The 72,089-nt window shown below is 38.2% G+C and overlaps 1 protein-coding gene and 1 pseudogene across 1 annotated transcript in view; both read right to left on the reverse strand.

Moving 5' to 3' along the window:
* Positions 1-25,888: 25,888 nt before the first annotated feature.
* Positions 25,889-38,627, reverse strand: LOC117330725 (annotated as a pseudogene).
* A 7,334-nt stretch (positions 38,628-45,961) lies between these two features.
* LOC117330726 (E3 ubiquitin-protein ligase TRIM32-like) overlaps positions 45,962-72,089 on the reverse strand; it is a 28,591-nt gene continuing 2,463 nt past the window's right edge. The window contains exon 2 of the mRNA XM_033889177.1: positions 45,962-49,755. Coding sequence (XP_033745068.1) covers positions 47,716-49,728 — 2,013 coding nt within the window. The 5' untranslated portion in view covers positions 49,729-49,755 and the 3' untranslated portion in view covers positions 45,962-47,715. The remainder of the gene's footprint in view (positions 49,756-72,089) is intronic.

A 72,089-nucleotide genomic window follows, 5' to 3' on the forward strand; every position in this document is an offset into this window, starting at 1 on the left:
TCTTCACCATTCTGTATCTGAGATAAGACCCCACCTAACCCTGTTAGACTTGCGTCTGTATCTAGAACAAACTCGCCCTCACTACTGGGATAGTTCAGCACGGGAGCTTTTGTTAACAAGTTCTTAAGCTCTGAAAATGCTTGCTCACATGATTCTGACCATTCAAACGACTTGTCTTTCCTGGTGAGATGTGTCAGGGGAGAAGCAATGCTGGAGAACCCTGGGATATATCTGCGGTACAACACCCCACCCCCCCCGACTAAGGCTACAAGTGTTTCCCTAATATGCCTATAGACGACGGACAAAGGGACATAACTGGACATAGACGACGGAGACATAGTATATATTGAAGTGTAGACGACGGTAATTTAGAAGAGACTAACTAAATGCTGGTATCAGGTGCTTCTCGGTCAGTTCCTATCTAAACTTCAGCCGGGAATCAGCAGATACCGCTGATAAATATAACCTAACGCCGAAACATAATTTTTGCGACCCAGGCCGAATAACAATTTAAGACTAGACTTACCGAAATACGTTGCGCCACGCAGGGTCTCAGTGTCTGACCAGTTCCGTGGTCCAAACTTCAGCCAGCACTGGCGAGAACCCCGCGAAACTGAATATATAGCCCAGTAGCCCCACCCCCAGTCTGTATTTTCCCGTGCTACACGCGTATATACGTAGCCAACTACCCGAACCGGCTAAGCTACACGTACCCTGTTATCAAATATAACTAGGGGAAAACCCCACGTCACCAACACTAGGTGGCGCTAGTTCCTACTTCCCAGCATGGCCGCCAAGCCGACAGACGATCACGGAGGTTAAGATACAAACAAAACCAATCCTGCTACAATTAAATATGAATGAGACATTTTTAGTGAAAACACAGCATGATATAAATGGTGTTTTCAGAGCGGTGTCGAGCTATTAAAAACCATAGGTAGATGATGCTAAATATACCTGTATTCCAGATCGTATAATCTTAGACTCATTCATAGCCTGGATGGATTGGACAGTTCTACGATGATGTATATTATTGGACGGGCATTGCTACATAGTCGGTTAACCTTACCTTCGACATGGTTGGTAGTCCTTGGTCCAGCATTTTAAATTTCATTTGGAAGTGAGTCCATGTCTCCTTGCCATGGCTTTCGACCCATGTTTCTGTTATATAATCTTTAAATGTGGTCATCTGTAAAAAAAAAAAATGCATATTATTTCATTAGTATGTTAACAACATTTCAACAACTCTTTCGTTTGTTCTCTGGCGTCACGTACAGAAATCCCTTCTTCTCAATAACTGTAAAGCCCATTGTCAGGAAAATGACTCATATGCCTCTTGTTCATCATTCAGCGTCACTTACTTCTGACGCATGGTCCTCCCTATCCTTCGTGATAAATACTTTCGAGTCCCGGATATGAAAACCCTTTTCAGTTCCGTGGATTCGAAAACAATATTTAGCTACTTGAAAGAAATCGATCTATTTTATAGACTTTGATGTCTTTTACGTTAATGTCTGTGACGTTCTATTTATAACAAAGTCTATTCGTACATATTATTTCACATAATCTATTCGTGCATGTATATATTTTACCATTTTTAACCAACTTTCTTTATCATAATGATCTAAATATACAATACGGATGTTTTTAAAAATGACAAATTTTATCTGATTTTAACTTTTAAAATAAAAAATGTTAGTATATTGTTTGGCCCTAAATGACCCTAGTTGTCGATGGACCGTAAAACATAAACAAACAAACAAACAAACATCCTCACTATCCTCAAGTGCATTGAACCATAAGTCCTCAACCTGATCCACGAGAACGAATGGAAGCACTGCTGATCTACGGACAAGTGTCTTAACGTCATCATCATTGCTATTGTTGGAAGATTAGATAGTGTACTGGAAGCCTATTTAAGTCTTCAATAATATTTTCAAATAAAATGGTCTAAGGGCAGCAACTCTATGTGATGAAGAGGAAAAACTTAAACAAATATTGCATTGGTTTTATCTTCTCCCTAAGGTAGTGTTTTCATTTTTCCATAATCTAATATTTTCATATTTTGATGAAATGTTCAATGCCCCCAATGAACATTTATAGAGAACTGTTGCATTTGTTCATCCATATTTTAAAAAAAGAATGTTCTTGTTGTAGATGCGTTAAGATATCGAGAAAGTTTGCATGGAAAAGGCATAGTTATTTTTTTCAACAGAGCGAATGAATAGTGATACAAATATCACCCATGTTACATCTCATTTTTCAAGGCAATGGGTTCATTATTTTCTGACAATGTCGTATACTCTTAGGAGTCATTATGGAATACTGAAATCTTTTCATACCAGTGTATTACATAGAGCAAATTTGTCCAACAGTGGTATTTCACGAATTCACTAATATTTTCCAATATTTTATGACAAAAACATACGTGAGTGTTAAAATATGTGTAGATATACCCAGTGTGGTTATTTCCAAACTATCATTATATCGGTGAAACTATCAAGATTATCCCCAACTCTATAGCATCAAGTTGCTCCTTTCCAAATATAATCTATTATGTGAATGTTGGTATTAGTAGGCTCATCGATAGCATTTAATCATGCGCTAAAAACTGTAACCATTGCTTATAAAGTTCCTTCCAAGCATGAACATGTACAGTTCTGAAAACTTAGTATCGGTAGACATTTTTTTACCATTAATTTTTATATTTCATTCTTTTTTGAGGAATTCGCCGGAGAACAAAATACACACAGACCATTTTGGTTGGTTATATTTCTATGTTATTTACTGTACTTTAAGAGCTGTTTGATCTAGTGTTAAATTATTTACATGTGCTTTGGAGGTGTGAGGTTCCATTTTTCTTGTGTTATAATCTTGTATTATTTGTTTCCTAATAGTCAGGTGAGTTTATTGATTTATTGTGTCTGGTCGGTTTGGTCAGGTTCTCTGTAGTCTCTATAGTCTCTATAATGATAATGATATGGAGTATAGGTTCTAATTGACAGTGGAGAGATAAGGGTCCAGTTAATTAGTTGGATGAGTCTTATCAGTAGTAGGATTATTTAGACTGGTGTAATAGTCTTAAGGTCCATAGAGTGAATATGTAGTTATTTCTATAGGTTATACATGTAGTTATTTCTATAGGTTATACATGTAGTTAAGGATAGTCATAATAAAGTAGAAGCTAGAGTACACTGTAGTTACTTATTGCCAAGTGTTTAAATATAGCTATGAGGTCATTGGTGTGGACTGAGTAGGTCTTGTTATAAATATAGCTATGAGGTCATTGGTGTTGACTGAATAGGTATTGTTATATATATAGATATGAGGTCATTAGTGTGGACAGAGTAGGTCTTGTTATAAATATAGTTATGAGGTCATTGGTGTAGATTTAGTAGGTCTTAAATACTTAAATAAAACTGAAGGAATTTTATATACCTGAGTATGTTGTGTTTAATTTCCTCAATTCTTATGAGGTGGTGTCAGAAGAAATAAAGGGCTTATAGAAACCTAACAGAGGCATTCGACTGAATCGCCAACGTATGACGTTGCAATTAATAACTCATCATTTATCACAATATCATTTTTCTTTGCGTTTACATAGCACCAATTTTCTTAGAGAGCCTTCAAATGAACATTTCATCGATATGAGTAGAAGTCATTGTTAGGGCGTCCTTGAATTAATCATGAATAATCTATTCCATGAGCCGTTTTAAGGCGCATATATCTTTATTCGTATGACAGTTTCAACGACATTGAATAAATAATCTTGCGTTCGATTACGATCAGTCTATTTGCGTAGTAAGAGTACAAGCACAAAAGAACCGATTTACAGGATGTTACGCTATGACGTATACATATGATAAAATCTTTATGGGTAAGAAATAAGTATATATATGAATTTATTAAAGATAAGTTTGAGCTAGTATATGTTGAATCACCAATTTAGTATGTAGAATAATTAGACCAACATAGACAAAAATATAAGATAACTGTATCACCACATCAACCAGCAAATTCGACATGCAAATTATTAATGGCATACCCTTATTTAGCTTAATTGTTTATTTATATTTTTATAGTCAAATCATTGGTGGTATTTCACATGTCGTCAAGCAATCCACCGTATAGCACTGAAAGCGTTGTTTAGAAGTTTTCATTCTACTCTACGTTTCCTAAATGTGGTCGTTACTATTTGAATTGTGCTAGCTAAACTATTGTAATGTAGGCAAGTGTAATATCCAGTTTCTGTAATTGTGGTCGTATAACGATTAAAAACATTTCGATTCGAGGTTTTGAACACTGAGCAGTTATACAAAATCCTGAGATGTCATCATACAGTTCTCATTGAAATCGACATATCGGCTGTACAGCATGGAAGCAATATTTTTGCTTCTTGTATTCTTATACATGACAAAGGGTAGGTAAAGTTTTGCATCATTTATTCATTTATGTATTTATGCTATTTATTTATGAATTTATTTATTTACTTATGTATTTATTTATCTATTCATTTGTGTATATACTTACGTATTTGTTTTTATTTTGTGTGTGGATGATCATGGGTGGGAATTGTATGTACACTTGTTCCCTTTGATGTGTTTGCGATGTTTGTCCATATAAACAATTAATTTATCTCCCGATAAATGAGGTAATTGCTGAGTCTCAATGATTTTATTACAATTGAATGTTGTATTGGTGTATTCGTACGTCTTGAGGTGGCGCAAAAACCAGATTTTTAATGAGTACATACAAATATTTCAACTGACTGATTTAGTTATATATATAGAAAGTAAGAAAAATATGTTTTTTGGGGGTATTTTTCCGTGGAGGGGGTGTCCATGGCCCAATATGGAGACAAACCCATACAAAAGGATTTTACGAAAGACGCACACTGCTTGAAGAGGCGTTTTAATGACACTGTTGCTCGGTTCAAAACCAAATGAAATTCCCATTTCGTTGACAAGTAAGAACGTGCGGGATATGCTTAAATGTAATGTTTATCGTTTAGTCGACCCATGTATACACTAGTCCTAACTTGGTTTTTTTTAACATGCCATTTCAGTCGATTTTCTAAGTGGTTTAAATGTAGATTGATTGGAACTGATCCAGCTCGAAAATGTGCTTCAGCAACACGTCTGTTCAAGACAAAAGCCGTGTAGTTTTTAGATTTCGTTCATTGAAAAATATCATCTCCCGCACCAGCCGTAGTTTGAAAAAAGGGAAAATAGGCTTACATTATAATCAAATCTTGCAAAAAGTTAGTAACTTGAATGTTATTTATTTGTAACTGACGCCCAAATCAACTATTTTAAAATGTGAGAATCAAAATGGCGGTTGGTCTGCTTACTGTGGTTAGTACATGTAATCACATTTTAGGGTTAAATCAAGTCATCCGTCATGCGCTTTTCAGAACCAGTGTTAATATACAGTTATGGGATCGTACAATGTGCGATGTGGGAACGAAACCATCATGATGTATGCACAATCGATTTATGTGCGATTGTAAAGTGCAAGCGAATTGGCGCACGATTGGCAATCGAAACGAAGTGTGTGCAATAACTATCTTGTTTGATGTAAATTGAGAAATTGATTACGAATCATGTTAAAATGTTCGGAACGGTTTTGAAAAAAAAATGGTACATACAAGGTTTCTGAAATTTCCTTTATGGAATTATATATGCAAGCGTTACAGCTTCGAATCTATCCAATTAGCGAACATTTAATATTATCAATTTTCAACTTGATAAAATCGTGTGCGATCAACCAGGGCTCCGGTTTGTGACCTTATTTGTCATAACTCGCCATCGAGGCATGAAATTTCGGGTGTCGCATAGAAAATCAATACCAAATATCTCCTCGAGTATATAAGCCTCAATTGCGAAAATATATACGTAAATTTGATTGTATATTGCATGCAATGTTGTATGAATAAATAAGTAAATAAACAATGAAACAATATACAATTTGTTGATTCCGAGATTAGTCATTGATTCGGGGCAGACTATAAAAAGACGGAGGGGGCTGTTGTTTCAGGAATTATAGTCAATTTCAAATTAATTCAACTGTAAGTGTGTTTGTTTAACTGTGGTTAAGTAAGGAACTGAACTGGTTGCCCTAGTCTTGCGAAGTATCGCATATCTGTGCTTACCGAAACGGGGCGAAAAACAGAACCGCGACTCCGTGACCTACCTACGTTGAAGAAGAATGATGGTAGCTGCAGATTATAATGCGCATTGATTAAATAGTAGATCCATATGCTTACGTATCATCTACCTTTATAGGTATATATAGATAAGATAAACCTTTTATTTCATACGAACGTGTATTAAGATAATATATACTTTGCATTGTGTCTTTTTTATATATCTTCGAAATATTCTGCATTTTTTTTCCATTTCGCAGGATTGATTGACCTAATGGTGCTTGGCCCACAGTTGGTCGTTAATATACATCATGGTGCCTGTGTAATAGAAAATCGTCGATTATCAGTACCTCGTGAAAAATATTCTGGACTATTAAACAGACACCTGTGATATGCTTTTCCTATTACAAAATCACTAAAGCACACTTAGAATAAATTAAATCTCGACTTTCCTGTAGGCCTAGAAGTCGCAATGGCTTTAGTCTTGCAGTGTTGATATCTGAGTGACTTAGACGCTTAAAAGGGAAGGGCTTAATTCCAAAATGTCACAAGTTTTCAATAGTTCGCCTGTGATCAAATTCCGAAACGTCATAGGTTTCCAATAGCTCACACGTGACCGTGCAAGAGTCACTTTAGCCGTGCAATAGTTCAACAAAATCAAACGCCTTATATAATAACATCGGATATATCTGTGCGCACGATGTACACGAGGAGTTTGGTGCGTTTTGCAATCCCATAGCTGAACCCAAAAAGGGTTTACGTAGCACAGGTCATCATCGCCGGATGTAAAATATCATTACACGGAACGATAAGCCGCTAAGTATGGCGATATCTTAAAAGCTATGGTTAGTTTCACGAACAATGCATATGCTCAATAACAAATTACAAGAATGTAGGGTTTGACTGCTGTCCCAATTCATCGTTAACCTGTGGCAGTTATTGTAATAATGTTGTTTGGAACAGCATTTGGACTAGATTACTTTAACTTTTCTAGTTACCATTGTATCTGATCGATCATGAGCTATGTTAAATACATGTATTTAATTGCATTGATGTTATGTGCTTGTGGTTTATATTTTATTATGTATTCAGTATTACGTATCGATCTTATATAGTAATTATTAGTCTAATATGGTAATGAATAGGTCACGTGACCAGCGCGAGACTGCGCAGTCAGCTCAAGACAGGTCACGTGACGTCAGTTTAGCGTCAGCTGGAAAGGAGAGTGCAAAGGCCAAAGGTGAATGCGTTTTTATTTGCATTCCCACCTGTTCTGCATAATATCTGGCTTTTGCTTTCTCTTTTTACAATGTAATCTCTGCGAGATTTCATTCTATATTCGTAAGTTTGTCAAAGAATTTTTCGATCTTATTAATATGTGTAGGTGTTGGGCGGATTTCGCCCTCACCTACAATAGTCAAATAGAACTTTAACCTTACTTTGATAAATGATGTTATGTAATATTTGTTTGTGTTACATAATGCTTTGAGATTATATGTTAGAGTATAATCATACATGTCGTTTTAATAAACGGTCATTTCAATCAACGTATGTGTTGCTGTTTCTTAATGACTATTATACAAGCTTGCAGTCTGACTGGGTGTGTAAAAACAAGCATCTTGGCATAAATATTATTTTGTGCAAATTTGTGCAGAAACAAGACAGGAAGACTTGCTTCTGCGGTCATTCGGTATCGTCAAGGACGTTGCCATCACAGACAATATGGACATGTTGACGAGGCAGCAGAATGTAAGCACTAAGATGAGATGTACGTCACTCTGCGTTCAGCTGGGATGTGAGTGTACGTCATTTGCTTATGACAGCAACACCAAGACGTGCCACGTGTTTCGCAAGACTCTAACCACCGGGAGCGGGAAAAAAGTAGGATACAACAAGATTACAGGTAATGTTTAGATTCACTGTCTTGCTATCGCCATTTTCAGTCATCATGTATGGCAAGCCAAGTTGTCATTTATTCGCGGAGCAATGTTGATCCAGGATTTTACTAAATTATATCAGATATCTTATATGTTTATGCGATATCTTATATGTTAATGAGATATCTTTTATGTTTATAAGATATCTTATTTAAAATTTATAAGATATCTTATTTAAAATTTATAAGATATCTTATATAATATATAAGATATATCATATAATATATAAGATATCTTATATCTTTATAAGATATCTTATAAACTTTTATTTATGAGCTATCTTATGTAATATATAAGATATCTTATAAAGAAAAGTTTATAAGATATCTTATAAAGAACGAGACTCTCGTGAGACCGGCAAAACATAAAAGTTCGACAATGACTGCTCCCTCTGTAAGATAACTCCCATTTTGTTGGAAGACACGTGGAACATTCACAATCAACCCTCTGTCGCGATCACGATCGGCTAGGCACGGTGCAGATATGGCAATTATGAATCTGTTTTAAACCATTTTATGTAGTTCCAGCTTCATCTCGGCTCTTTCATCGAGTGGGGGAGAGTTAATTATCTCAAATTGAAATCTCGTTCTTTATAAGATATCTTATAATTGGATTATATAAGATATCTTATAAAGTATATAATATATTTCATAAAGTTTATAAGATATCTTATTTAATTTTCTTTCTAAGATATCTTATATCTTTTATGAGATATCTTATATATTATATAAGATATCTTATAAAGAAAAGTATATAAGATATCTCATTTAATATATAAGATATCTTATAAAGTATATAAGATATCTTATAAAGTTGATAAGATATCTTATATAATTATACAAGATATCTTATATAATTTAGTAAATCCTGGATCAACGTTGCTCCTTGAATAAATGACAACTTGGCTTGCCATAAACATGGATCAATTAGATGACGTGATGACGTCGTGGCGGACTTATTCACTTCAGACCACTGTTTTGAAATACATACGCCGGACACTGCTGAGAAGTGAAGACAACATCTGATGTTGCAAAACATTAGGTTCTCTGTTTGATATTGTGTTACAACTGGAATATTTCTATCTTTCATTACTCATATGTTTTACGATTCTCATTTCATTTCGCTTGATACATCAATATTGCACGCAAAAATTAAATTAATTCAAATTGTTTAAGCATTAAGAACTTTATGTTAAAATAATGCATACGTTTGTTTGCAATGTTCTGTTTTATTAACTGGTATCTTGTATATTCATATTAAAATGTATTCCGTGTGGCGAAAAAGATGATACAAATGTCGTTTCGTAGAGGTTTTTTTATTCAACATATTAATATTGCATGCATAGTTAAGCGAATTTCAAGGGACAACTTCCTTATCTATTTAGAATGCGCAACACCTCGACAAATACTGGACGCCCCTTTGCAGCATTACACAGGTTGTATAGCTACTTACGACTGTGACTTTGGCTACACCTCATCCGGATCTAGTGACTTAAATGTGATCACGTGTCAAGAGGATGAGGCGTGGAAACCGAGTAACTACGCATGCGTACAGATTCGTAAGCATTACTCTACTTCCCCAGCGTGTCACTATTTCTTCTAGAGGGAAACTTATTTACATTATTGAAATCAGCATTGTCATTGTACCGAGAACAACGTGTCGTAATACGTCGTTAACAAATACCATATCTTATCTGTCGATAGTCAAAGGTTTTCTGAAAGAAGTCTAAAAAGAAAAAAATAAGTATCAGACTTGGTTTTGTATTTTGATATAGTGTTCAGGTATAGTAAGTGCACGGTTATAACCTATTGAAAAGGCAGACATGCAATAGATTTTACTAAACACTGTCTCACAAAGTTTTTTCAGAAATGAAAAACAATAAAATAAAATAAAAGGAAAAAAAAACTACAAAAAGAGCACAAGATAGAAATTTAAACTTAAGTGTTAATGAGAACACAAAATAGAATGACGTGTACATTTGACAAAGATATAGAAGATATATGATCCTGAAGCATCCTACAAATACATTTATACAAGTTAAGCAATGCAAATGGAGTGATATAATCCGCAACTTAAACATTCTGTATATATTTGATGCAGCTTGCCTTTCACCAACAACACTCGCAGACGGATATGTTGATGTGACTTCGCTGAGCGTAGGGAGTGTGGCAACTTATGAATGTAACACCAACTTCATCAACACAGGAGGGGAGGTAAACACTCTCACCTGTGTACTTGGAGGGACGTGGTCAGGAGAAATCGACATGGTCTGTAAGTATAGAAACTAAGTTTGATATATAACAGCTTTGGTACTAGACTTAAATGACCATTATTTTGAAGTATAATAACATAATAAAAATGAGACGATGAAATCCTACGGTGAACATGTTATAACAGACACTGAATTTTAACAGTAGAAATATTATTATAACAGACACTGAAATATCACAGTAAATATGTTATAACAGACAATGAAATCACACAGTAAACATGTTATAACATACACTGAAATCACACAGTAAACATGTTATAACAGACCCTGAAATCTCACAGTAAACTTGTTATAACAGACACTGAAATCTCACAGTAAACATGTTATAACAGATACTGAAATCTCACAGTAAACATGTTATAACAGACACTGAAATCTTACAGTAAACATGTTATAACAGACACTGAAATCACACAGTAAAACATGTTATAACAGACACTGAAATATCACAGTAAACATGTTATAACAGACACTGAAATCTCACAGTAAACATGTTATAACAGACACTGAAATATCACACTAAAACATGTTATAACAGACACTGAAATCTCACAGTAAACATGTTATAACAGACACTGAAATCTCACAGTAAACATGTTTTAACAGACACTAAAATCTCACAGTAAACATGTTATAACAGACACTGAAATCTCACAATAAACATGTTATAACAGACCCTGAAATCTCACAGTAAACTTGTTATAACAGACACTGAAATCTCACAGTAAACATGTTATAACAGACACTGAAATCTCACAGTAAACATGTTATAACAGACATTGAAATCTCACAGTAAACATGTTATAACAAACATCGAAATCTCACAGTAAACATGTTATAACAGACACTGAAATCTCACAGTAAACATGTTATAACAGACCCTGAAATCTCACAGTAAACTTGTTATAACAGACACTGAAATCTCACAGTAAACATGTTATAACAGACACTGAAATCTCACAGTTAAAATGTTATAACACACACTGTAATCCCACTTTAAACATTTTATACCTATTATAACCGACACAAATTATATTCTAAAGATATCGATTATTTGATTATTTGCTAGGCATTGTTTTATTATAACCCAAACAGACACGTTATGATTAGCTTGGCATCCTCGCAAAGGATGCCACGGCTTTAGCTACAGTACCGCTGACATTCAGAGTGTCATTCACTACCCATATAATTATATAATTGCGCTTGCTGATAAAGTTTTCATATTCGTTACTTTAAAGATTGGTAATTAAAACATGTTACCTGAAGACTATCCATAGACCGTGTACAGCCAACGCAAGAATACAACGTATACCCCAATAGCCAAGGTCATTCGGAGTAATTAAATGGCTTGTTGTAAAATGTCTTTTCATATCAGGATCAAGAGATGACATACTGTAAAATTTGAAATCATAAATGCTCTACAATCTTAAGTCCTTGAGGACCAAACACACGGTTTTCAGTCCATTCATCATTAAACCTCTACATACCATAACTATTGTATTCAGTATGGATGGTAGGTCAAGATATCATGGCATGATGCTACCTCTTTATTCAATTAGAGTACTGTCAATGGGCTTATTTTGACGCACTAACATTTTCGCATATATCAACATTTTCACAGGTGAGAGAAAGAATGCGTAGGCGCACCCACATTACATTGTTATTAATAGATATATAGAAAGTGTAATTAGAGCAATCAAAATGTATTGCCATGCTTCCACACGAAACGCCGCTAAAATAATATTACCACTAAAATATGTACAGCAAAGGATAGGTGTCGTTACACTATACATACAGACAGGAAAATAGTCCTAAAGGGATGCCATCTCTGGAATACCTTATTAAACAAAAGGCAATTTCTATTTTGGAAATAATTGGGACGATGCTTTGTGTGGATCCCAAGCTATTAAGTACTTTCATTTCTTTGATTGTTTTAGTAGGAAATGCTGAAGTGTATATAGGGGGTACTAATGAAATCGTTTATGCATTTTTCAAACTGTTTTCTCGTTAAAGGCTCTGTTTCGAAGGAGTATGTCATTAGAATTAGGACAGGACATATCAAAGACTCTGGCACTGATGCAAATGTGTACATGATTGTATACGGTGAGCTGGGAAATTTCAAAGTAAATTTTCCTCGGTCCATGCAATTCGAGGAAAACCTTGTCGAGGAACACAAGGTAAAGTGTAATGTGTTGTGAACTCTATATTTAATGTTTTGATGTCAATCGACATTAACCATACAAAATACAAAAAAAAAGAGAGAAAATGTACTGAATTTGGATGGAAACAACGTTATTAACTTATGCTTGAACGAACTATCCTTACATCTGTTTTATTCTTAAAAATGACAAATATTTTTTTTTTACATTTTAAGAAAACATTTTCTATCTCAAAACCACATCAAAGACAGGCTTGTTTTGTTTGTTGGTTTTGTTTTTAATCCCACGCACAACGAGGTTGACGGGAGATATGCAAATGGTTTCCATCCGTTCGTCCGGATTCACTTTCCGAACGAGATATTTTAAGAGAAATGATCAGATTTTGATGAAACTTGCTTGGTAGACTTATCACCTAAACCCCTCGCTCAAGTTTAAATATCGTCGTATTCTGCGCATATTTAATCAGGCTGTTGTGATCGGATTGACTGATTACTTTCCGCACGATAAACAGTATTTTAAAGAAATAATCATATGTTTATGAAACTTATTACCTAAACTCCTTCCTTAAGTTGGATTATCGACATATTCCACGCACATTTAATGAGGTTGCTGTGATCTGATTTGCTGATTGCATTCCGTTTGTTATTTTTTAAAGGAATGATCGGATTTTGATGAAACTTGCTTGGTAGACTTGTTTCCAATTATGTTGATTACTTTCACACGAACTTGATATTTGGTTGGGTTTATTTTGTTTAACGTCCTATTAACAGCAGGTAATTTAAGGACGGTCTCCCGTGCATGCGACATGCATGCGTGTGGTGAGTGCGTATGTGTGTTTTGGGAGGCTGCGGTATGTTCGTGTTAAGTCTCCTTGTGAAAGGCCGGACATTTTGCCGATTTATAGTGCTACCTCACTGAAGCATACTACCGAAGACACCCAGCAGGACACCCCACCCGGTCACATTATACTGAACCAGTCGTCTCACTCCTTGTATGCCGAGCGCCAAGCAGGAGCAGCAACTACCATTTTTAAAGACTCTGGTATGTCTCGGTCAGGGGACAGAACCCAAAGCCTTCCTCACAGGGGCGAATGCTCAACTAAAGGCCAAAAGTGAGGCAGTGTCAAGGGAGACGTTAGGAAGAAGAAAGTTGTTAAGAAGGAAGAGAAAAAATAAGATCCCAAATTTAGTCGCCTCTTACGATCATGCATTGGGGGCAGCAGGTACAATTCTTACGCCATACCTGCAGGGCAGTGAACTTGAACATATTTAATTATTCTACTTGCTATGGCATGTGTCATGTTTTTATGCATGCTGTCCACACTTTGATTCCATTTAATACATGAGCGGGGGATTTTGACGACTATGTCCTTATTAGATAAGGAATTATACCCTTTATATTATACTTTTTCAATCTTTGGCAGTATTTTTAATTTTCAGTCTTTTTTATTTTGCTTATATTCAACCACTTTTCTGTTCAACCCACCTCCTCTATATATTATGTAGCTGCATTTTGATGTTTAAAATATTGGGTAAAAACTAGTAGACGGATTTGAAAAATATTCATGAATTCGCTGATAAGTTGTATTTTATTCCACCGTACACGCAATAGAAACACCGTTCAATGCATATATTTACATCAAACAATTCGTTGAAATACCTTACGAAGAACATAAAAGTCGCGATGTGTTGCGACGTTGGTAACTACGGCAGTCGTGGTTGCTTAGATAATATAGTTCGAGTGAATCTACGTTAAGACACCAGTATTGTTTACAAAATTAAAAGAAGCAACTCAACATTTTTGTTTAATACATTTAACGTTTTCAATTCATTAATATATTCATTATCCACAATTTCTGTCTCGCATTAACTATGCTTGTCAAGCAGTAGTGGTGTGGTCGATTGTTCCATAGGAACTGTACGCTTTAGCCATTTTTGTTAGCTTACCTTGTGGAAAAATTAAATATTCACTCATTTCTGCAATCTTCATTTTAGTATTTCACAAACCACCCACTTCCCATTAGCTTTTTGTACAGGGATCATCGGGGAACAGGAGAAAACGCTAAAATTGCGTAGATCAGTCCTTTGAAAATGGCGCCGTGTGTGTGTGTGTGTGTGTGTGTGTGTGTGTGTGTGTGTGTGTGTGTGTGTACGAGTATGTATTCACAACTTTTTATGCAACGGATGGCATAGATAAAACTGTTTCATCCACTTGCCGTTTTGGTACAAAAATGTACAATTCAAAACAGCAATGAAGTCAATTGATGCATTGATATGTTTGCTCTTGTCCTGGATTTGACCATTGATATTGATACAAGAGAAAAAAAAAGATTAAAGGAACGACAACTCGTGCAATATCAGTAAAGAAAGATAAGTCCTTGGACGTAGCACGCTCAGGAGAAGGCTACCACCTCAATTCAGTCCACAAGGGATGAATTATAACAGATGTTTACGTTTTGATAAGTCAAAATATCCAAGAAAATAAAACGTAGCGCAAATTGTCATGACAATGTATTTATGTATGTGTTTGTCAACCTTGAAATTATTTTCTTGTTAATGCACCTGACATCTATTAGAACTTGCTGGTATTATAAGTAATGGTAAGGATATGTCTACATTTAATCAAATTGATACATGTAGAATTGAAATTAACACAAATATTGTTTTTAAAGTAGTTCCCTAGGAGTACATTTAGTTATCCTTCTGTTATGCTATTCAATGCACATGTTAACGTATAATTCATTCCTGTATTTTGTACACTATCTAGGTAACATATCGCGATGTCGGCACATTGAACCAGATAAAGATTGGCCATGATAATACTGGACTGTACCCAGGTTTCTATGTTGACTGGGTAAGTATAGATCGGTGTGCACATATACATGTCGATTTATTGTAGTAACTATTAATTCCATCCGACAAAGTAGGCGAGTTTCTTACTTGCCCACCACTTTGTCCATGCCTAATCTCAGAAACTACGATTGCGGTTCCTACCAAACTTTGAACACATACCAAGTATGAAGTCTAGATATTCATCTTACTTTTTTTTGCTGGACCAACGTTCAAAGATGGCTGCCGCTGTCTCTGATTGGCCGGTACCATATTCAGTAATAACTTAATTTTATTGGATGGAATAAAAAAAAAAAAAAAGAATGCTTGAGGACAGGACAGCGCTCATTTTCAACAAAAGAATATTTGAGGTCATTCCTGATATGGCTGTCAAGTGCAGGTTTCTGATTGATCAAATTTAAACACTCCCTGATCTTCATGAAATTTGGTATGTCAGTACTCCATGGAACAATGGTAACTTTCGTAACCTCAACTTTCCGTTATTATCATAATAGCTGTCATTTCCTGTTATCTGATTGACCGAAATTCCAAAATTGTTGATATTTGATAAAATTTGGTATCATATTCACCATGGAACATTAGTTACTTTTGTTACCTCTTTTTCGCACTTTAACAAAGAGGCTGTCATTTTCTGTCTTCCGATATGTCGAAATTTATATATTGTTAAAATTTGGTATATATTAACGCCAGGGAGGACACGGATAGCTTTCGTAAACTCACTTTCACATTTAAACAAAATGGCCACCATTTCCTTGCATCGGATTGGTGGAATATTCTATATTGTCCAATTATGATGAAATTTGTATGTAGATACATGTACATCCTGTGACACCGGTCACTTTCGTAACCTAAGTTTCATATTTTAACAAAATGGCCACCATTTCCTGGCCTCTGATTGGTCGATGATGTTGTGCGATTCCGGTGAACATTGGCATATATGATTGGGTTTGGGGGACTTCTGTTTTGACTCCTCATTACAATTACAAAGTACATTTTTTCCTTGTTGTTTCTCCAGGGGTCTCCATGCATCAATCTTTTTGTTTATATTTTGTTTTTTTCTTTGGGTTCTCCGGCTTTCCTCCATCTCAAAAACCTGGCACGTCCTTAAATGACTCTGGTTGTTAATAGGACGTTTAACAAAATAAACCAAACCAAGCCTTCCTATTATCAATTTAGGGTTACAATTCTGATTATAATTTGGTTATTCGGTATTCTCTGGGTTTTTCTTCTTTTTTTTCACTACTCCTTATAAGAAACAAATGGTGTGAAATGTATTTAAACAGTGCTTGTTCTTTAATTCAACAATAGGTTTCAGTCTCGGACAAACAGATCTACTGTTTTTATGATGTATCATCATGGATAGAGGTTGGAAAACTTGAGATAACAGTACCAATTCATACTTGTCAGTAAGTATTGTGTATGATTATTTCTCATAGAATACGACATAATTTCAGTTGAATAGCCCGTATGTCATTTATACAATTATACACTGTTAGTAGGCTGAAGTTACTGATATTCGAAGTTTAATTCATTTGAATAGCGGCATGGCTTGGAATACACACTTGTGATTAATATTGTTTTTAAATCCAATTCTGATTATTATGAGATTTATTACATAATGTGATAGATGCACTTCCCCGTCTAGATTTGAACATATCATTTGATTAATGTTCCCTACTCTCGCCTTCTATGTATCTACACGGAAGGTCTTTAACATCACTTACGTGTTCAAGAAGTAGAAAACAGCTGTGTGATGCAGTTAACAGGGGTTGGACACGATTTTCCAAATGATGATCGATATATATATATATATATATATATATATGTATTATAGTGTCGACTGTCGATGACCCTTGATTTGCTATTTCGAAGATCCTTAATTTGCTATTTCGCTGACCCTAATAGGTTCTACTTTGCTGTGTGTTCTGTACAATTCTATAAACTGCACCCTGTTAAGTATATAAATATTTACATATTTGTTCCAACGAGCGCAGAAGAGTGAACTTTTAGCTCTCTATATGGTTTCTTTCAGATCCGCCACCAAGTAGAGCAAACACCAGAAGAACAGACAGAGGGACATTTACAAGATGTCCCACTGGTGACAGGCAATGAACGATAAATATTCCAGAATTGCCGTTGTGATTAAAGGTTACATCACAACTTATGTTCCAGATTATTTACAGAAGCGATAGTGGGGGAAATTATGTTAAGCAAAAAAAATGTACTTAAGCCTGATACTGTACTTAAGCGGGCACAACTGAATATTGACACTTCTTTAACTCTATGTCGTTATATAAGACTCGCTATATGAACTTAGATACACACTCTTGATAGTGATTAGCCTAGGGGACGCTGATAAGTATGTTACTTATTCCTTTGTATTACTTATGTTAATATTTCTAGTTATTTTTTATCTATCCATGGTTTTTTTTTATGAAACTAAAATATTTAAAACAGTTTCTCTTATTCCAATATTTTACTTCCTGAGAAAATATGTTCCTTTGTGCTTGAAAATTATTAAATTTCTATTTTGCCAATAGTCATTTTTAATATTAAGCAGAACCGATGGTTAACAGAGATATTTTCTATGTAATCACGTTATACAAGCAACGCTTAGAGCGCACAATTTCATAATGGGATTTCCTACAATAGCCATTTTTGTATTTTAGACACGAGACAAGTCGCCTTTCACAGAGAACACAAACAGTGTAGTACACAGTATATGTGGTATAGCATTTTAGAGCGTGCCTAAACTAAGGGGACAATACCATTTACATGTGGCCTTTGAAGTAAAACCACAATCATTTTACACACGTTTTCGTTAATGTAACAGTTATCCCCCTGAACACATATTGATGAGACTTGCATATCTTTCAACAGTGTGCATTCATATCTTTATCAGAAGCCGTTGTATCTCAACACTGATTTTCATGCAGTCATGGATGAAACCAAACAATACTAAGAGGATGCAAAGCTTTTGCTATTTCCATGAATTATATCGACTGCTGACGGACACAGAAATTAAAATAGGATGTGGAGAGGTGCAGTATGATAAAAACATTGATGGTGTTTTATGATCACCATGTCGAATATATGATAGCATATTGGATTGCTTTAATGAGCGAATTAGTTATATTCTATTCTGTAGAGGTCACGATGTACTGTAATATTATTCTAAAAATTCTTTAGGCATTTTTTTTTTTTTTTTTTTTTTTTGCATTTCATATTCGACTTTTCTGTTGACCTGGACCACTGTATAAAACATGGTAACATACACATCTCCCTATGATAAGTTTAAGTTGCTGTATTTTTTCAATCGAAGTGAAGTTTCTGGCGGGAAAACTATATACATGTATGCATGTATGAGAACAAAGGGACTGTGTATGAACAAAGATGTCGAAATCGACGAATTATGTATCATGTACAGCAAATCCCGCGATCAAAATGACCATAAATCTCAGTTTATCAATATTAGATATTTGGCAAGATGGATTGATAGGTATTTGTTAAATAGGAACTTTGAGACATTTCCGTATTTTACACGTGTGGCACCGACTCAATAAGGAAATTATCAAAATACATAAAACCTTCATCAAAAAAGCCAATTTTGATGATATCTGCATCACCAACACCTCAGCAAAATCCGGCGCTCGGGTGTAAAGATCATTAACATGTTCGGTGCCACAGGTGTAAAATACGTGTGCGACTCAGCAAAAACTGAGGGATGTTTTTCCTGTCCATTATCCTTGCAAATTAGAGCCAATTCTTCTAATTGAAGGACTGCATTATTAGATCAAAAAATAAAAAAAAAAAAAAAAAAAATGAAATACCTCATCCGTGATTTCAACACCGTCTCCGTGTTAATTTTGCTTTTGAAAGATAAGAATTCAATTTAATCTAGTCTTATCTTAAAAAAGTAACCAATAAGATAAACATATTATAATCTTAATGAAGATTTGATTCATTTTCGATCATATTTTGACTCTATCATTTGCCTTTGTTTAGACGAAAAACCTCAAACATTTTAGAAGTCATAATCCCTTTTCTTCGAAAAAAGAAAAGAAAAAAAAACCTCTTAAGTTTCCTCCAAAAAATGCTCAACTTAAGGACTGAAGCTTTTCCACATTTGAACAAAGTAAATACTTCGTTTATCAAACAAATCTGTTGATGGAAATATGTGCAACACAATGTAATATTCTGGCAGTTACATCAGTTTACATATAGAATATTACACGACTGGTTTTGTCACATAGAATTTAATTAACCAGATCAGTATAATTTGATACGCCACCAGCAATAATGCTTGTGTTTGTTTGTCATTTCAAAACACTTCAAAAATATATATACATTTTTATGGTAAATTTTGTTTGGCTATTATTTAGTCTTCTTGCGTTTTATATACTTTCACGTCATTCATTCATTTGAACTAAGATATGTGTTTTGTCTTCGTATGTTTTGTGGAGATTTAAAAGTTTTTACTTGTTTCCGCCGTGGTACCAGTATATTGACTTTCCTCGTGACGTCTTCGCATGTTTACGTTATGGCATATTTAGTTGTCATGTGTTTACGTTATGATATCTTTTAATTGTCGTTTGTTGACATTTGATATCTTAAATTGTCGTATGTTTACGTTATGCTATATTTAGTTGTGGTGTGTTGTCTTTATGATAGTTTTAGTTGTGGTGCGTTGACGTTATGATATATTTAGTTGTCGTGTGTTGACGTTATGATATATTTAGTTGTCATGTGTCGACGTTATGATGTATATTTAGTTGTCGTGTATTGACGTTATGATATATTTAGTTGCCGTGTGTTGACGTTATGATATATTTAGTTGTAGTGTATTGACGTTATGATATATAGAGGTTCCCCAACGAGTGGAGATTGTTTATCATTTTTATCCAACTCGAGTTAGTTAATTTTCTAATTTTGAAAAGACACGAGCTTTAGCGAGTGTCTTTTCAGAATTAGAAAATTAACTAACGAGAGTTGGATAAAAATAATAAACAATCGTCACGAGTAGGGGAACTTGTTTATCCCATAACTTCTTTACTTACAAATGTAAGCATGTCAAGTTCAAATTCTCCCAACGTAGCAACTAAATTCCGTGAACCAAATCACTACGGGACAAAATATAGGTCGTTATGAACGAAAGCTTATCATCTATTTTAGATGCACGACTCATATCTTCTGTACTATATTTTTAAATGATATTATTTCACCAAACGAAATTTAAGTTTGAAAGTCCTTGTATCTGTGTAATTTATTAATAGGTAACTTGTTTAAATAACTCCGCTCGAAATATTCGAAGACGACACCGTCATCGCGAAGTCGAACGTCACCGCTGAATATTAGACTAATCATTGTCAGATTCAATTATCGGTCCTTACCTGGATTTCGTAGGTATGCTATTACTAGATATTGTGATGTTAAATGTTCATTCTGAGATTTATTCATTCAAGACATCGTGCGTTTCAACAAATATTTCGGAAACCGAGCTGGAGTGTTGAGCAATATACTCCTATGTAGTTTACGTTTGTCAGTGTGTTTACACGAAATCTCATCAGTTTACTGACATGAGACAAATGTTCCAAGATGATTTTTAAATTTTTGTGTTTGGGATGAATATATTCGTAATAAAGGTAAGTGGAATGATAAGAAAACTTGCGTTTATTCGTTGATTTTTTTTCTGTTGGTACAATATCCGTACCGAATGACACCCAACTAAAAGGGAAGCTGCCTAACACTAACAGTTACGTTAGATGGTGCGACCGTTTCATTAAATGACTACGATTTAGAGACAGCGATTTAACCGTTTTGTATTACATTTGTTCATTGTTTTGATAATCCATTCATTGCTATCGGGATCCACTGCATATCTAGAATCAAGGGGGGGGGGGGGGGGGGGGGGGGGGGCTATAATCGATGCAATATCTCGCTTCCGTGCGTCGTCTATTTTATCATCATCAAATTATATTTCGTTCGACACAAACCCCAGATTAATCGACATTTCCATGAGGACACCCCTCTCAACCAGTTATGCTTATGTTGAGCACTGAAAAATCCACAAAACGTGTCCATGCTGATCTTTCGAAGACAGGCGGTAAAAAAAGGAGAAGATAAGTGAGAGTAGTAAAAATAGTCCGTGGTCAAAGGCCAGAGGTTAGCCAATCAGATTCCTTGGAGGTCACAAATGACCAATCGGAGGCTTAGAAAGTGGTTACACACTGCGGTGTGTAAACAAAAACAATAACACATTGCTACGCATTTTATCACGTGCCATATCAGTTGTGAAACAAGCGTGGTTATGGGATAAATAGAGGTTCCCCAACGAGTGGAGATTGTTTATCATTTTTATCCAACTCGAGTTAGTTAATTTTCTAATTTTGAAAAGACACGAGCTTTAGCGAGTGTCTTTTCAAAATTAGAAAATTAACTAACGAGAGTTGGATAAAAATGATAAACAATCGTCACGAGTAGGGGAACTTGTTTATCCCATAACTTCTTTACTTACAAATGTAAGCATGTCAAGTTCAAATTCTCCCAACGTAGCAACTAAATTCCGTGAACCAAATCACTACGGGACAAAATATAGGTCGTTATGAACGAAAGCTTATCTATTTTAGATGCACGACTCATATCTTCTGTACTATATTTTTAAATGATATTATTTCACCAAACGAAATATAAGTTTGAAAGTCCTTGTATCTGTGTAATTTATTAATAGGTAACTTGTTTAAATAGTTCCGCTCGAAATATTAGAAGACGACACCGTCATCGCGAAGTTGAACGTCACCGCTGAATATTAGACTAATCATTGTCAGATTCAATTATCTGTCCTTTCCTGGATTTCGTAGGTATGCTATTACTGGTTACTGTGATGTTAAATGTTCATTCTGAGATTTATTCATTCAAGACATCGTGCATGTCAATAAATATTTCGGAAAACGAGAGCTGGAGTGTTGAGCAATATAGGCCTAACAGTTATGTAGACTTAGTTTACGTTTGTCAGTGTGTTTACAAGAAATCTCGTCAGTTTAGTGACATGAGACAAATATTCCAAGATGATTTTTAAAGTTTTGTGTTTGGGATAAATATATTCGTAATAAAGGTAAGTGGAATGATAAGAAAACTTGTGTTTATTCGGGTTTTTTTCCCTGGTCCGTACCGAATGACACCCAACTAAAAGGGAAGCTGCCTAACAGTTACGTTAGATGGTGCGACAGTTTCATTCAAATGACTACGATTTAGAGACAGCGATTTAACCATTTTGTATTACATTTGTTCATTGTTTTGATAATTCATTCATTGCTATCGGGATCCACTGCATATCTAGAATCAAGGCGGGGGGGGGGGGGGGGGGGGGGGGGGGGGGGGTGTCAGTTTTAATTCGCTACTTGTAGGCCTATAATCGATGCAATATCTCGCTTCCGTCGTCTATTTTACCATCAAATTATATTTCGTACGACTCAAACCCCAGATTAATCGACATTTCCATGAGGACACCCGGGGACCCCTCTCACCCAGTTTAATCATCAAAACGTGTCCATGCTGATCTTTTGAAGACAGACGGCAAAAAAAAGATAAGTGAGAGTAGTAAAAATAGTCCGTGGTCAAAGGCCAGAGGTTAGCCAATCAGATTCCTTGGAGGTCACAAATGACCAATCGGAGGCTTAGAAAGTGGTTACACACCGCGGTGTGTAAACAAAAACAACAACACACTGCTACGAATTTTATCACGTGCCATATCAGTTGTGAAACAAGCGTGGTTATGGGATAAAATATATTAAGTTGTCGTGCGTTGACGCTATGATATATTTAGTTGTCGTGTGTTTACGTTATGATATATTTAGCTGTCGTGTGTTTACGTTATGATATATTTAGTTGTCATGTGTTTACGTTATGATATATTTAGCTGTCATGTGTTTACGTTATGATATATTTAGTTGTCATGTGTTTACGTTATGATATATTTAGTTGTCATGTGTTTCCGTTATGATATATGAAGTTGGCGTGTATTGACGTTATGATATATGAAGTTGGCGTGTATTGACGTTATGATATATTTAGTTGTCGTGTGTTTTCGTTATAATATATTTAGCTGTCGTGTGTTGACGTCATGATATATTTAGTTGTCGTGTGTTTACGTTATGATATATTTAGTTGTCGTGTGTTTACGTTATGATATATTTAGTTGTCGTGTATTGACGTTATGATATATTTAGTTGTCATGTGTTGACGTTATGATATATTAAGTTGTCGTGTGTTGACGTTATGATATATTTAGTTGTCGTGTGTTTGCGTTATGATATATTTAGTTGTCGTGTGTTTCCGTTATGATATATGAAGTTGGCGTGTATTGACGTTATGAAATATTTAGTTGTCATGTGTTTACGTTATGATATATTTAGTTGTCGTGTGTTTACGTTATGATATATTTAGTTGTCATGTGTTGACGTTATGATATATCTAGTTGTCGTGTGTTGACTTTATGATATATTAAGTTGCCGTGTGTTGACGTTATCATATATTAAGTTGTCGTGTGTTTTCGTTATAATATATTTAGCTGTCGTGTGTTGACGTCATGATATATTTAGTTGTCTTGTGTTTACGTTATGATATATTTAGTTGTCGTGTGTTGACGTTATGATATATTTAGTTGTCGTGTGTTGACGTTATGATATATTTAGTTGTCGTGTGTTTACGTTATGATATATTTAGTTGTCGTGAGTTGACGTCATGATATATTTAGTTGTCATGTATTGACGTTATGATATATTTAGTTGTCGTGTATTGACGTTATGATATATTTAGTTGTCGTGTGTTTACGTTATGATATATTTAGCTGTCGTGTGTTGACGTTATGATATATTTAGTTGTCGTGTGTTGACGTTATGATATATTTAGTTGTCGTGTGTTTACGTTATGATATATTTAGTTGTCGTGAGTTGACGTCATGATATATTTAGTTGTCGTGTATTGACGTTATGATATATTTAGTTGTCGTGTGTTTACGTTATGATATATTTAGTTGTCGTGTGTTGACGTTATGATATATTTAGTTGTCGTGTATTGACGTTATGATATATTTAGTTGTCGTGTGTTTACGTTATGATATATTTAGCTGTCGTGTGTTCACGTTATGATATATTTAGCTTTCGTGTATTGACGTTATGATATATTTAGTTGTCGTGTGTTTACGTTATGATATATTTAGTTGTCGTGAGTTGACGTCATGATATATTTAGTTGTCATGTATTGACGTTATGATATATTTAGTTGTCGTGTATTGACGTTATGATATATTTAGTTGTCGTGTGTTTACGTTATGATATATTTAGCTGTCGTGTGTTGACGTTATGATATATTTAGTTGTCGTGTGTTGACGTTATGATATATTTAGTTGTCGTGTGTTTACGTTATGATATATTTAGTTGTCGTGAGTTGACGTCATGATATATTTAGTTGTCGTGTATTGACGTTATGATATATTTAGTTGTCGTGTGTTTACGTTATGATATATTTAGTTGTCGTGTGTTGACGTTATGATATATTTAGTTGTCGTGTATTGACGTTATGATATATTTAGTTGTCGTGTGTTTACGTTATGATATATTTAGCTGTCGTGTGTTGACGTTATGATATATTTAGCTGTCGTGTGTTGACGTTATGATATATTTAGCCTTCGTGTATTGACGTTATGATATATTTAGTTGGCGTGTGTTGACGTTATGATATCGGTAGTTTATAAAATATTGATTGTCCCTTATTTGAGTACGCATCGATTGACTGGGATCGGTGTTCTCAACAAGATTCAATTACTGGCAGCGCTTGAGTAGTTCCAGCCCTACCTGTACACACATCAAAACAATAGCTTTATTTTAAGACAGGATGGGAACCTTTATCTGAACGTTACCTTCCTAAACTCCGTTCGGAAACACCAATACCTGCTACTTGTAACCAAGATGACTTCACTATCCCTCGGTGTAGGAAAGAACTATTAAGAAAATCATGTATATCTTCACCGGTAAGCTATGGAACTCCCTCAACATTTTCTAAAGATGAGACAATCTCTTGTTACATTTAAATGCTGTTTAAAGCATGATATGTTCTTTTAAATCCATTTTTCATGAGCAGGAGATAAAAAAAACCTGATAATTTTGCACACCAGACTTAGGAATTAATGCATTAATCTACAATATAACCTTGATAGAGTAAACCTTAGAGATCATCCTTTATTGAGATGTCGAAAATGTACATCACTTTTTCTGCATGTGTTAATAGTACTCAATTGTGAGCAATCTCCTGGTAGGAAATCACACGTAAATCTTCCAGAGATCCTCCTAACTGACATAGACACTCTTCTCTGAGGTAATCATGATATCACTTTTGCACAAAACCGTAAAACTTTTACTATGTGTGTAAATAAGATAAGGGCACTCTCCGTTTCTAGAAGTCTTAATTACAAAAAGTCAAAAAGTACAGGTACATCATGTTGAAAAAAGAACGATTTTGTGGACTGGGGAGCCCTCATCTGGGGAATTCCCGCCTTTTCACACCCGGAAACCTATGTCTTTCTTCTTATACCAGGATCATATATTTTTGATTTTCAAAATCTCAAGACCGCACTCTTTTCTCGTATATATGCATATGTAGAAAGTACCCCTTTCATATGTTATTTATTCAGGAAATAGCTAAAAACATAAAACAAATTTTCTTTAGGGTTTTGGTTCAGGAGAAACACCAGCTGATTGGCTAAAGTAGTTGTGTGAGACCTGTTATGGGATTGAACATATCCATGAAGAACTTTTATTCTATTACATCAATCATCTTTGTAATTCTGAAACGTAAATATTGATATGATTTCTTTTGAGATATTAAAACAATAATTTGAAAACATCGTAGTGGTATACAGTAGTTGATTTTATTTTTAACTTTTGATTTATCAAATGATATCTAATCATAATAACAAAGTGGCAGTTAGCTTCATCCTAGACTTATGTACATTAGAAATATACTGTAGATAGTATAAATCTGTTGTTGTTTTATCCAATGGTTATACAACGTAATTAATTATAGATAAATATGAGGGACCAAGGGGAACCTACATATGAAATTTGAGGAAGATCCCTTCAGTACTTTCTGGGAAATAGCGATAACAAACTTCAATTGTCAAAATCCAAGATGGCTGCCTGTCAGCCATGTTGTTTTTCGATTGGTCTCAAAATGCAATATGCATAACTAGGCACTGATGAGGGAAACCTATGAAATATGAAAAAGATCCCTTCATCAGTACTTTCTGAGAAATAGCGATAACAAGAATTGTTACAGAGGGAGGACGGACGGACATCTGAACAGTTGACGGACCACGGACACAGGGCGATTTGAAAGTCCACCATCAAATGATCATGGTGGGCTAAAATGTCCACTATTCTACTTCGTCCTAACCTCTGGCCCAAGGCAGACGACACCAATTTATACCAAATTACGTCCTGTTCACGTAAGTCTGATTCTTACCAAATTAAACTAATTCAAGAAAACAGATTACGGAAATTTGTTAGCCATCCCAATTGGCACAGAGTTTGTCAGACCAACCTTCAAAACAGAACTAGTTTCCCTGTATTTTTCTGAGGTGTCCCTATATGTAATCTATATCCTACCACAGACAAATGTTATTATGTTTGGTTTAATTCCCCGCCTGTATGTCTCTTGAGGTTTGTCTTAAGGAAACATGCTGGACAAAATTCACAATCACATTTGTGTGGCTTCTCTCCAGTATGTATCCTGAGGTGTATCTGTAGACTAAATGAACGACTGAACGCCTTACAACAGATATCACATTTGTATGGCTTCTCTCCAGTATGTGTCCTGAGGTGTGTCCGTAGACTAACTGCATGACTGAACGCCTTACAACAGATATCACATTTGTATGGCTTCTCTCCAGTATGTGTCCTGAGGTGTGTCCGTAGACTAACTGCATGACTGAACGCCTTACAACAGATATCACATTTGTATGGCTTCTCTCCAGTATGTATCCTGAGGTGTATCTGTAGACTAAATGAACGACTGAACGCCTTACAACAGATATCACATTTGTATGGCTTCTCTCCAGTATGTGTCCTGAGGTGTGACCGTAAGTTTCCTGCTTGACTGAACGCCTTAGGACAGATGTCACATTCGAAAGGCTTCTCTCCAGTATGTGTCCTGGTGTGTGTCCGTAGACTAACTGCATGACTGAACGCCTTACAACATATATCACATTTGTATGGCTTCTCTAGATCTCCAGTATGTGTCCTGAGGTGCGTCTGTAGACCAAATGCACGGCTGAACGCCTTATGACAGATCTCACATTTGTATGGCTTCTCTCCAGTATGTGTTCTGAGGTGTGACCGTAGGTTTCCTAACTGACAGAATGCCTTACAACAGATATCACATTTGTATGGCTTCTCTCCAGTATGTGTTCTGATGTGCGCCCGTAGGTTATCTGCTTGACTGAATGCCTCAGGACAGATATCACATTTATATGGCTTCTCTCCAGTATGTGTCCTGAGGTGTGTCCGTAGATTAAATGCTTGTCTGAACGCCTTAGGACAGATATCACATTTGTATGGCTTCTCTCCAGAATGTGTCCTGAGGTGTCTTCGTAGGGTACCTAACTGACAGAATGCCTTACCACAGATATCACATTTGTAAGGCTTCTCTCCAGTATGTTTCCTGAGGTGTCTTTGTAGTAAACTTAACTTAGGAAAGGCCTTCTGACAGATATCACATTTGTATGGCTTCTGTCCTGTATGTGTCCTGATGTGTGTCTTTAGGCTTCCTGAATGACTGAACGCCTTACAACAGGTGTCACATTTATATGGCTGCTCTCCAGTATGTGTTCTCATGTGTCTCCGTAGGCTTCCTGCTTCACTGAACACCTTACGACAGATGTCACATTTGTAAGGCGTCTCTCTCGTATGTGCCCTGCGGTGTATTTTTAAGTCACTTGTACGAGAGAACGCCTTGTCACAGATATCACATTTGCATGGCTTCTCTCCAGTATGTGTCCTGAGGTGTCTTTGTAGTATACTTGACTTAGGAAAGGCCTTCTGACAGATATCACATTTGTATGGCTTCTGTCCTGTATGTGTCCTGATGTGTGTCTGTAGGCTTCCTGATTCACTGAACGCCTTACAACAGATGTCACATTTGCATGGCTTCTCTCCAGTATGTGTTCTGATGTGTGTCTTTAGGCCTCCTGAATGACTGAACGCCTTACAACAGGTGTCACATTTGTAAGGCTTCGGTCCTGTATGTGTCCCTGAGGTGTTTTTTTAAGTCACTTGTCCAAGAGAACCCCTTGTCACAGATATCACATTGATAAGGCTTCACTCCTGAACGAGTCCTGACGTCACTCTGTAGTCGAGATGTCTGATTGAAAGGCTTTTCCACAGACATCACACCTGTTTGGCTTTTCCTGTTATGAGGGGAGCAGGTTTTATCTCGCACCTGAAACCAAAAAATAAACCTTCATTTATTCACTTTTTAACAGGAGACTTTAAAAGTACTCTCATATGTCATTTCCTAGCGTAAAATATCATCAAAAAAGAATTAATGAATGATACATGTACTTATACAATTGCCGCAATTGGTTCATTAAATTGTAATTTGGAGTTTTGACCCAAAGAAATCCAAAACAAGAAGTTAGAATTATTTTGAATGGTATTTAAAACAAATTTGGCTAACAAGAGTGACAATAACGACTCATTCAGCCATATCTGTGAACAAAATCATCTTTCTTAACTACAACTGTTGCCAGGATGACTGTTTTAAATATACCTTCTAGTCAGGTGAGCTAAAAATGGTGCCTTGATTACAATCGGGTAAGAGTGCGGTAAAACTTAATGTACAACCTATAGCAAAACAAGATTAATTTGTCTTTTGTATAGTGATATTTGATTTCAAATATGTTTCAGACAAAAAATTTATAGAGAATTGTGTCATTTTGGGTCAAATATCAATGATATTTTGCAATTTTTAAGGGTTTTTTTTGAAGTGGTTACCATGGTATTCGCAGGTCTGAAAAACATAGAAAAAAATAGTTAACTGATCCTTTAGAGGATAGCTGTATTAAAATTGCAAATGTTGTATAGATTACAAATACAAAGTACAGCACTGTGCCAAAAGTATTCGCAGAAACGGTTGCGATGTCGTTCACTGTGGCACTATCGCTGTTGCATTTTGGGATCATTCGCAATTGAAGAACACTTGCAATTGCATCATCGTCAAAGAATGACGCGTGCCGTAATGTCAGTTTCTGTCATCTCTGTGTCATCGCACATCTGTCATCAGATATAAATAAGTCAGCCGAGTTGTGTCCTGACAAAAAAACAAGCCATTGTGGATTTAAAACGCGAAGGACATCAAGTAAGTGAAATTGCCACATTGTTAGGAATACCCTAGTCTACATGCATGTCAATTTTAACGATTTTTAATGCAAGGGGAAGCACCGAAAACAATTGTCGATCAGGAAGACGAAAAAAAAAACCACTTTCAACGCGTGTCAAATTTCAACTCTAGTGGGTGTAAAAAAAATGGCCGTTAAAAAGTTTCAAAAGATATTACCCTTCAAATTAACATTGGAAATACTCCATAAGATGTGAGTAAGAGAATTATTCCACGTACTCTTCATCAAAATAAGATTTTCCATCGTGATGTGCAGAAATGCGTGGTCATAAAATTAAAGAGGTAAACAGAAGGGAGCGACTGACCTGCTGTTTAGACAAGAGGCCTATAGGCCTAAACGCTCACATGATCATGTAATTATAGCCACTATGATTCAAAAAGTAGGTCACAGTGACCTAATTTTGCAATATTTGTTATTGGCATGCCTTCCTCATCCTAAATGTCCATTTCTGTTGCCCTAACATAATTATTGAAAAAGTAGGACAGTGACCTAATTTCGCAATATTTGCTATCGGCATGCCTTTCTCATCATAGATGTCTATTTCCGTTTCCTTAATATAATTATTGAAAAAGTAGGTCACAGTGACCTAATTTTGCAATATTTGCTATCGGCATGCCTTTCTCATCCTAGATGTCCATTTCTGTTGACCTAATATAATTACTAAAAAAAGTAGGTCACAGTGACCTAATTTTGCAATATTTGCAATCAGCATGCCTCTCTCATCCTAGATGTCTATTTCTGTTGCCCTATTATAATTATTGAAAAAGTAGGTCACAGTGACCTCATTTCGTAATATTTGCTTTTGACATGTCTTTCTCATCCTAGATGTCCATTTCTGCTGCCCTAATATAATTATTGAAAAAGAAGGTCACAGTGATCTAATTTTGTAATATTTGTTTTCGGCATGCCTTTTTCATCCTAGATGTCCATTTCTGTTGGCTTAGTATAATTATTTAAAAAGTAGGTCACAATGACCTAATTTTGCAATCAACATGCCTCTCTCATCCTAGATGTCTATTACTGTTGTCCTATATAATTATTGAAAAAGGTCACAGTGACCTAATTTTGTAATATTTGCTATAGACATGCAATTATCATCCTAGATGTCGATTGATGTTGTTCTATCATTATTATTTAAAAAGTAGGTCACTGACCTAATTTTGTAAAATCCAGGATGAGCATATGGTGTTCATCCTAGATATTGTCCTACTTTTCATTTGCACAAGTCACAATAAGGTCACAGGTTGAATTTGTCATCAATAGTATCAATGTGATATGCTTTCCACTGGCACATCATCACTACATACTATATATGCATATGACTAATCAATTAGAAACCTATAGACTCTCTCCAAATTTCATTTAAATTATCAGAAGTTTTCTGATATTTACCATATTAACACACAGTACACTTGATACCCAAAAAACATTTGTCAACAGCTAGTTATCAGTGATTTAAAGCTATACACTGGCATGGGTAACTGGACAGATCTCATTACTATTTAAGTAATAGCTCTGGAGATAGGGCTCCATTCCTAGACCTCTGCTGCCCTTTATCTAATTATTTTTATTGTTTTCCTGTGTGATCCTCAACAGCAATACCATGGTTTCATGCAGAGATTAAGTGAACAGGTTTTGGCATCAAAACTAACTGGTAACAAATAGTACACAATCCAAATGTATGGTTATCTTACACAAAGAAATGTTCTACAGAACTGAGTACTATATCACTAAGTAAAGACACCTATTATATTTACTGCACAATATCCATCATCTAGAAGCATACATAATTTTATACAATATCAAAACAATAAAGATTACTTTTGCTCAAATCTTCAATAGACAGAAATTACCTTTCTGAAAACTGATTTACATATTAAACCTGATCCTGGTTCTTTTTAAAAAAAATTAAAATTCCAGAATGTCTAAACAGCTAGTACTTATGTACTACAGTCTACATTATATGCGTTTGTTTCTCCAGGTTGGTGTGGGTGCTGCTAGCATCCAAGCTAGTCAGCTGCCAGTTCCCCCATTTGGGACCCCTACCAGCAATGTTCACACTGAAGATGTATACAGTTTATACCGACAGGTACAAACCATACAATTAAATTAATTAAAAATCAGCCACTCACTATACATACCCCAAATTAAACTCGTCTCTTTATCATCACTATCTTGACCTTGTTATTGAAAATCAACTCTAAAAGATGAACCAGTCATTAGTTATCTTGTCCACAAACAAAAACTTCAGTACTTTTCCATAGCTCATCAGGTGATAATTGCTGTGGTGTCCATTTTGTAAATTTAATGAATTTTTGAAACAACACTTCTTGTTCAGAAATGTCACTAGAGCATCCCTAGAAAGTCTTCTTACTATGAAGCAAATAATATTGGAGTTATAAGGGAAAATATAATTTCAAAGCTGGCGATCATGGCAGCCATCTTGAATTTTATTTTCACTTAATAGATACAAATATCTACTCGGGACCTTCTAACTAATCATTCAATGCGAATTTCAACACTCTTAGTTAAAAAAGTTAACGGACGACGGACGATGCACACAGTACAACGCACGCTGCACGACAGACGCCAGACGATACCTCATAGTAAAAGCTCACCTTCGGCTCAGGTGAGCTAAAAACACGTCGATGGACTGTAAATGAACAATGGAAAAATGTTATATTCAGTGATGAATCCCAGGTGGTAATTGGATTAACAACCGGGTTTACATGTGGAGATCAGCAACTGGACCCATAATGGTCGTAAATCTACTCGTAAATGTAAACGTAGATGAAAATCGAGTTACGACTTTATTTACGATTCTGTAAGGTGTGTTTCACGAAGCTTCGTAACTGAACATAAACGTATACATGTAGATGTAGACCTAAACGTAACTTACGACTGGAATGGTGTTCAACTATTCCGTAGATATTTACAAAAATCAGAAAGTGACGCCTCATGAGATGTTGTTAGATGTTCATGTAATGTAGTGAGAATGACCATCCAGATTTTAATTAGATTGTAAGAAGCTGAAGTTTTTTTTTTCAAGAATGGACTATTAGTTCTCTGGGGCTATTTATAGGTCATGTTGCTGTGTTGATAACAATCACAATATTCTATAACAACTGGAATTTTAGTAACAATGGTGAAACACAAGATATTCCTCCCACTAGGCGACATCGTTGGGCCGAGATTCAGTGCAATTTGAGTATGTTGGTGTTATCTGGACCATTGACAATATCAATAAATTTCGTCAAGGGGGGGGGGGGGGGGGGGGGGCTTCTGCTAAGGTATAGTTTACACTGCAGTGAGGGGACATGTCCTGAATGTGTTTGTGGACAAATACCTCTGTCTTAGTACATACAAATGCATTGCTCTATATCATCAAATGATAAGATTTAATTGAAGAATAATGAAAATAAAATACATAAAGTTATAAAGTTATACTGCACTGTTAAAGATCGTTTACAGTTGCGATGTTGGTTGTACCAGATCTGCGTACGCACGTTAACATTAGTCATGCTAGCTATAGTTCGCACATATTAAATTTATCTTTAAGATTCTGAAGGCAGTAATTTGATTTGTTAATCGTAAAGGTTACCTGGATGTTGTCAGATCCTCTTTGAAACGGAGTGATAATAAGGATCTGAATTAGATTGTGTCATCACATTAAATGAATAGCATTCACGACAAGATCTCAACAGCGATATTTTCAGTAAATTTCAGATTGTGTGTTTTAATCGGAAAGGAATTTCATACCACGCTCCTGACTATGGATATCATTATACACAAGAGGCCTATGGGGTCTGTATCGCTCACCTGGTTGGATTTAACCAAATGTCAAAATAATGTTCATGCTCGTTTTATTTGTCAATCTCAAACAATGCTATATATGGTTAAAGTGTGGGGATCCCAACTGCTTTAAAGAAATAACGAAGTCCAGACTCTCTAAGGGTCTGAAAGACCTCAAGGATTGTTTTTACAACATGCATTCATAACTTTATGACTAGTACCGATTTAAAGGAATTGAATTACCTCTATTTAGCCTATTGGGCTCCCTTTGACCCATTGGGGGTCAAAATCATCATTAATGCAAAATCTGTTTCACTTTCCCAAAGGATGTTTCTAACCAAATTGGGTTCAAATCCATTCATAACTTAATAACTAGTAGTGATTTAAAGGAATTACCTCTATTTGACCCCGCCCCTTTGGCCCCTTGGGGATCAGACAGAGTCACCATTTATGCAAAATCTGTTCCCATTTTCCCAAGTATGTTTCTGACTTAATTAATTTCAAATCCATTCATAACTTTATTAGCAATAGCGACTTAAAGGAATTACCTCTATTTCCCCTATTTGACCCCGCCCCTTTGGCCCTTTGGGGATCAGTCATCATTAATGCAAAATCAGTTTCACTTTTCCAAAGGATGTTTCCGACCAAAGATGGTTCAAATCCATTCATAAGTTTATGACTAGTAGTAATTTAAAGGAATTATACCTCTATTTCTCCTATTTGACCTGTCCCTTTGGCCCCTTTGGTTCAAAGTCGATCACCATTTATGCAAAATCTGTTCCCCTTCCCCCAAGGATGTTTCTGACCAAATTGGGCTCAAATCCATTCATAACTTTATGACTAGTAGCGATTTAAAGGAATTACCTCTATTTCCCCTATTGGGCCCCACCTCTTTGGCCCCTTGGGGGTCAGAGTCACCATTTATGCAAAATCTTAACAACTTCCACCAAGGATGTTTCTGACCAAATTTGGTCAATATCCAATAAGAACTTTTTGACTAGTAGCGATTTGAAGCAAATGTTGACGGACGGACTAAAGACGGACGGACGACGAACGCTGCACTATTGCACAAGCCCTTAAACAAATTTGTTTTAATGCACAAGGGCTTTTCGTTGCTTCTTTACTCATTTAGTGATTTACCTCCCCTGTAGGTACATGTAGCTATATAGGACATGTATGTATGAGAATTATAACGACAAGCCCTAATGTTGCGCATTAAAACAAAATTGTTTAAGGGCTTGTCAATTTCTATGGCCATTTTGACCGCATATGCCCTAAATGAAATTATAATAAATGCTGGATTAAAGTCCAATTATAAAAGTATCTACACAATGGCCTCTTCATTGGTCAACTATAAAGCAGCAGCGTTCTGACAAACAAATTATAATTACCAAATTACCAAATGCAAGAAAATATGAGCGATATCCATTCCTTAGTTTCATAGCAGAAGTTGTTTATATCAATTCAGTCAAATTCACCCTGTTTTGCCCCACCCCTCAGCCCCCATGGGGGTCAGCCCTGTCATATGTACAATTTTGAATCCAGATCCCCAAAGGGATGCTCACAGTATGAGCAATATCCATTGCTTGGTTTCAAAGAAGTTGTTTATAACATTTAGCCAAGTTGACTACTTTTGACCCTGCCCCTTAGACCCCGGGGGGGGGGGGGGGTCAGCTCCACCATTTGTCCAATTTTGAGTCCCCACCCCATAGGGATGCTTTTGACGAAATTTGGTCAAATTCCTGTTGGTGGTTAATTAGGAAGAAGAAGTCAATGGTTGACGGACAGACGGACGACAGAGACGACGGACGACAGATGCCATGGTATATGGCATAAGCTCACCTTGGTCCTTCGGACCAGGTAACTAACAAAATTATTAGTCCTGTATGAAAACGGAAATGAACTGGATCACAGCTTACTTTCTGAACTATCCTTACAGAAACACATAGAATATAACATATTTTGTTCTCCGTGAATATGACCCGTCATCCGGTTAATATAAATTATGTTGTGTAATGTAACATCCGTTGTTCAAATCATCTGCTGTGAGAATTTGTTTTGTTTCACTTACGTTTAATTTTAAGTGTACTCAAGAACAGACGTAGACTTACGTCTAGATTTAAGTGTAACTTTAGGCTTTGCGGAGTTAAGACTTTTAGTGAAACTCATTATAGACGTAGGATACGTCAACGTCTACGTGTAGACCAACGACCTTTAGTGAAACTGGGTCCTGAAGCGTACCCTCTTGAGTGCATGAGTGTCGGAAGGGGACGGACGATTTCTGTTAAATGGTGTGGGGGTGCATCAGTTGGCTTGGACCTGAAACTTTGTATCGCGTACAAGGAAATATATGCTTGAAAATATATTGACATATTAGATGAACATTCATGGCAAGTTTAATTTTAGCCCATCATTTTGCTGACCAAAGATGTACATTTTAAGATGACATTGACAATGCCCCCGTCCATAGAGCCCACATAGTGGAAAGATGGAAATATGAAAACGATATCAGAGGCATGGTATCAGGGCCAGAGGAAACTAACTAGACATGATATCAGGGCCAGAGGAAACTAACTAGACATGGTATCAGGGCCAGAGGAAACTAACTAGACATGGTTTCAGGGCCAGAGGAAACTAACTAGACATGGTATCAGGGCCAGAGGAAACTAACTAGACATGGTATCGGGGCCAGAGGAAACTAACTAGACATGGTTTCAGGGCCAGAGGAAACTCGAGCTACCATTCCCGGTGTGTCTTGACACAGACGACCCGATTACTAGAACGACGACGACTATCTGTCAGAAATTGTCCGCCCGTCGTCCAGAGCTGCTGTACGTACAGCGCCGTGCCAAACTTAGTATTCGCGATTTTCCAAGATGGCGGACGTATTGAGCGGGGGCGTCTCGGACCGGAAATAAAAATGTTGTAATGTGACATAGATATCAACACACTTAGTGACTTACCTAATATTTGGTGAGGTGACCCTTGGACTTAATGACTGCCAGCAGACGTCGGGGTATGGAATTATACAGTGATCTAATGTACTGCAAGGTAAATGAAACCCAAATGTCCGAAATGGCTGCAAAAAGCTCATCAGCTGTGTTGATGTTCCGGGCCTGATTTTGCAGAGTCCTTTTGATCCTCAACCATAAATTTTCAATGATATTCATGTCCGGAGACTGTGCAGGCCATGTGATGCCAGGGATATTATTGATTAGTTATATGAGCCCGGTGGACGGGAGCATTGTCCTGTAAGTTCCATCGGCGAAATTGCATAAAGTTCCAACACCGTGATATGTGATGCATCCCCATATCATAACGACATAACGTCATAATTATGACGAGCGAGTCACAACAAATATGTTCCAAATGGACACCACCAGCAGGACAAGGGGACACTCGCACAAAATATTCAAAAAACGATGTAACCTAGACATAAGAAAAAACTTTTTCAGCTTCAGGGTAGTAGATGTTTGGAACAATTTGCCACAACATGTTATAGATGCCGAGGAGGTTAAACAGTTTGAAATTGCACTGGACAATCACTGGGATAATACCAACAAATAACTTGTGTATATATATGAAAAAGGACAAATTAACTCATTGCACACCAGATGTATATCACATTGTAAACATTGTAATATCAATTGATATGGACATAGAGGCTTACAGCCTACGTCCATTATTTATCGTATTAAATCGTATTAAATAACTAATACACGTCGCTGCCTGGGAGGGCACATGCATTGTGAAAGATATGATTTGTTTGCTGTTCTCCAAACATATACATGATAATTATCTCCAATAACTACTTGTGACTCATCTGAAAATATCACAATGTTCCAATACTGATCAACAGATAGCCGTCTTTTTTCTAAACACCATGATAAACGTTTTTTTCTGTTGACCTCGGATACCACCATTTTCTTACGGACTACTCGGCGCTTCATATCATGTTTATGTAAAAATCTTTGAACAGTTCGTGAATTAACTCGTTTGCCTGGATGTAACCTTTGGTTTAAATCAGTTGTTATGTCATTTAAAACTTTTCCTGTTAGTTTTAGTATGTCGTAGTAACCATGTCTGGTCCCGTCGGGACAACTTACCGGGACGACCGCTTCGTTGCTTATTTTCCACGTTTGATCTTTCTAAATACCTTTTCCAGATGGATCGAATTGTAGATTCCGGTATTCCCAATAATCTCACTAATTCTGATGTCTTGTGTCCGGTTGATTTCAGTTCTACAACGATTTCCTTAATACCTTCTGCTTTTTCCGCCGACTTCCTTCCCATTTTGACAGCTGTGTTGTTTACGTCGAATACCGCAGCAGACGTCAGTATGACGTCATGACATTCCAGACGACGTCATATGGAAAATTTAATTAGAAAAGACTAATTGCATTAAGAGTTAGACCTCTTTAATCATGTGAAGTGGCAATGCCTTCGCCGCCAACTTGAATTTGTCATAGGCTGGCGCGCGCTGCGTTATCGCAGTTACCCGGTTACATGTGCACGAGTGTTGCCAAGCTCGTCGCCCGGTGAGTCAACGTTGCGGTAGGAAAATGTCTCAAAATTTGCATTTTGTCAAATACTAATCAACACCAGTCATTATTGATATCAACTAATTGAGATAAATATAACAATTATATGCTCGTTTTTATATGTGGTAGGCCTGTAGTGTTGAATAGGCCTAGGCTAGTTTATGCTGGCGTATAGCTTAACCACAGGGGCATGTCTAGTTTTATATTACAAAAAATAGTCGGAAATACCTATATATATTGACATAGGTATTTCCGACTATTTTTTGTAATATAAAACTAGACATGCCCCTGTGGCTTAACTATGGGGAATATGTTTTTCAATGGAATTTATTATCCAATATGAAGCAACATGCGAACGGCATTTCCTGGACATTAATATTTACATGAATCTTGCAATAACGATAAAGCACATAGATATACAATGTAGTATGTTTATGATCACAAACTTACCGCCAGTCGTTTCCACCACTTGCGCATGAAGAATTGAAAACAACCAAAGGGAGGTAATTTAAGGTTGCACACCACCTCCCTGTCATACAGTCGTAATCTTGTTGGATGCGTATTACTAGAAATAGATAATTTCTATTGTTCCATGTTCTATGTCTAAATGTGATCGTATGTAATTTACCTGTGTCTTGAGAAAGGGGCAGATAGCCTCGAAAATTCGATAATTTACTTGTCTGTACTGTCGTTATTACTACTTGACAATACGTGCATACACGTATATATGTCTCTGATATGATAGACCAGAAACATGTATTATGTGTTTCCTCATAATATGACATATGTATATGGTAAATTTTATCTTATAGCTATTTTTGACATGTTCACATCATCATCAATTGTCTTTATTATTTTCGGTCATATATATTCATTTCATCATTTATGTAATACGGGAATAGACGGATTGTAAGATTTATACTTGTTTCTAATCCCATTTGTGCTTTAACAAATAAAATATGTTTGATTAAAAAAAATCAACTTGATTACCGCACTTTTTGATACTATCAACTTTCCGATGTTTTTTTTATTCATGATGTCTTTTAGCGTCAAAATGCAATAAAGATGTAATTGAAAGGTTCCCCGATGAATATAATGAGACATGTATGTCATGGTATGTACGTCTCTGATATAATATATATTTCACTCGTATGACGAAATATTTATTCGTGCTTCGCATTCGTGAAAGTATCGATATTCTGCCATCCCCGAGAAATATGTCATATTCAACGGGAAACCAATCAATATCCTTGGTATATATGTTGAAAAGACTTTCTGGCTGTGTGAGTTGTACATATATATTTTAATCATGTCAAGAGGGTTACAAATACTATAAGGGGATACATTTTATGATGACAAAAAAGTATATCCGAATACTTCATGTTATGGCTGTGGATATACTAATGTGGTATGAAACCGGTTAAGAAACAGGCCCAATGGAATGGTTTATTCCTTACAGTAATACAACACTCAAAACCCGAAGATAACCCACAGTTCTTAAAATAAAAGTTTTTGAAATATCACTTCGACCCGAAATGCAAAAATTAATCGCCGCCAGCGACTATCAATCGAACCACAATCAATTATTTCACAAGTTTACTGATTTTTTGTCTTATACTTAGCCATTTCCTTCATTTACATTCAAGTATGTTAATTTCATAGTGAAAAACTGTGTTTTATTTTATATTTGATAACTTGTAATTCAGAAATTGTAAATATTTTTATAAGTTCAGGACAGGGTTGCAAGACTGTAAAACTGGTTTACATACATAATCTTATAAAACACAGCATATTATCCAGTTCTTGTCATGAAAGATTTTATAAGTCGCTCTAATTAGTGTCCTTGGAAATGGAACAAAGAATAGCTTCCATGCCACAGATTTTATAGCTCGAACCCCTAATTCAAATCTGTTTAGCGAACGATGTCGGGTCTTTTATCTAAAACTCGCCTTTGTCCAAACCGGACACTGATGTTGGCATCTTTGTCCGTAATTATCCCAAGGTGACTATAAACGTAAGCGTGTTATTTAATGTATAAGGGCCCGTCCGCCTGGGTTCAGGGATATGTTTGTTTTACCGAGCCAAAAATACAGCTTATATTTTAAGACACTGACCATATATTCTATCTATCATGCAACAATAAAAACAAAATCATCAAAAATAATCATTTTGAAGTGAAACGGTGTCAAAAATGACAGAAATATGTTCGCCTTTTAAACGTTGTTTCACTTTGAATTAGGTCAGTCGAACTGACGCACGTGCTAAGATTCCAAATTACAGCTGTTTTCCGTCACTGCCGTATACAGCAAAAATATATATACGGTGGGTGTATTCCGACAATGCGATAGCAGTTGCAAGATAAATAAATGTTTTTGATGTTCTTAAAGGGTCGTTCCTTCGTTCAAACGTCAGAAACATGCACTATAAATCTACAGTATGTTTAAACGATGATTATATGGGCGTTTAATTTTTGCCAGTGCCTACCTGCAATGCAATTAACAGGGAAAAGGGCGTATTGTATACAAATACCGTATGTCTTTGCGGTAATTAGATATAATTCGGGTCGAATTAAGAATTTTCAGGACTTTATTTTCAAGGAACTTTGGTTTATCTAAAAAAGTGAAAATGCCTTATTAATGTAAAGATTATAACTTTTACTACTCAGAAAAATACATATTTTCCAATGAGTTAAATTTTGACGACCTAGACTTTACTCAAACGAAGGAATAGCCTTTTTAATTTGTTCAGTTTTGATTTTTAGGTTATGTGATTTGGGTCAGGATGACCTATAGTCATCGTGCGCTGTCCTTAAACTTTTTTCTTTCAAACTTCTTCTCAAGTTCTACCAATAGGGACTTGCCTGAAATAATCCTGAGATGGTCCTGACCAAGTGTTGTTATTTTTTGAGTCGATCCGAAATCCAAGATGGTCACCACTTTGAAAAACACTTTTCAAACTCACTGATACCATAGAGCCGACCATTGGTAGGAATCATAAGGAAGAGGAGCCAACACAGTATACAGTTATTGTATGGGTGTGAGGGAAATAGCACTTTTATTGTCCCCCGAGACATTAACTATTTCCAGAGGCCTCGGGAAATAGTTAGTGTCAAGGGGGACAATACCCATACAGTAACTGTTTTATTATACCCACATTTAAATTATTCCATTTTGTTCAAGACTAGTTATAAAATCAAAGTCTGTTTCAATGATCAAATTTTAATGTAAATTTAAAATCAACATGAAAAAAAAAAAAAAAAAATACTTGTGTGTTAGCGTTCTCGTTGTCTTTCAGAAACAATCCTCTCCAACGCTTCTTCATCCAGATTATATAATCTTGTAAATGATGTTCCTGTAGCATTCACTCGAACGATTTTAGTAAACGCTTACGTTTTCAAAAGAGTTTTCGGACTTTATCCTTATACAAGAGATGGCAGTAGAGAAGATCCGAAGATATATGATAAATGCATTGTCCAATCAGACTGAACAAAGCAAAAAAATCCGCGAAAATATGAATGAGCTCATTCCGGGTAAATAGCACTTTCGACTAAATAGCATTTTTGGAGGATGTGTTTCAAATAACATTTCTATTGTCTACCTTTTATATAGTGTAAAATAAGGAAAGGTATAATGATGTTTTCTATTTGTCCTCAAAAGACAGGCATACTTTAGGCGTCAACTATATAGCTATTTACTATTGTTAGGCTATTCCGTCTAATGTGATTACATTTGTGTAGAGAAAAAAAGAACAATCACTGACGTGCTTCAAAATAGTGGCGCATGCTCAAACAAATGCTAGTTGCTATAGTCGGACTAAGTGGTTGAGCCAAGTCGACTAGTCATGCGTATTGTAACTTCTTGTTTTGCTACACATGCGCATTATATGTAATCAAAGTGAGTTTGCTTCTACAATACAAAGTGTAGTAAGATTATAGTCATCGTAGTAGACGTTCGAAGTAGGCCATGCGGTATCCACGGCGGCCATCTTGTAACATGATTGCGCAATTATGGTTTTCCTATTTCAAACTTCTTCTCAAGTTCCACCTGAGGAAGACAGCTCTAACTTAACTTAAATGATCTGAGATGGTCCTGACCAAGTGTCGTTATTTTTCGGGTCGTTCCGAAAGCTAAGATGGCCGCCTTGACCGCCATCTTGAAAAACACGTTCTAAACTTCTTTTCGAGTTCCACTGGTGCCATTGAGGCGACAGAGTGGCAGGAATGTCAAGAACACAATCATGCTTTTCATGGAAAACGCCTATGTAAAGATTCTTCTCAAGTTTCACAAGTGGGATTCAGCTCTAACATTCTGAAATTATGCTGAGATGGTCTTGGTCGAGTGTTGTTATTTTTTTAGTTGTTCCGAAACCCAAGATGGGCCCCGTGTCCGCCCTGAGTTCTACTAGTGCCATGTGTCATCCAAACATATCTTATTTTAACATTGGACACAGGTAGTGTTGCAAGGGGAAAACAATTGGTACTGATTGTAAGTAAGCTATAGTCTACTTTGGGATAGTATATTTTACATACCACAGCCCTATACTGCTAACGAGCATGTTAATACAACTGTGCAATGTACTGTCTGTCGATGTCAGATGACCTTCAAGGCCCATGGACCTCTTGTTTCAAACAACGTCTTGCTTCAGCTTGCATGGCTGAATAGTTTTGTTTGTTTGTTGTTGTTGTTTTATGTGATTTTTGTTTTGTTTTTCTGAATAGTAATCTATTGCATATGATTATTTAATCCGCTTTTCACACAGGTATTCTCAAGATTTTTTGGTGTGTAGTTTTGCAATTATTTTGTACGCTTTGCTGTATGAGCTTTGTATATTTCATTCTCCTGCATTTTCTTAGCCGAGAAGGGAGATGATACTTTACTTTTGTATTCATACATAAAAATGCAAATAAACTTGTTCCAAGATTTTGACTTTGTGGCTGGCAATATCTTTGATTGGAGCTTGGTTCTATGTCAGACTTTTGCTTCTCTTATACTTAAGTTTGACGTATTATGCACATCATCGGATTGTCTAACGGGTGTTGTTTTCTGATTTTTGAGCCTGTGTTGTAGATTGTTGGTCTTGTTCCTTTATTCTGACGTACATGGTAGTGTGTAGCTAGAGATACTCAGCCCTTATAGTCGGATACTCTGACGTACTTGGTAGCGTGTAGCTAGAGATACTCAGCCCTTAGTCGGTTACTCTGACATATATGGTAGTGTGTAGCTAGAGATACTCAGCCCTTAGTCGGATACTCTGACATACATGGTAGTGTGTAGCTAGAGATACTCAGCCCTTAGTCGGATACTCTGACGTACATGGTAGCGTGTAGCTAGAGATACTCAGCCCTTAGTCGGATACTCTGACGTACATGGTAGCGTGTAGCTAGAGATACTCAGCCCTTAGTCGGTTACTCTGACATATATGGTAGTGTGTAGCTAGAGATACTCAGCCCTTAGTCGGATACTCTAACGTACATGGTAGTGTGTAGCTAGGGATACCCAGCCCTTAGTCGGATTCTCTGACGTACATGGTAGTCTGTAGGTAGGGATAACCAGCCCTTAGTCGGATACTCTGACATACATGGTTATCTGTAGTTAGGGATACCCAGCCCTTAGTCGGATACTCTGACATACATGGTAGTCTGTAGGTAGGGATACCCAGCCCTTAGTCGGATACTCTGACGTACATGGTAGTGTGTAGTTAGGGATACATAGCCCTTAGTCGGTTACTCTGACATATATGGTTATCTGTAGCTAGGGATACCCAGCCCTTAGTCGGATACTCTGACATACATGGTAGCCTGTAGGTAGGGATACCCAGCCCTTAGTCGGATACTCTGGCGTACATGGTAGTGTGTAGTTAGGGATACATAGCCCTTAGTCGGTTACTCTGACATATATGGTTATCTGTAGCTAGGGATACCCAGCCCTTAGTCGGATACTCTGACGTACATGAATATCTGTAACTACAGATACCCAGTCCTTGGTCGGATACTCTGAGGTGCATGGGTATCTGTAGCTAGGGATACCCAACCCTTAATCGGATACTCTGACGTACATGGTTATCTGTAACTAGGGATACCCAGCCCTTAGTCGGATACTCTGACATATCTGTATCTAGTTGCTCAGCGTTTTGTTGACCTAATTACTCAGTCTTAAGTTGACCTACCTAACTACTCAGCCTTATCTGGACCTACCTAATTACTCGCGTTATGTTGGCCTACCCAATTACTCAGCCGTATGTTGGTCTACCTAATTACTCAGCCTTATGTTGGTCTACCTAATTACTCAGCCGTATGTTGGTCTACCTAACTACTCAGCCTTATCTGGACCTACCTAATTACTCGCGTTATGTTGGCCTACCCAATTACTCAGCCGTATGTTGGCCTACCTAATTACTCAGCCTTATGTTGGCCTACCTAATTACTCAGTTTTATGTTGGTCTACCTAATTACTCAGCCTTATGTTGGCCTACCTAATTACTCAGCCTTATGTTGGTCTACCTAATTACTCAGCCTTATGTTGGCCTACCTAATTACTCAGCCTTATGTTGGTCTACCTAATTACTCAGCCTTATGTTGGCCTACCTAATTACTCAGCCTTATGTTGGTCTACCTAATTACTCAGCCTTATGTTGGCCTACCTAATTACTCAGCCTTATGTTCGCCTACCTAACTACTCAGCCTTATGTTGGCCTACCTAATTACTCAGCCTTATGTTGGCCTACCTATTTACTCAGCCTTATGTTGGCCTACCTAATTACTCAGCCTTATGTTGGCCTACCTATTTACTCAGCCTTATGTTGGTCTACCTAATTACTCAGCCTTATGTTGGCCTACCTAATTACTCAGCCTTATGTTGGTCTACCTAATTACTCAGCCTTATGTTGGTCTACCTAATTACTCAGCCTTATGTTGGCCTACCTAATTACTCAGCCTTATGTTGACCTACCTATTTACTCAGCCTTATGTTGACCTACCTATTTACTCAGCCTTATGTTGGTCTACCTAATTACTCAGCCTTATGTTGGTCTACCTAATTACTCAGCCTTATGTTGACCTACCTATTTACTCAGCCTTATGTTGGTCTACCTAATTACTCAGCCTTATGTTGGCCTACCTAATTACTCAGTCTTATGTTGGTCTACCTAATTACTCAGCCTTATATTGACCTACCTAATTACTCAGCCTTATGTTGGTCTACCTAATTACTCAGTCTTATGTAGGTCTACCTAATTACTCAGCCTTATGTTGGCCTACCCAATTTCTCAGCGTTATGTTGACCTACCTAATTACTCAAACCTCATGTTGACATATTTAATCACTCAGCCTTATGTTTGCCTACGTAATTACCTCAATGAAATATGTTTAGTTCATTACGTTTTAATCACCAAATGTCTAGCATTCATGACTAACTACATTTTGTTATAGGATGATGTAGGAGGAAGTATCTGCTATATTACGTATGTCTTAAGTTTGTCACGTGTTTAAAGTCATCGAATTCAGACAAAAAAATATGAAAATTCAGCAACATGCACAGTTGTACAGTTCAACTCAACTCCATTCCATACGTACATGTAACTTGATATAGATCCTCGCATTGAATGATTATACATTTTGTACAGTTCAACGCAATTTCTGTTCAAGTGATATACATGAAGTATTACAATTAACCTAGCGCCATTATATAAATAACTATAAAATTCAACATATACCATTCAATTTACAGTAGTACAACTTTTTATATCTCAGTTCAATACACTATCCAATATACTTCATTTCAATAATTTTACCATTTAACACAGATTCATTCAATACAAGATGTAATAAAACACATTCTATTTAATTCGACATAATTCCATTCAATACATTTACAATTCAACACATATCTGTTCAATATGATGTACAATTAAAAAGAATTCCGTTTAACACAGCATCCAATTCAACATAACTTTCATTTAACAATTGAAAATACTCCAACAGAACTCCATTCAAAACAAAACAACATATATAAAGCATATGAATGTCCGTCTTCTGTACCACTGTAGGAGTGGCTGGATGTATCTACAGCCTGTACCTGGTGTCACTATATCGAAGGTTAATCATCATGGAGGGTGAATGTACGCACAGGGGCATTTATTGCTATGGAGTGTTGATGTGTAGTAGGAGTGAAAAAATGCACGGCCAGACCGGGGTTCGAACCCGGGACCTCCGAACACTAGCCGAATGCTCTACCGATTGAGCTACCTGGTCGCCAATGGTCGACACGGTCCAGTTCCGCTACAGATGTATATCTGGTGTAAAGGTGATTCATGAACATGTTGTCACTATATAAAACGAATATGCAAGGGTGGGTGAGTACATATGTTTTGAAACTAACAACATGGATGTGTTTCTGTCATTTTTTGAACAAGAATGTATAACAGGCTTCTTCAAATATCACTTCATAGAAAGAATAATTTTCTGTTTCACTGGTAAAAATGTAATAAATACATGTATCGTTAGGATTTGGTACATTATCAAACAATGAATTGACATAATCGGGAATCCATTCGATCGTTTGAAACCACTCGAACATTTGTACATTATATGTAAAATAAACAGGTAAAATGTATTGCGTGACTGCTAGTATAGTGATAAGCTACAAAACCAACATACCGAGATTGGAATATTTTCAAATATTAAATTTAAAAGTCATTCACTCAAAGACAAAATATAGGAGTGCTGATATACAGTGTAAATTTGTAGTATTTTTTTTATATTTTTTTTCTTTGTTATTGTCATGGAGTATCTAAACCAAATTGCTGAATAACAAATAGAAAGTGTACATTGATATTTATTTATTCGACGCACTTTGGTGATAAGGCCGAGAAGTCATTAATTCAAAAGCCCAAGTACTGGATCCCGAAATGTTTCACTCAATGTACCGCAAGTTCCTTCCAGTCTTTATATGCCGTGTTTGCAAAAAATATAAACTCTTAAAATTCCGAAATTATAAGGCATAGTATTTGTCTTTATAAAGGGACCAATTTTGGTCCGGTACGCTCAAACAATACACATACCAACCTACAAAGTCTTTAGACTGCGTACAGTAGTGATGAAGTAGCCATCCGGAAACATGTAATTCGCTTCTCAAGGTCAGGGTCAAAAGTAAAACATGTTGTTCCTATTTTTTGTATACAACCTTCTCATGACATATACTATAAACATATTCGACCTTTCAACAGATGAGTTATGAAGATGTGCCTAATTTTAAACTAATTTATTTTTACAAGCATATGTTACCTATCAAATATTTATTTTATCGTGGGTCAAATTTTATTTTATCGTGGGTCAAATTTGTTCATGGCCACTTTTTTTAGATCATACATCATCTATACACCTGTCTGTACAATATTGCGGCTCAAATAAGTTGTAACTCGTGTACAAAGTTTCTAAAGTCTGTGTTTTGAAATGTGATCACAGCTTTATCTCCCCATATGGAAATCGCTCTAGGTCCTTCTTTTCCATCGTGGGTTGATGACCGCTTTCTCAGGTCATACGTCAACTATACACCTGTCTGTACAACATTACCGTTCAAACAAGTTGGAGCACGTGTACAACGTTTCTAAAGTCTGTGTTTTGAAATGTGATCACAACTTTATCACCCCATACGGAAATGGCTCTCGGTCCTTTTATTCCATCTGATGACGTCAGTAGTTCTCTGACGTTAGTTCCGTCCCCGGACATCTGTATGACGTTGTTTGATCTACATCCACAAACGTACACGTTACCCTCCCTGTCTACGTCTATTCCTGTTGTTGCCTTCACGACCTCGACCTTCAGCACATCTGTATGAGTCCCGTCAGACAGTCGAGTCACTGCCACCCTGTCAGCAGTTGAGTCATCGAGGCCGGCGAAGACGTGTCCGCTTTGATGATTACTACCTAGATGGAGACATGGTGATTCAATTGTGTGAATCTTTGTAGCTTCACCTCCGTCTTTTGGTACACTGTAAAGTGATGTTGATGATCCGACAACAAATGAGTTGTTGTATGTGACACCAAAACATCTTTCGGTAACATTTGGAATCTTTATTTTTGATGAAATGGTTAAATTAGTATCCCCGACATTGATAACACATATAATTTTAACGTTCATCAACATCACTGCCACAGTGTTGTCATCAATACGACAAAGGTCACAACATTTCTCAGTCAATTCCATCTCACATTGCAGATCACCGTGTTCTGTAAACAGTTTCACTTTTTTATTACCTTTGTCTGATACAACTATTCGGCCACTGGACAGAAGAACAACTCCATACAGAGAACATTCGTTCTTGTCAGAAGGAACTTTCATATTTAGCTTTCGCATCATTTTCAACCGACTTTCGGACAATGGTGAACTATAAGCAGTAGATGGTAGACTCCTCTGTTGTTGATGAACGACTATCTTTCCCATTGTCAGACTTGTCTCGGTGTCCAGGGCGAGTATGTTGGGGTCATATTCATGTCTGAGACTGGTAGATTTAGACGACTTTCTCAACTCCTGTAGGAGTCCCTTACACGACTCGACCTCCGCCTGTCCTCTCTGGAAAAGACGGATCGTTCCCACTGTGTCGTCCTTCAGAGAGACATCCTTGGATGAGGTCAGTGTATTCTGCATAGCAAACATCAGCCGTTCGCACTTCTTTCTCGATATATCCAAGTTTTCCTTTTCCTCTTTGAAGGGCACTATCAATTTTTCTGTAAGCTCTTTCTGAAGAGTATCAAACCGTTCATTGATCTTTCTACGTAGGTCTGTCAAACTTTGTACGGCACTGTCTTGATCCTGTGTCATTGACTGAAGCTCTTCATCGACATCTGTTATCAGTATCTCCATGGCGTCTACGCATTTTCGAATTTCCTCCAGAAGGTCATCGATCTTCGAGTTTTTGCTCAGATTGTCCCGAAAATCATCTGCTGGTGTCACCAACTCACACTTCCGGTGATTGACGATTATACACTTGCTGCATCCAAGGAGCTGATGATCTTCACAGTAATACTCCAGTTTCTCTTCGTGTTTTCCACATTCAGTAACCGACGTTTCCCGTCGGATCATAATCGACTTGTTCACGTCCGTGATGTTCTCAGGTTCGCATTCTTCATGAAACAAATCATGTATGTTGGTTTTACAGACAGCACAAAAGTAAGTATTGTTCATCTTACACCAGAAATTCGCCGGGACATTCTTGTCTCCTTTCTTCGCACATGGTTTGCATGCTATTGGCTCATCCGTCTTCTGTAAATGGCGAGTCATTTTAATTGCCAGATTGTTGGTAGGAAACTGTTCAGCCCAACTTTCTTTGTCTTCAGACGGGTTCACTGGCTCGGTGACCTTACGGCATACAGGACAGGAGAAAGAAGACGCCGAGGCCATCTTACCTGACAACTCCGTTGTGATGTAGCTACCAAGGCATTCCTGGCAAATAGAATGTAGACAAGGGAGAGATTTAGGTTGTCTCAGCTGTTCCAGACAGATAGGACATTGCAGCACCAGGGAATCCAGTGATCGAGTCCTATGACTATCTACCGACAACTGTTCGTGGACTGGCCTACCCTCCGCCATCGTGTGATTATGATGTCTATCTTCAACCTGAAACCAAATTGTTCAATTTCAATGAAATAAGTGTCTATAGCATGATAAGTTCATATACTTACTGGCATTCAAACTAGCGTTTTAAGTTAACTGTAGTAAAGGTGGTATATTATCATTTTCTTCCGTCTGATATGATGACCTTTCCTATTAGAATACAATGTATCAAATTACTTCAGAAAGAAGACTTTCAATTACTGGTAGTCGAACATACGTAAACTGCTTGTATTTGTGAATAATGTTTTGTTAGCCCACCATCATCAGATGCGGGCTAAAAAATCGCCCTGCGTCCGTTGTCCGTGTTCCGTCCGTCCGTCCGTCCCTCCGTAAACAATTCTTGTTATCGCTATTTCTCAGAAAGAACAGAAGGAATCTTTCTGAAATTTCATAAGTAGGTTCCCCTTGGTCCGTAGTTATGCATATGGCATTTTGGGACCAATCGGAAAACAACATGGCCGACAGGCAGTCAATTTTATTTTGACAATTGAAGTTTGTTATGGCTATTTCTTAGAAAGTACTGAAGGGATCTTTCTGGAATTTCATATGTGGGTTCCCCTTGTTCGCTAGTTATGCATATGGCATTTTGGGACGAGTCGGAATACAACATGGCTAACAGGCAGCCATCTTTTATTCTGACAATTGAAGTATGTTATCGCTATTCTCAGAAAGTACTGAAGGAATCTTTTCTTGAATTTCATACGTAGGTTCCCCATGGTCCGTAGTTATGCATATGGCATTTTGGGACCAATCAGAAAACAACATGGCCGACAGACAGCCATCTCGGATTTTGACAATTGAAGTTTGTTATCGCTATTTCACAGAAGGTACTGAATGGAACTTCCTGAAATTTCATAAGTAGGTTCCCCTTGGTCCGTAGTTGGCATTTTGGGACCAATCGGAAAACAACATGGCCGACAGGCAGCCATCTTGTATTTTGACAATTTAAGTTTTTTATGGCTATTTCTCAGAAAGTACTGAAGGGAACTTTCTGGAATTTCATATGTAGGTTCCCCTTGGTCGCTAGTTATGCATATGGCATTTTGGGACCAATCGGAAAACAACATGGCTAACAGGCAGCCAAAATTGTACAGTTGGTCCTAGTAGATGAAAACATGAACAAATCAAGATTTGACCAGAATATGAATATAAAGCACACATTTTTGCTAAGAAAAAGAAATGATTTCGGAGTATCTCTTATTAGCCTGATTCAACTGTCGCAATAAAATTAGCAGATTAATTATAATTAAGCCGGATTTACATTACATTTCTCCATGTTATGATAATATTGGTCAACAAAGAGGCACATGGGCCCTAGGGGCGGTGGTGGTCGAGTGGTTAAGGTGTCCCGACACTTTATCACTAGCCCTCCACCTCTGGGTTGCGAGTTTGAAACCTACGTGGGGCAGTTGCCAGGTACTGACCGTAGGCCGGTGGTTTTTCTCCATGGGTACTCCGGCTTTCCTCCACCTTCAAAACCAGGCACGTCCTTAAATGACCCTGGTTGTTAATAGGACGTTAAACAAGAGGCCCAATGGGCCTGTATCGCTCACCTGGCTCTACAGCAACTTTGAAGTTGATTGAGGTCATTTCTACAGATACTATGCTGATTATCATAGTAAGCTAGGTTTATTCATATCAATAAATTTTCTAGTCCTTCATTCCAGCATTTTATTAGCCTAATATCTGGTCTAGGAGTCTCTTGGCTATCGCAAAATTATTGTTTACAGATTTAAGCCGATTTCACCCCTGTGACCTTAAATGTAGGTCAAGGGTCATTAATTTGAACAAACTTTGTAGCCCTTCACCCCAGCATGCTACAGGCCCAATATCAAGTCCCTGGGACTTTTGGTTATTAAGAAGAAGTCGTTTGAAGAATATAGCCTATTTGACCCATGTGACCTTGAATGAAGGTCAAGGTCATTTATTTAAACAAACTTTGTAGCCCTTTACCCTAGCATGCTACAGACCCAATATCAAGTCCCTGGGCCTCTTGGTTATTGAGAAGAAGTCGTTTGAAGATTATAGCCTATTTGACCCATGTGACCTTGAATGAAGGTCAAGGTCATTTATTTGAACAAACTTAGTAGTCCTTCACCCCAGCATGCTACAGGCCCAATATCAAGTCCCTTGGCCTCTTGGTTATTGAGAAGAAGTCGTTTGAAGATTATAGCCTATTTGACCCATGTGACCTTGAATGAAGGTCAAGGTCATTTATTTGAACAAACTTTGTAGCCCTTTACAACAGCACGCTACAGGCCCAATATCAAGTCCCTGGGCCTCTTGGTTATTGAGAAGAAGTCGTTTGAAGATTATAGCCTATTTGACCCCTGTGACCTTGAATGAAGGTGAAGGTCATTTATTTGAACAAACTTTGTAGGCCTTCACCCCAGCATGCTACAGGCCCAATATCAAGTCCCTGGGCCTCTTGGTTATTGAGAAGAAGTCGTTTGAAGATTATAGCCTATTTGACCCATGTGACCTTGAATGAAGGTCAAGGTCATTTATTTGAACAAACTTTGTAGCCCTTTACAACAGCACGCTACAGGCCCAATATCAAGTCCCTGGGCCTCTTCGTTATTGAGAAGAAGTCGTTTGAAGATTATAGCCTATTTGACCCCTGTGACCTTGAATGAAGGTGAAGGTCATTTATTTGAACAAACTTTGTAGGCCTTCACCCCAGCATGCTACAGGCCCAATATCAAGTCCCTGGGCCTCTTGGTTATTGAGAAGAAGTTGTTTAAATGAAAAAGTTGACGCCGGACGGCCGGACGGACGGACGACGGACGCCGCACCACGGCATAAGCTCACTTGCCCTTCGGGCAGGTGAGCTAAAAAGTTGACGCCGGACGGCCGGACGACGGACGCTGCACCACGGCATAAGCTCACTTGCCCTTCGGGCAGGTGAGCTAAAAAAAAAGATAGTCAAAAATAAGATTTCCCTATAAACTTACATAGTTAAGTTTATCCCCTCCACAGGGGCAAAAGGGAGACTCCAGGGTCATGAAATTCACAATTTCGGTACCTATTAGTAAAGCATCCTAAGACCCTTCCATCTATGAAGAGTATTTGATTCTACCTTATTGGGTCTTGTGAAGATGTTTTTGAAATTTCAGTCAATTTGGCCCTATCCATCAGCCCCTGGGGGTCCATCAGGGCCAACATGTTCATACCATCAAACTGTCATCCCATGCTGATAATGTTAACCAAATTAGAATGAATTCCGAAAGAAATAAAAAAAAAAAAGATAGTCAAAAATAAGATTTCCCTATAAACTTACATAGTTAAGTTTATTCCCTCCACAGGGGCAAAAGGGAGACTCCAGGGTCATGAAATTCACAATTTCGGTACCTATTAGTAAAGTTTACCCCCTCCACAGGGGCAAAAGGGAGACCCCTAAGCTAAGGGTCATGAAATTCACAATTTTGGTAAAGTACTATTAAGACCCTTCTATGAACAGTATTTGATTTTACCTTATTTGGGTCTTAAGATGTTTTTGAAATTTCAGCTTCAGTTATCGTGTTCATATCATTATGAAGGGCAATAACTCTGTAAGTTACTGTCAAATAATTTCCATGTTTGAACTCGTCCGAGATCATATTGATATAAGACTGTCAAGTTTCATCAATCTCGGTTAACATTTACTCCAAGTTATCGTGTTCACAAGGAAAAGTTAATGCATGTCACACGTCGCATGATGCGGACAAAAGGCGATTGCAATAGGTCACCATGACCTATGGTCAGGTGACCTAAAAAGAGGCCCAATGGGCCTGTATCGCTCACCTGGCTCTAGAGCAAATTTGCAGTTGATTGAGGTCATTTCTACAGATACTATGCTGATAACAACTTTATTCAAATATCAGAGTAAGCTAGGTTTATTCATGTCAATATATTTTTTAGTCCTTCATTCTAGCATACTATTGGCCTAAGATCGGGTCTTGGCTCTTGGCTCTAAGCATGCTACAGACAGGCCCAATATTAAGTCCCTGGGCCTCTTGGTAATTGAGAAGTCGTTTGAAGATTATAGCCTATTTGACCCCTGTGACCTTGAATGAAGGTCAAGGTCATTTATTTGAACAAACTTTGTAGCCCTTCACAACAGCAAGCTACAGGCCCAATATCAAGTCCCTGGGCCTCTTGGTAATTGAGAAGAAGTCGTTTGAAGATTATAGCCTATTTGACCCATGTGACCTTGAATGAAGGTCAAGGTCATTTATTTGAACAAACTTTGTAGCCCTTCATCCCAGCATGCTACAGGCCCAATATCAAGTCCCTGGGCCTCTTGGTAATTGAGAAGAAGTCGTTTGAAGATTATAGCCTATTTGACCCATGTGACCTTGAATGAAGGTCAAGGTCATTTATTTGAACAAACTTTGTAGCCCTTCACTCCAGCATGGTACATGCCCAATATCAAGTCCCTGGGCCTCTTGGTTATTGAGAAGAAGTCGTTTGAAGATTATAGCCTATTTGACCCCTGTGACCTTGAATGAAGGTCAAGGTCATTTATTTGAACAAACTTTGTAGCCCTTTACAACAGCAAGCTACAGGCCCAATATCAAGTCCCAGGGCCTCTTGGTTATTGAGAAGAAGTCGTTTGAAGATTATAGCCTATTTGACCCATGTGACCTTGAATGAAGGTCAAGGTCATTTATTTGAACAAACTTTGTAGCCCTTTACAACAGCACGCTACAGGCCCAATATCAAGTCCCTGGGCCTCTTGGTTATTGAGAAGAAGTCGTTTGAAGATTATAGCCTATTTGACCCCTGTGACCTTGAATGAAGGTGAAGGTCATTTATTTGAACAAACTTTGTAGGCCTTCACCCCAGCATGCTACAGGCCCAATATCAAGTCCCTGGGCCTCTTGGTTATTGAGAAGAAGTCGTTTGAAGATTATAGCCTATTTGACCCATGTGACCTTGAATGAAGGTCAAGGTCATTTATTTGAACAAACTTTGTAGCCCTTTACAACAGCACGCTACAGGCCCAATATCAAGTCCCTGGGCCTCTTGGTTATTGAGAAGAAGTCGTTTGAAGATTATAGCCTATTTGACCCCTGTGACCTTGAATGAAGGTGAAGGTCATTTATTTGAACAAACTTTGTAGGCCTTCACCCCAGCATGCTACAGGCCCAATATCAAGTCCCTGGGCCTCTTGGTTATTGAGAAGAAGTTGTTTAAATGAAAAAGTTGACGCCGGACGGCCGGACGGACGGACGACGGACGCCGCACCACGGCATAAGCTCACTTGCCCTTCGGGCAGGTGAGCTAAAAAAGTTGACGCCGGACGGCCGGACGACAGACGCTGCACCACGGCATAAGCTCACTTGCCCTTCGGGCAGGTGAGCTAAAAACAAGGGCCCAATGGGCCCAAATCGTTCACCTGTAATGCAGTGATCTTTTCATATATGGATCCTGCAGTTATTTGAAAGCATGCTACAGGACCAATATAATGTCTCTCTGCACTTTGGCTTTTCACTAAAAGTCATTTAAAGATTTAAGCATACTTGATCGACGTGACCTTGAATGTGAGTCAAGGTCATTCATTTGAACAAACTTGGTAGCCCTTTACCGCAGCATGCTACAGTCCCAATATCAACTCCCTGGGACTCTTGGTTATTGAGAAGAAGTCGTTTAAAGATTTTAGCCTTTTGACCCCTGTGACCTTGAATGAAAGTCAAGGTCATTCATTTGAACAAACTTGGTAGCCCTTCACCCCAGCATGCTACAGGCCAAATATTAGGTCTCTGGGACTGTTGGTTATCGAGAAGAAGTCGTTTAAAGATTTTAGCCTTTTTGGCCCCTGTGACCTTGAATGAAGGTCAAGGTCATTCATTTGAACAAACTTGGTAGCCCTTCACTCCAGCATGCTACAGACCCAATATCAACTCCCTGGGACTCTTGGTTATTGAGAAGAAGTTGTTTAAAGATTTTAGCCTTTTTGACCCCTGTGACCTTGAATGAAGGTCAAGGTCATTCATTTGAACAAACTTGGTAGCCCTTTACCCCAGCATGCTACAGACCCAATATCAACTCCCTGAGACTCTTGGTTATTGAGAAGAAGTCGTTTAAAGATTTTAGCCTTTTTGACTCCTGTGACCTTGAATGAAAGTCAAGGTCATTCATTTGAACAAACTTGGTAGCCCTTCACCCCAGCATGCTACAGGCCAAATATTAGGTCTCTGGGACTCTTGGTTATTGAGAAGAAGTCGTTTAAAGATTTTAGCCTTTTTGACTCCTGTGACCTTGAATGAAAGTCAAGGTCATTCATTTGAACAAACTTGGTAGCCCTTTACCCCAGCATGCTACAGGCCAAATATTAGGTCTCTGGGACTGTTGGTTATCGAGAAGAAGTCGTTTAAAGATTTTAGCCTTTTTGGCCCCTGTGACCTTGAATGAAGGTCAAGGCCATTCATTTGAACAAACTAGGTAGCCCTTCACCCCAGCATGCTACAGACCCAATATCAACTCCCTGGGACTCTTGGTTATTGAGAAGAAGTCGTTTAAAGATTTTAGCCTTTTTGATCCCTGTGACCTTGAATGAAAGTCAAGGTCATTCATTTGAACAAACTTGGTAGCCCTTCACCCGAGCATGCTACAGACCCAATACCAACTCCCTGGGACTCTTGGTTATTGAGAAGAAGTCGTTTAAAGATTTTAGCCTTTTTGACTCCTGTGACCTTGAATGAAGGTCAAGGTCATTCATTTGAACAAACTTGGTAGCCCTTCACCCCAGCATGCTACAGACCCAATATCAAGTCCCTGGGACTCTTGGTTATTGAGAAGAAGTCGTTTAAAGATTTTAGCCTTTTTGACTCCTGTGACCTTGAATGAAAGTCAAGGTCATTCATTTGAACAAACTTGGTAGCCCTTCACCCCAGCATGCTACAGACCCAATATCAAGTCCCTGGGACTCTTGGTTATTGAGAAGAAGTCGTTTAAAGATTTTAGCCTTTTTGACTCCTGTGACCTTGAATGAAAGTCAAGGTCATTCATTTGAACAAACTTGGTAGCCCTTCACCCCAGCATGCTACAGACCCAATATCAAGTCCCTGGGTCTTTTGGCTATTTAGAAGAAGTCGTCTAATTTTTTTTTAGCATATTTGACTCCTGTGACCTTGAATGAAAGTCAAGGTCATTCATTTGAACAAACTTGGTAGCCCTTTACCCCAGCATGCTACAGACCCAATATCAACTCCCTGAGACTCTTGGTTATTGAGAAGAAGTTGTTTAAAGATTTTAGCCTTTTTGACCCCTGTGACCTTGAATGAAGGTCAACGTTATTCATTTGAACAAACTTGGTAGCCCTTCACCCCAGCATGCTACAGGCCCAATATTAGGTCTCTAGGCCTTTTGGTTATTGAGAAGAAGTTGCTTGAATGGAAAGTTGACGCCGGACGGACGGCCGGACGGCCGGACGGACGACGGACGCCGCGCCACGGCATAAGCTCACTTGCCCTTCGGGCAGGTGAGCTAAAAAAAGATAGTCAAAAATAAGATTTCCCTATAAACTTACATAGTTAAGTTTATCCCCTCCACAGGGGCAAAAGGGAGACTCCAGGGTCATGAAATTCACAATTTCGGTACCTATTAGTAAAGCATCCTAAGACCCTTCCATCTATGAAGAGTATTTGATTCTACCTTATTGGGTCTTGTGAAGATGTTTTTGAAATTTCAGTCAATTTGGCCCTATCCATCAGCCCCTGGGGGTCCATCAGGGCCAACATGTTCATACCATCAAACTGTCATCCCATGCTGATAATGTTAACCAAATTAGAATGAATTCCGAAAGAAATAAAAAAAAAAAAAGATAGTCAAAAATAAGATTTCCCTATAAACTTACATAGTTAAGTTTATCCCCTCCACAGGGGCAAAAGGGAGACTCCAGGGTCATGAAATTCACAATTTCGGTACCTATTAGTAAAGTTTACCCCCTCCACAGGGGCAAAAGGGAGACCCCTAAGCTAAGGGTCATGAAATTCACAATTTTGGTAAAGTACTATTAAGACCCTTCTATGAACAGTATTTGATTTTACCTTATTTGGGTCTTAAGATGTTTTTGAAATTTCAGCTTCAGTTATCGTGTTCATATCATTATGAAGGGCAATAACTCTGTAAGTTACTGTCAAATAATTTCCATGTTTGAACTCGTCCGAGATCATATTGATATAAGACTGTCAAGTTTCATCAATCTCGGTTAACATTTACTCCAAGTTATCGTGTTCACAAGGAAAAGTTAATGCATGTCACACATCGCATGATGCGGACAAAAGGCGATTGCAATAGGTCACCATGACCTATGGTCAGGTGACCTAAAAAGAGGCCCAATGGGCCTGTATCGCTCACCTGGCTCTAGAGCAAATTTGCAGTTGATTGAGGTCATTTCTACAGATACTATGCTGATAACAACTTTATTCAAATATCAGAGTAAGCTAGGTTTATTCATGTCAATATATTTTTTAGTCCTTCATTCTAGCATACTATTGGCCTAATTAAAGATCGGGTCTTGGCTCTTGGCTCTAAGCATGCTACAGACAGGCCCAATATCAAGTCCCTGGGCCTCTTGGTTATTGAGAAGAAGTCTTTTAAAGATTTTAACCTAATTGACCCATGTGACCTTGAATGAAGGTCAAGGTCATCTCTTTGAACAAACTTGGTAGCCCTTCACCCAAGCATGCTACAGGCCCAATATCAATTCCCTGGGTCTCTTGATTATTGAGAAGAAGTCGTTTGAAGATTATAACCTATTTGACCAATGTGACCTTGAATGAAGGTCAAGGTCATTTATTTGAACAAACTTTGTAGCCCCTCACCCCAGCATGCTACAGGCCCAATATCAAGTCCCTGGGCCTCTTGGTTATTGAGAAGAAGTCTTTTAAAGATTTTAACCTAATTGACCCATGTGACCTTGAATGAAGGTCAAGGTCATCTCTTTGAACAAACTTGGTAGCCCTTCACCCAAGCATGCTACAGGCCCAATATCAATTCCCTGGGCCTCTTGGTTATTGAGAAGAAGTCGTTTGAAGATTATAACCTATTTGACCCATGTGACCTTGAATGAAGGTCAAGGTCATTTATTTTAACAAACTTGGTAGCCTTACACCCCAGCATGCTACAGGCCCAATATCAAGTTCCTGTGCCTCTTGGTTATTGAGAAGAAGTCTTTTGAAGATTATAGCCTATTTGACCCATGTGACCTTGAATGAAGGTCAAGGTCATTTATTTTAACAAACTTTGTAGCCCTTCACCCCAGCATGCTACAGGCTAAATATCAAGTCCCTGGACCTCTTGGTTATTGAGAAGAAGTAATTTGAAGATTATAGTGTATTTGACCCATGTGACCTTGAATGATAGTCAAGGTCATTTATTTTAACAAAGTTGGTAGCCCTTCACCCCAGCATGCTACAGGCTAAATATCAAGTCCCTGGACCTCTTGGTTATTGAGAAGAAGTCATTTGAAGATTATAGTGTATTTGACCCATGTGACCTTGAATGATAGTCAAGGTCATTTATTTGAACAAACTTGGTAGACCTTCACCCCAGCATGCTACAGGCCCAATATCAAGTCCTTGGGCCTCTTGGTTATTGAGAAAAAGTCATTTGAAGATTATAGCCTATTTGACCCATGTGACCTTAAATGAAGGTCAAGGACATTTATTTGAACAAACTTTGTAGCCCTTCACCCCAGCATGCTACAGGCCCAATATCAAGTCCCTGGGCCTCTTGGTTATTGAGAAGAAGTCGTTTGAAGATTATAGCCTATTTGACCCATGTGACCTTGAATGTAGGTCAAGGTCATTTATTTGAACAACTTTGTAGCCCTTCATCCCAGCATGCTACAGGCCCAATATCAAGTCCCTGGGCCTCTTGGTTATTGAGAAGAAGTTGTTTGAAGATTATAGCCTATTTGACCCCTGTGACCTTGAATGAAGGTCAAGGTCATTTATTTGAACAAACTTTGTAACCCTTCACTCCAGCATGCTACAGGCCCAATATCAAGTCCCTGGGCCTCTTGGTTATTGAGAAGAAGTCGTTTGAAGATTATAGCCTATTTGACCCATGTGACCTTGAATGTAGGTCAAGGTCATTTATTTGAACAAACTTTGTAGCCCATCACCCCAGCATGCTACAGGCCCAATATCAAGTCCCTGGGCCTCTTGGTTATTGAGAAGAAGTTGTTTGAAGATTATAACCTATTTGACCCCTGTGACCTTGAATGAAGGTCAAGGTCATTTATTTGAACAAACTTTGTAGCCCTTCACTCCAGCATGCTACAGGCCCAATATCAAGTCCCTGGGCCTCTTGGTTATTGAGAAGAAGTCGTTTGAAGATTATAGCCTATTTGACCCATGTGACATTGAATGACGGTGAAGGTCATTTATTTGAACAAACTTTGTAGCCCTTCACAACAGCAAGCTACAGGCCCAATATCAAGTCCCTGGGCCTCTTGGTAATTGAGAAGAAGTCGTTTGAAGATTATAGCCTATTTGACCCATGTGACCTTGAATGAAGGTCAAGGTCATTTATTTGAACAAACTTTGTAGCCCTTCATCCCAGCATGCTACAGGCCCAATATCAAGTCCCTGGGCCTCTTGGTAATTGAGAAGAAGTCGTTTGAAGATTATAGCCTATTTGACCCCTGTGACCTTGAATGAAGGTCAAGGTCATTTATTTGAACAAACTTTGTAGCCCTTCACAACAGCAAGCTACGGGCCCAATATCAAGTCCCTGGGCCTCTTGGTAATTGAGAAGAAGTCGTTTGAAGATTATAGCCTATTTGACCCATGTGACCTTGAATGAAGGTCAAGGTCATTTATTTGAACAAACTTTGTAGCCCTTCATCCCAGCATGCTACAGGCCCAATATCAAGTCCCTGGGCCTCTTGGTAATTGAGAAGAAGTCGTTTGAAGATTATAGCCTATTTGACCCATGTGACCTTGAATGAAGGTCAAGGTCATTTATTTGAACAAACTTTGTAGCCCTTCACTCCAGCATGGTACATGCCCAATATCAAGTCCCTGGGCCTCTTGGTTATTGAGAAGAAGTCGTTTGAAGATTATAGCCTATTTGACCCATGTGACCTTGAATGAAGGTCAAGGTCATTTATTTGAACAAACTTTGTAGCCCTTTACAACAGCAAGCTACAGGCCCAATATCAAGTCCCAGGGCCTCTTGGTTATTGAGAAGAAATCGTTTGAAGATTATAGCCTATTTGACCCATGTGACCTTGAATGAAGGTCAAGGTCATTTATTTGAACAAACTTTGTAGCGCTTTACAACAGCACGCTACAGGCCCAATATCAAGTCCCTGGGCCTCTTGGTTATTGAGAAGAAGTCGTTTGAAGATTATAGCCTATTTGACCCCTGTGACCTTGAATGAAGGTGAAGGTCATTTATTTGAACAAACTTTGTAGGCCTTCACCCCAGCATGCTACAGGCCCAATATCAAGTCCCTGGGCCTCTTGGTTATTGAGAAGAAGTCGTTTGAAGATTATAGCCTATTTGACCCATGTGACCTTGAATGAAGGTCAAGGTCATTTATTTGAACAAACTTTGTAGCCCTTTACAACAGCACGCTACAGGCCCAATATCAAGTCCCTGGGCCTCTTGGTTATTGAGAAGAAGTCGTTTGAAGATTATAGCCTATTTGACCCCTGTGACCTTGAATGAAGGTGAAGGTCATTTATTTGAACAAACTTTGTAGGCCTTCACCCCAGCATGCTACAGGCCCAATATCAAGTCCCTGGGCCTCTTGGTTATTGAGAAGAAGTTGTTTAAATGAAAAAGTTGACGCCGGACGGCCGGACGGACGGACGACGGACGCCGCACCACGGCATAAGCTCACTTGCCCTTCGGGCAGGTGAGCTAAAAAAGTTGACGCCGGACGGCCGGACAACGGACGCTGCACCACGGCATAAGCTCACTTGCCCTTCGGGCAGGTGAGCTAAAAAAAAAAGATAGTCAAAAATAAGATTTCCCTATAAACTTACATAGTTAAGTTTATCCCCTCCACAGGGGCAAAAGGGAGACTCCAGGGTCATGAAATTCACAATTTCGGTACCTATTAGTAAAGCATCCTAAGACCCTTCCATCTATGAAGAGTATTTGATTCTACCTTATTGGGTCTTGTGAAGATGTTTTTGAAATTTCAGTCAATTTGGCCCTATCCATCAGCCCCTGGGGGTCCATCAGCGCCAACATGTTCATACCATCAAACTGTCATCCCATGCTGATAATGTTAACCAAATTAGAATGAATTCCGAAAGAAATAAAAAAAAAAAAAGATAGTCAAAAATAAGATTTCCCTATAAACTTACATAGTTAAGTTTATCCCCTCCACAGGGGCAAAAGGGAGACTCCAGGGTCATGAAATTCACAATTTCGGTACCTATTAGTAAAGTTTACCCCCTCCACAGGGGCAAAAGGGAGACCCCTAAGCTAAGGGTCATGAAATTCACAATTTTGGTAAAGTACTATTAAGACCCTTCTATGAACAGTATTTGATTTTACCTTATTTGGGTCTTAAGATGTTTTTGAAATTTCAGCTTCAGTTATCGTGTTCATATCATTATGAAGGGCAATAACTCTGTAAGTTACTGTCAAATAATTTCCATGTTTGAACTCGTCCGAGATCATATTCATATAAGACTGTCAAGTTTCATCAATCTCGGTTAACATTTACTCCAAGTTATCGTGTTCACAAGGAAAAGTTAATGCATGTCACACGTCGCATGATGCGGACAAAAGGCGATTGCAATAGGTCACCATGACCTATGGTCAGGTGACCTAAAAAGAGGCCCAATGGGCCTGTATCGCTCACCTGGCTCTAGAGCAAATTTGCAGTTGATTGAGGTCATTTCTACAGATACTATGCTGATAACAACTTTATTCAAATATCAGAGTAAGCTAGGTTTATTCATGTCAATATATTTTTTAGTCCTTCATTCCAGCATACTATTGGCCTAAGATCGGGTCTTGGCTCTTGGCTCTAAGCATGCTACAGACAGGCCCAATATCAAGTCCCTGGGCCTCTTGGTTATTGAGAAGAAGTCTTTTAAAGATTTTAACCTAATTGACCCATGTGACCTTGAATGAAGGTCAAGGTCATCTCTTTGAACAAACTTGGTAGCCCTTCACCCAAGCATGCTACAGGCCCAATATCAATTCCCTGGGCCTCTTGGTTATTGAGAAGAAGTCGTTTGAAGATTATAACCTATTTGACCAATGTGACCTTGAATGAAGGTCAAGGTTATTTATTTGAACAAACTTTGTAGCCCCTCACCCCAGCATGCTACAGGCCCAATATCAAGTCCCTGGGCCTCTTGGTTATTGAGAAGAAGTCTTTTAAAGATTTTAACCTAATTGACCCATGTGACCTTGAATGAAGGTCAAGGTCATCTCTTTGAACAAACTTGGTAGCCCTTCACCCAAGCATGCTACAGGCCCAATATCAATTCCCTGGGCCTCTTGGTTATTGAGAAGAAGTCGTTTGAAGATTATAACCTATTTGACCCATGTGACCTTGAATGAAGGTCAAGGTCATTTATTTTAACAAACTTGGTAGCCTTACACCCCAGCATGCTACAGGCCCAATATCAAGTTCCTGTGCCTCTTGGTTATTGAGAAGAAGTCTTTTGAAGATTATAGCCTATTTGACCCATGTGACCTTGAATGAAGGTCAAGGTCATTTATTTTAACAAACTTTGTAGCCCTTCACCCCAGCATGCTACAGGCTAAATATCAAGTCCCTGGACCTCTTGGTTATTGAGAAGAAGTAATTTGAAGATTATAGTGTATTTGACCCATGTGACCTTGAATGATAGTCAAGGTCATTTATTTTAACAAAGTTGGTAGCCCTTCACCCCAGCATGCTACAGGCTAAATATCAAGTCCCTGGACCTCTTGATTATTGAGAAGAAGTCATTTGAAGATTATAGTGTATTTGACCCATGTGACCTTGAATGATAGTCAAGGTCATTTATTTTAACAAACTTGGTAGCCCTTCACCCCAGCATGCTACAGGCCCAATATCAAGTCCCTGGGTCTCTTGGTTATTGAGAAGAAGTCGTTTGAAGATTATAGCCTATTTGACCCATGTGACCTTGAATGAAGGTCAAGGTCATTTATTTGAACAAACTTTGTAGCCCTTCACCCCAGCATGCTGCAGGCCCAATATCAGGTCCCTGGGTCTTCTGGTTATTGAGAAGAAGTCTTTTGAAGATTATAGCCTATTTGACCCATGTGACCTTGAATGATAGTCAAGGTCATTTATTTTAACAAACTTGGTAGCACTTCACTTTAGCATGCTACAGGCCCAATATCAAGTCCCTGGGCCTCTTGGTTATTGAGAAGAAGTCGTTTGAAGATTATAACATATTTGACAAATGTGACCTTGAATGAAGGTCAAGGTCATTTATTTTAACACACTTGGTAGCCCTTCACCCTAGCATGCTACAGGCTCAATGTCAGGTCCCTGGGCCTCTTGTTTATTGAGAAGAAGTCTTTTGAAGATTATAGCCTATTTGACCCATGTGACCTTGAATGAAGGTCAAGGTCATTTATTTTAACAAACTTTGTAGCCCTTCACCCCAGCATGCTACAGGCTAAATAGCCCTTCACCCCAGCATGCTACAGGCTAAATATCAAGTCCCTGGACCTCTTGGTTATTGGACAGAAGTCATTTGAAGATTATAGTGTATTTGACCCATGTGACCTTTAATGATAGTCAAGGTCATTTATTTTAACAAACTTGGTATCCCTTCACCCCAGCATGCTACAGGCTCAATATCAAGTCCCTGGGCCTCTTGGTTATTGAGAAGAAGTCGTTTGAAGATTATAACCTATTTGACAAATGTGACCTTGAATGAAGGTCAAGGTCATTTATTTTAACAAACTTGGTAGCCCTTCACCCTAGCATGCTACAGGCTCAATATCAGGTCCCTGGGCCTCTTGTTTATTGAGAAGAAGTCTTTTGAAGATTATAGCCTATTTGACCCATGTGACCTTGAATGAAGGTCAAGGTTATTTATTTTAACAAAACTTTGTAGCCCTTCACCCCAGCATGCTACAGGCTAAATATCAAGTCCCTGGACCTCTTGGTTATTGAGAAGAAGTCATTTGAAGATTATAGTGTATTTGACCCATGTGACCTTGAATGATAGTCAAGGTCATTTATTTTAACAAACTTGGTAGCCCTTCACCCCAGCATGCTACAGGCTCAATATCAATTCCCTGGGCCTCTTGGTTATTGAGAAGTCTTTTGAAGATTATAGCCTATTTGACCCATGTGACCTTGAATGAAGGTCAAGGTCATTTATTTTAACAAACTTTGTAGCCCTTCACCCCAGCATGCTACAGGCTAAATAGCCCTTCACCCCAGCATGCTACAGGCTAAATATCAAGTCCCTGGACCTCTTGGTTATTGAGAAGAAGTTGTTTGAAGATTATAGTGTATTTGACCCCTGTGACCTTGAATGACGGTCAAAGTAATTTATTTTAACAAACTTGGTAGCCCTTCACCCAAGCATGCTACAGGCCCAATATCAATTCCCTGGGCCTCTTGGTTATTGAGAAGAAGTCGTTTGAAGATTATAGCCTATTTGACCCATGTGACCTTGAATGATAGTCAAGGTCATTTATTTTAACAAACTTGGTAGCCCTTCACTTTAGCATGCTACAGGCCCAATATCAAGTCCCTGGGCCTCTTGGTTATTGAGAAGAAGTCGTTTGAAGATTATAACCTATTTGACAAATGTGACCTTGAATGAAGGTCAAGGACATTTATTTTAACAAACTTGGTAGCCCTTTACTTCAGCATGCTACAGGCCCAATATCAGGTCCCTGGGTCTTTTGGTTATTGAGGAGAAGTTGTTTGAAGATTATAGCATATTTGACCCCTGTGACCTTGAATGAAGGTCAAAGTAATTCATTTTAACAAACTTTGTAGCCCTTCACCCAAGCATACTACAGGCCCAATATGAAGTTCCTGGGCCTCTTGGTTATTGAGAAGAAGTTGTTTAAATGAAAAAGTTGACGCCGGACGGACGGCCGGATGGACGGACGGCCGGCCGGACAGACGGACGGAAGACGGACGCCCCACCATGGCATAAGCTCACTTGCCCTTCGGACAGGTGAGCTAACAAGAGGCCCAAAGGGCCTTAACGGTCACCTGAGATTTGAAATATTTCGGCCAACTAAATTGACCCTTTTTGGCCCCACCCATCAGTCCTAATGGGGTCAGTCTATGAAGAGTATTTGATTCTAACATATAGTAGATAAGAAGATTTTTGAAATTTCAGTCAATTTGACCCTTTTTGGCCCCGCCCACCAGCCCCTGGGGGTCAACTAGGGCCAACATGTACATACCATCAAACTGTAATCCCATGATGATAATTTGAACCAAGTTAGAATGAATTCCAATACAAATCCAACAAATAATAGTCAAAAATGTGATTTCCCTATATAAACTATAGTAAAGTTTACCCCCTCCCCAGGGGCAAACGTGAGACCCCAGGGTCATGAAATTCACAATTTTGGTAAAACATCTTAAGACCCTTCCATCTATGAAGAGTATTTGATTCTACCATATCTGAGAGTAGGGAAGAAGATTTTTGAAATTTTAGTCAATTTGACCCTTTTTGGCCCGGCCACCAGCCCCTGGGGGTCAACTAGGGCCAACATGTACATACCATCAAAGTGTCATCCCATGCTGATAATTTGATACAAGTTAGAATGAATTCCAATACAAATCCAACAAATAATAGTCAAAAATGTGATTTCCCTATATAAACTATAGTAAAGTTTACCCCCTCCCCAGGGGCAAACGTGAGACCCAAGGGTCATGAAATTCACAATTTTGGTAAAGCACCATAAGACCCCTTCATCTATGCATGCAGAGTATTTGATTCTAACATATCTGAGAGTATAGAGAAAGATTTTTGAAATTTCAGTCAATTTGACCCTTTTTGGCCCCGCCCAACAGCCCCTGGGGGTCAACCAGGGCCAACATGTACATAACATCAAACTGTAATCCAATGCTGATAATTTGAACCAAGTTAGAATGAATTCCAATACAAATCCAACAAATAATAGTCAAAAATGTGATTTCCCTATATAAACTATAGTAAAGTTTACCCCCTCCCCAGGGGCAAACGTGAGACCCCAGGGTCATGAAATTCACAATTTTGATAAAGCACCTTAAGACCCTTCCATCTATGAAGAGTATTTGATTCTACCATATCTGAGAGTAGAGAAGAAGATTTTTGAAGTTTTAGTCAATTTGACCCTTTTTGGCCCCACCCCTCAGGCCCCTGGGGGCTGGGGACCATATAATTCACAATTTTGGTTGACCTTCAGCCATAGAAACTTTCTGCCAAATTTCATTGAATTTTGTTAAGTGGTTTTGGAGAAGAAGTCGAAAATGTAAAAAGTTTACGGACGCACGACGCACGACGCACGACGCACGACGACGGACAAAAGGCGATTAGAATAGGTCACTTGAGACTTCGTCTGAGGTGACCTAAAAATGCTATCGATAGGTCACCATGACCTATGGTCAGGTGACCTAACAAGAGGCCCAGAGGGCCTGTATCGCTCACCTGGTTTCATGAGATATGAAACAAGAATGATGCTTAAGTATATTTGTCGCTGGTATTGCTATGTCAATATATATCATAAGCATTTTATATGGGTACATGTACATTGGTTTTATTTTAATACTAACAAGAGGCCCATGGGCCTTAACGGTCACCTGAGATTTGAAATATTTCAGTTAATTTAATTGACCATTTTTGGCCCCGCCCATAAGCCCCAAGGGGTCAGTCAGGGCCAACATGTGCATATTATCAAACTTTCATCCCGTGCTGAAAATGTTAACCAAGTTGGAATGAATTCCAATAGAAATAAAACAAATCAGTCAAAAATGTGATTTCCCTATATAAACTATAGTAAAATTTACCCCTCCCCAGGGGTAAATGTGTGACCCCAGGGTCATAAAATTCACAATTTTAGTAAAGCACCTTAAGATCCCTCCATCTATAAACAGTATTTGATTCTATCTTATTTCAGTCTGAAAAGAAGATTTTTAAAATTTCAGTCAATTAGACCCTTTTTAGCCCCGCCCATAAGCCCCTAGGGGTCAGTCAGGGCCAACATGTGCATACCCTCAAACTGTCATCCCAAGCTGATAATGTTAACCAAAATAGAATGAATTCCAACAGAAATCAAACATATTATAGTGAAAAATGTGATTTCCCTATATAAACTATAGTAAAGTATACCCCCTCCCCAGGGGCAAACTTGAGACCCCAGGGTCATGAAATTCAAAATTTTAGTAAAGCACTTTAAGATGCTTCCAACTATAAAGAGTATTTGATTCCACCTTATTTCCGTCTTGAGAAGAAGATTTTTTAAATTTCAGTCAATTTGGCCCTTTTTAACCCCGCCCATTAGCCACTGGGGGTCAGTCAGGGCAAACATGTGTATACAATCAAACTGCCTTCACAAGGTGATAATGTTAACTAAGTTAGAATGAATTCCAATAGAATTCAAACAAATCATAGTAAAAAATGTGATTTCCCTATATAAACTATAGTAAAGTTTACCCCCTCCCAAGGGGCAAACTTGAGACCCCAGGGTCATGAAATTCACAATTTTAATAAAGCACCTTAAGACCCTTCTAACTATAAAGAGTATTTGATTCCACCTTATTTCCGTCTTGAGAAGAAGATTTTTTAAATTTCAGTCAATTTGGCCCTTTTTAGCCCCGCCCATCAGCCCCTGGGGGTCAGTCAGGGCCAACATGTGCATGCCATCAAACTGTCATCTCATGCTGACAATGTTTACCAAATAGAATGAATTCCAATAGAAATAAAACAAATAAAAGTCAAAAATATTATTTCCCTATATAAACTATTGTAAAGTTTACCCCCTCCCCAGGGGCAAATGTGAGACCCCAGGGTCATGAAATTTACAATTTTGGTAAAGCACCTTAAGACCCTTCCATCTACGAAGAGTGTTTGATTCCACCATATCTGAGAGTAGAGAAGAAGATTTTTGAAGTTTAAGTCAATTTGACCCTTTTTAGCCCCACCCCTCAGGCCCCTGGGGGGTGGGGACCATATAATTTACAATTTTGGTTGACCTTTAGCCATAGAAGCTTCCTGCCAAATTTCATGGAATTTGGTTTAGGGGTTTTAGAGAAGAAGTCGAAAATGTAAATTGTTTACGGACGCACGACGGACGACGGACGACGCACGACGGACGACGCACGACGACGGACAAAAGGGGATTAGAATAGATCACTTGAGACTTTGTCTCAGGTGACCTAAAAATGCCAAAAGGTACATTAATCCATGAAATGAAATTGACTTTTGGCGCGACCCCATAGGGATGCTAACACACAAATGTGAGTGATATCCATTGCTTAATTTCAGAAAAGATCTTGTTTAGACCAATTGGCCCCTTTTGACCCTGCCCTCTGCCCCCTGGGAGTCAGCTCCTTCCTTTATACAATTTTGAATCCCTACCCCAATAGAATGCTAATAGTCAAATATGAGCTGTTTCAGAGAAGTTGTTCATATCAATTTAGCCAAATTGACCCCTTTTGGCCCAGCCCCTCAGCCTCCAGGGGGTCGGCCCCATCATTTGTACAATTTTGAATCCTTAACCAAAGTGAATGCTACCAGTCACATATTAAAGATATCCATTGCTTATTTTCAGAGAAAAAGTTGTTTATATCAATTTTGCCAAAATAACCCCTTTTGGCCCCACCTCTTAGGTTCCCTGGGGTCAGCCCTGTCATTTGTACAATTTTGAATCCCTACCCTAGGGGGTTGCTACCAGGCAAATATGAGTGATATCCATTGCTTAGTTTCAGAGAAGAAGTCGTTAATATCAATATAGCTATATTGACCCATTTTTGCCCCGCCTCTCAGGCCCCTAGGGGGTCAGCACCACCATCTGTACAATTTTGAATCCCCACCCCATAGTGATTGCTTCCAGGCAAATAGGAGCAATATCCTTTGCTCGGTTTCAGAGAAGAAGTCGTTTATATCAATGCAGCCAAATTGACCCCTTTTGACGCCGCCCCTCAGGCCCCTTGGGGGTCAGTCCTGTCATTTGTACAATTTTGAATCCCTACTCTAAGGGGTTGCTACCAGGCAAATATGAGTGATATCCATTGCTTAGTTTCAGAGAAGAAGTTGTTTATATAAATTTAGCCGAATTGACCCCTCTTGGCCCCGCCCCTCAGGCCCCCCGGGGGTCAGCCACACCATTTGTACAATTTTGAATCCCCACCCCATAGTGTTGCTACCAGGCAAATATGAGCAATATCGTTTGTTCGGTTTCAGAGAAGAAGTTGTTTATATCAATATAGCCCAAATGACCACATTTGGCCCCGCCCTTCCGGCCCCTTGGGGTCAGCCCCATCATTTGTACAATTTTGAATCCCCACCCCAAAGTTATGCTACCAGGCAAATATGAGCGATATCCATTGCTCGGTTTCAGAGAAGAAGTCGGTATCATCAATATAGCTATATTGACCCATTTTGGCCCCGCCTCTCAGGCCCCTTGGGGGTCAGTCCCATCATTTGTACAATTTTGAATCCCCACCCCAAAGTGATGCTACCAGGCAAATATGAGTGATATCCATTGCTCGGTTCCAGAGAAGAAGTCGTTAATATCAATATAGCTATATTGACCCATTTTTGCCTCGCCCCTCAGGCCCCTAGGGGGACAGCACCACCATTTGTACAATTTTGAATCCCCACCCCATAGTGATGCTTCCAGACAAATAGGAGTAATATCCTTTGCTCGGTTTCAGAGAAGAAGTCGTTTATATCAATATAGCCAAATTGACCCCTTTTGGCCCCGCCCCTCAGGCCCCTGGGGGTCAGCACCACCATTTGTACAATTTTGAATCCCCACCCCATAGTGATACTTCCAGACAAATAGGAGCAATATCGTTTGTTCGATTTCAGAGAAGAAGTTGTTTATATCAATATAGCCCAAATGACCACATTTGGCCCCGCCCTTCCGGCCCCTGGGGGTCAGCCCCATCATTTGTACAATTTTGAATCCCCACCCCAAAGTTATGCTACCAGGCAAATATGAGCGATATCCATTGCTCGGTTTCAGAGAAGAAGTCGGTATCATCAATATAGCTATATTGACCCATTTTGGCCCCACGCCTCAGGCCCCTTGGGGGTCAGTCCCATCATTTGTACAATTTTGAATTCCCACCCCAAAGTGATGCTACCAGGCAAATATGAGTGATATCCATTGCTCGGTTCCAGAGAAGAAGTCGTTTATATCAATATAGCCAAATTGACCCCTTTTGGCCCCGCCCCTCAGGCCCCTGGGGGTCAGCACCACCATTTGTACAATTTTGAATCCCCACCCCATAGTGATACTTCCAGACAAATAGGAGCAATATCCTTTGCTCGGTTTCAGAGAAGAAGTCGTTTATATCAATATAGCCAAATTGACCCCTTTTGGCCCCGCCCCTCAGGCCCCTGGGGGGTCAGCCCCATCATTTGTACAATTTTGAGTCCCCTACCCATAGGGATGCTTCTGACCAAATTTGGTCAAAATCTCATCAGTGGTTATGAAGAAGAAGTCAATTGTTGACGGACGGACGGACGACGGACGACGGACGGACGGACGACGGACGCCACGGTATGGCATAAGCTCACCTTGGTCCTTCGGACCAGGTGAGCTAAAAATGCTATCATAATTATTACAACTACATGTATTGCATTATAGCATAAGTATCTTGAGTACAGTACTTAAGGCTTGGCTGACATTGAGTTCTGGACTCCGGTCCACAACTTGATAAAAGGGTTGATTAAAGGTATTTAGCTGAATCTTTCAATAATATTTTCTTAGACAATAAGATCGAGAAATTGACAACTGTTATCTTCAAAAGGGTAACAGTAACTGCCTAATTAAATCAAATTACTGAGTCTTATGTTGACCTACTCCATTATCAAGTCTTATAATGTTGGCCTACTGCATTACTCAGCATTATGTTGGCCTACTGCATTACTCAGCCTTATGTTGGCCTACTGCATTACTCAGCCTTATGTTGGCCTAAATAATCACTCAGCCTTATGTTGGACCCGGTTCCTCAGCCTAGATAAGCTACCTTAATACTCTGCCTTCTTTGACCTACTTAATTACTCAGCCTTATGTTGGCCTGCTGCATTACTTAGCCTTATGTTGGCTTACTGCATTACTCAGCCTTATGTTGGCTTACTGCATTACTCAGCCTTATGTTGGCTTACTGCATTACTCAGCCTTATGTTGGCTTACTGCATTACTCAGCCTTATGTTGGCCT

Source organism: Pecten maximus, chromosome 7 (assembly GCF_902652985.1).
Source record: "Pecten maximus chromosome 7, xPecMax1.1, whole genome shotgun sequence".
NCBI lineage: Eukaryota > Metazoa > Mollusca > Bivalvia > Pectinida > Pectinidae > Pecten > Pecten maximus.